Source organism: Vanessa atalanta, chromosome 3 (genome assembly GCF_905147765.1).
Source record: "Vanessa atalanta chromosome 3, ilVanAtal1.2, whole genome shotgun sequence".
Classification (NCBI taxonomy): domain Eukaryota; kingdom Metazoa; phylum Arthropoda; class Insecta; order Lepidoptera; family Nymphalidae; genus Vanessa; species Vanessa atalanta.
Window position 1 is genome coordinate 6,732,746 of NC_061873.1, and position 60,948 is coordinate 6,793,693.

The 60,948-nt window shown below is 31.8% G+C and overlaps 8 protein-coding genes and 1 non-coding gene across 15 annotated transcripts; 4 read left to right on the forward strand and 5 right to left on the reverse strand.

The window, feature by feature from the left end:
- Positions 1-22,687: 22,687 nt before the first annotated feature.
- Positions 22,688-23,975, reverse strand: LOC125076958. Of its 2 annotated transcripts, none has more exons than XM_047688711.1 (4): positions 23,644-23,975; positions 23,367-23,559; positions 23,062-23,281; positions 22,688-22,928 (listed from the first exon to the last, which is right to left on the reverse strand). In XM_047688711.1, the coding sequence occupies exons 1-4, from the start codon at positions 23,914-23,916 to the stop codon at positions 22,835-22,837; spliced, it is 780 nt and encodes a 259-aa protein (XP_047544667.1). In that variant the 5' UTR covers positions 23,917-23,975; the 3' UTR covers positions 22,688-22,834. The 2 variants fall into 2 exon arrangements, with proteins under 2 accessions (XP_047544667.1, XP_047544668.1); XM_047688712.1 differs by having other exon boundaries at positions 22,688-22,942.
- A 4,270-nt stretch (positions 23,976-28,245) lies between these two features.
- On the forward strand, positions 28,246-29,223 carry LOC125077039 (probable RNA methyltransferase CG11342). Its single transcript, XM_047688825.1, has one exon. The coding sequence runs from the start codon at positions 28,488-28,490 to the stop codon at positions 29,205-29,207; it is 720 nt and encodes a 239-aa protein (XP_047544781.1). The 5' UTR covers positions 28,246-28,487; the 3' UTR covers positions 29,208-29,223.
- On the reverse strand, positions 29,083-31,141 carry LOC125077040 (chromatin complexes subunit BAP18-like). The gene is made up of 4 exons (XM_047688826.1): positions 30,972-31,141; positions 30,785-30,876; positions 30,209-30,284; positions 29,083-29,419 (listed from the first exon to the last, which is right to left on the reverse strand). Exons 1-4 carry the CDS (start codon positions 30,990-30,992, stop codon positions 29,309-29,311), a joined length of 300 nt encoding a protein of 99 aa, XP_047544782.1. The 5' UTR covers positions 30,993-31,141; the 3' UTR covers positions 29,083-29,308.
- Positions 31,142-32,002: 861 nt separating this feature from the next.
- On the forward strand, positions 32,003-33,885 carry LOC125077077 (nuclear fragile X mental retardation-interacting protein 1). The gene is made up of 3 exons (XM_047688869.1): positions 32,003-32,358; positions 32,431-32,698; positions 32,856-33,885. Exons 1-3 carry the CDS (start codon positions 32,167-32,169, stop codon positions 33,656-33,658), a joined length of 1,263 nt encoding a protein of 420 aa, XP_047544825.1. The 5' UTR covers positions 32,003-32,166; the 3' UTR covers positions 33,659-33,885.
- Positions 33,886-35,097: 1,212 nt separating this feature from the next.
- LOC125076889 (60S ribosomal protein L3) lies at positions 35,098-37,811 on the reverse strand. Its single transcript, XM_047688617.1, has 7 exons — positions 37,674-37,811; positions 37,189-37,381; positions 36,917-37,085; positions 36,390-36,712; positions 36,129-36,308; positions 35,817-35,995; positions 35,098-35,320 (listed from the first exon to the last, which is right to left on the reverse strand). The coding sequence occupies exons 1-7, from the start codon at positions 37,674-37,676 to the stop codon at positions 35,129-35,131; spliced, it is 1,239 nt and encodes a 412-aa protein (XP_047544573.1). The 5' UTR covers positions 37,677-37,811; the 3' UTR covers positions 35,098-35,128.
- LOC125077469 lies at positions 37,451-37,527 on the reverse strand. The gene has a single exon (XR_007120761.1). It is a non-coding gene; the product is annotated as a small nucleolar RNA U43 (small nucleolar RNA).
- Positions 37,812-42,913: 5,102 nt separating the features above from the next.
- Positions 42,914-43,846, forward strand: LOC125076890 (mediator of RNA polymerase II transcription subunit 11). The gene is made up of 2 exons (XM_047688618.1): positions 42,914-43,295; positions 43,390-43,846. The coding sequence occupies exons 1-2, from the start codon at positions 43,220-43,222 to the stop codon at positions 43,719-43,721; spliced, it is 408 nt and encodes a 135-aa protein (XP_047544574.1). The 5' UTR covers positions 42,914-43,219; the 3' UTR covers positions 43,722-43,846.
- A 1,651-nt stretch (positions 43,847-45,497) lies between these two features.
- On the reverse strand, positions 45,498-48,746 carry LOC125077370 (protein slowmo). The gene is made up of 4 exons (XM_047689296.1): positions 48,562-48,746; positions 48,312-48,477; positions 48,009-48,203; positions 45,498-46,437 (listed from the first exon to the last, which is right to left on the reverse strand). Exons 1-4 carry the CDS (start codon positions 48,591-48,593, stop codon positions 46,144-46,146), a joined length of 687 nt encoding a protein of 228 aa, XP_047545252.1. The 5' UTR covers positions 48,594-48,746; the 3' UTR covers positions 45,498-46,143.
- Positions 48,747-51,793: 3,047 nt separating this feature from the next.
- On the forward strand, positions 51,794-60,590 carry LOC125077179 (diacylglycerol O-acyltransferase 1). 6 transcript variants are annotated; one of them, XM_047689020.1, is made up of 12 exons: positions 51,794-51,930; positions 52,226-52,365; positions 52,555-52,683; positions 52,868-52,965; positions 53,387-53,439; positions 53,521-53,629; positions 53,938-54,087; positions 54,979-55,005; positions 56,236-56,374; positions 57,113-57,278; positions 58,077-58,349; positions 59,142-60,590. In XM_047689020.1, exons 2-12 carry the CDS (start codon positions 52,250-52,252, stop codon positions 59,352-59,354), a joined length of 1,473 nt encoding a protein of 490 aa, XP_047544976.1. In that variant the 5' UTR covers positions 51,794-51,930; positions 52,226-52,249; the 3' UTR covers positions 59,355-60,590. The 6 variants fall into 6 exon arrangements, with proteins under 6 accessions (XP_047544976.1, XP_047544975.1, XP_047544974.1 ...); XM_047689019.1 differs by having other exon boundaries at positions 51,797-52,097; positions 52,232-52,365; XM_047689018.1 differs by having other exon boundaries at positions 51,797-52,042.
- The last annotated feature ends 358 nt before the right edge of the window (positions 60,591-60,948 follow it).

Consider the following 60,948-nt stretch of genomic DNA (forward strand, 5'->3'; position numbering starts at 1 on the left):
GTTTGAAGGAGACACGCAGACGGTTGCCGCGGGCTGAATCTGAGCCACCTGATATAATTGGACTTCAAATCTGCGCTCACAGATCCCCAATACTTCCGCCTCGCTTCGCACTCCGCCCTCCTATTTATTTTGTCTGCGTTGTCTTTGCCACTGCTGCTGTCAGCCTGCCTTTTGAACGCCTTTCTATTCGACGCATTATAGACGGTATCAATTCTTTTCAGATATCCTTATCCGTCGGAAAAGTGCCTTACTCTGATCTCGTGGAACTGTCGTAAACGTAATTGATTCTTTCCGCTCCAACAAGCAATATATACGATACAACAGTTGTATTATTTATTAAAACTGTATACAATTGAATTTATTTTTATATTATCTTACATCAAAAAATCAGCTACGGTTTTCGTTCATGAGATAGTAATAAAATATAAAACGACTATATGTTATAATACATAGATAAACTTCTTCTTACGTAAACGATCGTACAAAACTCAAAATAGAACTCCCAAATACAGTTCATGCAAATAGAAGTGTCGTTTTCGGCCACTCAAGAAGCAAATCAAGAAAGAAACTCCGGGCCGCGGTCGAGCGTCGTTCACGCCTCAATCAACTGCCAGTTACGTTTCTTTGTACAACGAATGCTTTCACAAACCTCGAATCTTAAACGTTTAAACTTTCGATGCCATCTTATAAATAAAGTAACAAATCTTCGCGAACATTTTAAAACTTCGCCATCAAAGTAAATAAGCTAAGGTGAACAACTCAAGAGTCATACTGCAGATATGAAAATAAAGAAAATAAGCTGCTCGTGACCGTTCCTCCAATCGCGCACCTCGCTTTTATTACATCCATAAATTCATCATATCGCAAAGGCAGCGCGAGTCGCCATTGGCCGCGCAAGCGAGAAAGCCAAGGCTTCTCACTCGCACCTCCTTCATATTAATATTGAATTTTTCTCGACCCCCGCCCGCCACCCTCGCGGGAGGCTCTACACTCGCTCGCCCCCGTATTGTTGTTATCTTTAATGTTGTGGAAAACGCGTTTTCTTGTGTCGTTAACTTTTATATTGCACGAGTGATACTTTTACGAGTTTGATACATAACTTATGTTGAATACATAGGATACAATTAAGATACACCGAGCTTTTGGTATAATAGTTCAAACTTAAGAATCACTTCCTAAAAATTATAGACGGAGAATTCAAAAAAGAAATCAAATACTTTATAGATTTTAGTGTTCTAGAGATTATTTAATTATTGATTTTTAGAATTTATTAATAAATTATACAAATGAAAACGATATAATTGTATATTGTATTCCTAAAACCAAAATCAGAAACAAAGAACATAATAAATTAATCACTTCCAAAAGGGGTCGGTTCTCCCCTTTAATGTTTTCCTTTACGTTTTCCTTTAATGCATTGTCTGCCGACGAAATTAAAAACAGAGGAAATAACCCGTCTCCGACTTTAAATGACATTGACCTTTCGCCAACTTATCCTTTTAGTTGTTAGCTAAACTGAAGAAAAACATTAATTAGTCAAAATCTGATACTTTAAGATACTATGGATGTAAGCATGCAGTTTATTTCGGTTATTACCTAATATATCGTTTATTAATTATAGTTACGTTAGTTAAAATAAATAACCTCTTCAATAAAATTTATACTTTAAAAATCTAACTGTGTATTTGATGACATATCACGAATTTACTACGTCACAAATCAAATTTTATTTATAAAATAAATTGATATATAAACATTTCAAAATTAAATTAAAGGTTTTTCTGGGACATCCTCCCTTATATTTCAAAGCTCAAAAGAAATCGCTAGCAATATCTGTCTGAAAAATATATCGGATTGCTTTGTCGCAGCTTTCGAAATCGAAATCTATTTTCCTTCAAATCTAAGTGAATCCCGTGCGGATTGGAAATGTACCCTTTACCTACCGCCGGGCGAGGCAATTGATATTCCAACAATACAATGTATGAATAAAATATAAACTGAATTCTATCAGCCTTGTTCGGTGCAATCGCCGCTTGGATTTACTAAGAATCTCTTGTTATTTTGGGCTTATGTGTAATGTAGTGCTTTAAATAACTCAATCGCCCAATAATAAAAAACAATTCATCTTTATATTTAAAATTTAAAACCGATTCTTTACTATTTCTTAAAGAGATGAATATAAATACTCAGGTCAGTCGTTATAGAAGGCCGCGAAGGCGTGCCCGTTAAATAAAAAAAAATTATTACTTATGTGTATTTTATGCAGTCATTACTCTTAGTCATCTTACGCACACTAAATCTTGTAAGCTCGAGTTTCACTCATACTAATTACTAATGTGCGATAATAATTTAACGTGGAAGGCGCGCCTTTGTGAGTGAATAGATACCTCATTTGACTTTATGTCCGATTATTTTTAAATGTATGTATTTTAAAAATAGAATCTTGTTAGAAATTCGCGCGCTCTTAGACAACCGATGGTAAAATATTTCGGAGGATAACAATATTAATAATGATAACGAATTCAAAATTTTGTTTTTATTATTTTTATATTTGAATAAAATCATATTTTTAGCTGAAAAAATGTTGTATTAAAAAATTATTAACGAATTACACTTCATTGTATTATAGTACAAAAAATGAAATAAATATTTTTATAACAGTGAAATAATTTAATAACAAATACAAATCGCACTCAGAAGTAATCCATTAATCAAATAATTTACTGCCTTTTAATTTTTTTTTGTGTTTCCTGTGTTCGTTTACAGTCCTATTTGATCATAATTCTTAGTAAAATATTTTTGAATTTGGAACAAAATTGCTCAATCATTAATATGGATAGGTTAGGTTAATACTTTGAAGCATAAATCGTTGTGAGAATATAAATAGTTTCTATCTAGTAATAAATATATGCTATTTTGATTAAATTCTAGCCGTCACAGTAGCTTTGCTATTCGTTAATTAAAATGCAGTGTTGTTTTTGTGTTAATTTTTATTACAAATTCATAAAAATGAAACATGATTATAAAATATAATCGTATTTTATGCCAAAATCATATAATATTTCATTAGAATGTGAAAAAGAAAACATTTAATCAAACGTTATAATATTTTTAACATTGGTTTGACAATAAAATATAACGTTACCGCCATCTAGCGAAATCTTTACGAACTAGTTTTGCAACAAGTTGCTTGATACGGAACTAGCAAAAATATAAACCCTCATTACTGTCATTATTAACAGATCAATATGTATATATTTTAATTTAATAGTATTAAAAACGTACTTTATTTATTAAATTATAACCGAATAGAGTATTACCCGTTTTACTGTTTGCCTAAAGAGTTATAGAACATTTAAAAAAATATATCTGTCACTTTTAAGGAAAGTTTCCTTCGAAACATTTAATGTTTTAGCTAAGGCCGTATTATATACGTATATCATAACTAAGTATTGATGTTTAGACACTCTTGAATAATAAGTCGACCGCGTGAAATAAGTAGGTATGTATGTACATTCCTTTTCCTCCAGTTTTATAAATCGAATTAAAAACTTATTATCATTACAACAAATCCCATTTATTACTGAACGATTTCTTGGAAACGGTTCAGTACTTTCATTACTATACAAACAAACAAAGTTAACCTCTATAGATAAAATTATATAATTATCAGAATTAGATAGACTAAAGGAGATATTGCTAATAAATGAAAATGACCGGAGTAACGGAACAAAACTACTTACGTGTAATATAATTCAGAAAAGCCACGTTGTTCGCGTCCCCTACTCATTTAGCTGTCGGAGAGTTATTTAATACTGCGAGTGACCCCGGCCCGGTCTTGTCTCTGCAAATGTATTGAACACATCTGCCGGACATTCGAGGTATCATTTCAACGTAATAAATTTAACAGTTTAAATGATATATCGTAACATTAATACGATTTGATTCTGAAATTTCCTTTGTTTTTCGTTTTAAATATATAACCAACTTTCGTATCAAAAAATTTAGTCTCGACAAAAGACTATATAGTGTAGAATTTTTCATTACCAATATATAATAATTAATTTAAAATACTTATGCAAATAAGTTAAGGGAAAATAGATATATTATACTGATAAATAAGATCAAAACTCTCCTTAACTGTAGAGTAGGCTGAAGCCCAGAATTAGGACATTAACAGGCCGTTATTTTATTTTATGCTTTTAACGTGAAATCAATAAAATATAAGAAAGTAAGTACATATTGATTCAAATAGTCTCACTTGCACTTTTGAACCGTCACTTGAGAATAACAATATCCGTTTAAACGAACTATGAAGTACTTAGATTCTATGGAGATAAATTATGAATAGGGTACTCTTTTAAAAATATAACGCTAGGATATAGGATTGGTACTGTATCAGTGGTTGAATCGGTGTAATAAAATTATGATTGATGTTTTATGTAATTTGATTACATAAGTAGAAAATTTGAACATCGCTCACATATTAGTTTTTTTTTTTTTAAGAATATAACACCTATCGTTATTGTCCTGAAAATAAGTATGTCATTATTAGCAGTGATTTGTATACTCAAATAAAATCATAGAGAACATCATTAAGCTTCGAAAAGTTTAATGTAGGTAATTTAGATTATTACGGAACTTCTCTATCTGCGTGCTAAAAACTTTCCGATGTTATAATCATATTACTAATTCTCTCTCGGACCAAAGTTATCCTTTTGTTTGAGATTCCCTAATTCCTATTTATCTGTTAGTTAGTATAGCCTACATACATTTATAAACTTTAAATTATAAGACTTAATTTCTAGCATGTATCAAACAATAAAATGAATAGTGAAAAACGGTCGATGGATACGTAATAAGTACTCCACAATAATCTCTAAAACACGCGACCGATGCCGCAGGCATAAGCTAGTTGCATATAAAATCCTCGCTATAACATCGTAACATACCGTTCGTAATCTTCTACGTCTTAAATAAAATAGTGTTGCGTAAGTAGTATATGGCCGGTATCTTATGAATTAAATATGAGCGCTTTATTTGATTCCGTAGTCCCTCGATATCTGATAATAAAAAAGAAATTTATCGCACACATACAAGCGTGGAGTAAATGTGAACTCATAGTCCGCTATTTTTTACGGCCGCCGTCCGTCGACAATCACTTCATAGCGACCCCTGTCCGAGCGTTCGATGACAGAATTATTTATCAGTTTGAAAAATGACGGGAAATTGAATGTAGTCGCAATGTTTACAACGCATTTTCTGTCCGGCGTCCTCGGGGGCTCCTTCCCTCGCGTTCCGATGTCCACTTTTCAAAGAGGCCGTTCGGACGAGGGTCGAAAAAGTGTCCCCAGAGTAAAAAATAAAAAATAAGTATTCGTATTGTATCTAGGTTCGGCGATGTAACGCGGATGGTAGATGACAAAGAGAAAGCAGAGTAGAATGAAAGAGGCATCGAGTCGAGACGGGCGATACTTTATTCATTCGGTTGGTATAATTGTTTTCTGCTCTGGGATGGTATTACGCTATGACGCAATCTATTTGAGTGACCGTAGCCATGTGTCCGCCCCGCGTCTGGAAGCGCCGAGGGACATATATCTGCTGCTTCTGACTTCAGATCTATATTGAATTATCTAACTCGCATACGGGAACTTCGAAGGATAACTCGAGTAGTGCAGCACATTACTATTATTTCTATTGACGAATAATATAGTAACACAACTTTTTATAACATATTTTTAAGTATAAATTTTAGTATAAATACTCTAGCTCTACTCTACTCTAGTGTTCGAAATTCATTTATTAAAAAACATTATTGAGATTTCATGAAAATGTATAATGTATATTAATTTTCATATTTCGAACATATTATGTGCCTTGTGGAAAACACAGCATCGCATTATGAAGAAGCAGTGTTAACTCACCTTTATATTTTTACTTACGCCTGTGTGTTTTAAGCTGAATCACATTAACCCTTTGCCTTATTTGTATGCTCTGTCACCGCAAGGCGGGAACCGGCCTGTCAAAGTCATTTGCGTGTGTTACTCGCCGCCTAGTTGTTTGTGTTTTTTAATTTTAATAGTTTTTAATTGAAATTAAAATGAATGAAAACGAGAGTTTCGTTCCAAATGATAAGGAAAATAATCCGAATGTAATAGTTTCGAACGAAGACGGTTCGGACTCGGATTCGTCGTCAGGGTCTTCAGTAACGGAGAGTGAGAGACCGTCTTTTAAAAGGAGAGTTTCAAAAGAAGACCCACGCTTAGAAGCTCTCATTAATCAGGTAGGATTTTTATCGAATATTTATATGCAAAGTCTCGGCGGCTCGCAAAATAACCATCCTATTAGTTCACAGAGTATAGGTAATCAGATTGCAAATGAATCATTTTTAGTTCTTCCACAAGAAAAAGAGACAGTTCTTAATTTAGGCCAGGTAGCAATTGATATAGATGCAACTAAATTAATAAAACCAGCGCTTCCGGAAAGGGTTGACAAGATAAAGTTACTTCAAAATTTTGGCTTACCTACCTGGCGTAATGTGAGATACTGTAAAACATTACAATCATTTGCTGCCACACCCGGCTTTACTGACTTAATAATAAATGATGAATTGTGCCACCTCAGTAAAACAAAAGATTATTTAGCGGGCACTGAGAATGTTATGGCTGCATTGTCAAATGCAATATTTGAAAGCAATGAGTTGCTTCGGACTGGTTTGCAGTCTGTAGTTGATTGGGCTTTTAAATCTCCGGAAGAATTAAAAGCATCAACTCTTGTAGAAAAGATTACCTCAGCGGTTGGTAAAGGAACACCATTTTTTAAAAATTCTGAGGACATATTACAAGTTGTTTGTGGTAAGCGGGCTGAGTGTATAGAGACTAGAAGGGAAAGGTTGATTAAGGAAATTCCTAACAAATGCATACAGTTGGCACTTAGAAATATTCCTCCTTCAGAAACATCCTTATTTGATCAGATTAAATTAAATACCTTAATTCAAAATTTTGGTGGGCCACAGCATTGGTTAAGTTCTCTTGTCTTAACAGACAAAAATTCAGTGACTCCCTTTAAAAGGAAGGCTTCTTACTCAGCCTCAAACTCATTCCCCAGCACAGCCCCAAAGAAACCCAAATATGAGGCTCCTCGGAGGAACTTTAATTTTCAGGGTAATGACTTCAAGGCCAGAGGCAAAGGTAAGGGGAGAGGTAAAAAATCTTCCTTTCGTGCCTTTGATCAGTCAAGACAGTGACGCCAAACTGGGGTTCAAAGGGGGCCATTTAAAGAATTTCAGGAAAAGGTGGGAGGAGCTCGGAGCAACTCCCTTTATCCTGAAGGTTATATCAGGGTCTCGGATACCCTTTTTTCAAAGACCTCCTTTAGTGTACCCTTCACCAGCAGTAGCAAAGAATTATGCTACAAAGCCATCTGTGCAGATGACTTTACAGATCGAGGAGTTGAAGAGCTTGGGAATATTGGAAAAACCAGTTTCTTTGACTCCCGGTTTCTTCTCCCGGGTATTTCTAGTAAAGAAGAGCGATGGTGGCTTCAGACCCATTTTCGACCTTCGCGAGCTGAACAGATTTGTGAAAACCAAACATTTCCAACTTATCAGCCACGTAACAGTACCCGAGTTCCTTCAACCAGGCGACTGGTTGATAAAAGCAGACATATCTCAAGCTTACTTTCATCTGCCTATAACTGCCTCCCACAGACCATTTCTGCGCCTCTTTTACAAACAAGAAATGCTCCAGATGACCTCACTGCCTTTCGGCCTATCATCAGCTCCAAGGCTTTTTTCAGCAGTCACTTGCTGGGTCGCGGAGACTCTACGCAAGAGAGGGATGCGGATTCTGGTGTACCTCGACGATTTTCTCCTGGTACACCAGAATCCCTCCAAATTGGCATCACAGGCCGCGGAGGCTGTGGACCTTTTGGAGTCCCTAGGATGGAAAGTCAATTACTCGAAGTCAGCTCTGACTCCTGTGAGGTCACTAGACTTTCTGGGCATCAATTGGGATACAGAACAAAATATCATGTCACTTCCAATCAAGAAAAAGATGTCAATTTCTACTGCCTTAACAAGTATGTTAACCAAGAAGACTTGCAGTCTTCGGGAGCTACAGCGCCTCTTAGGGCAGTTGAATTTCGCATGTTTCGTGATACCGAGAGGCCGACTTCATTGTCGGCACCTGCAGATTTTTTTACGTCAATTTCCTCGCAATCTGCCAAAAGTAAAATTGGACATCCCGCGGAGGGTGATGAGAAATTTACATTGGTGGCTCGGAGCCGTAGACCTAACAACTCCTATTCATTCGGTAGGAGTATCCCATTTTCTGACCACCGACGCTTCAGACATCGGTTGGGGTGCAGTACTGGACAAGACGACAATGTCGGGCTCTTGGACAACTCAGCAGAAACTATGGCATTGCAACAAAAAAGAGATGTTCGCAGTATTGTCTGCAGTAAGAGGCCACGCGAAGAGTCTCAGGAACTCACACGTGTTGCTACAGACAGACAACAAAACAATTATTGCGTACATTCGCAAGGAAGGAGGCACTCACTCGATAGGCTTGCTGTCTCTGACGTTTCAACTCTTGACCCTTCTAGACAAATGGAACATAATTCTATCTGCACAGTATCTCCCAGGCAGATACAACGCCATAGCAGACAGACTGTCAAGGAGACGCCCAATACCCGAGTGGCATCTAATGCCTCTAGCTACCCGGGAGATCTTCAGGCGTTGGGGAAAACCAGACGTAGACATTTTTGCGTCCAGAAGGTCGGCAATAGTACCAGACTACGTAACTCTCGATTCACGAGACTGTTTCGCCATATTCGTAGACGCTTTTTCAAGAGACTGGAATTATCGGTTGGGGTGGATATTTCCTTCACCAAATCTAATACCAAGGGTACTATGTCATCTCAACAGGGCGAGAGGCACCTACCTACTGGTGGCTCCGGATTGGAATCAACCCCTTTGGGAAGGAGATCTCCAGGCTCGAGCCCTGGACCAACCCATGATTGTACCCAACTTGCACAGAGCGCTAGTGGACCTGACAACAGGGCGTCCACCTCCACAGATAGACCAGTTAGCTCTGAAGGTTTGGAAAATTGGGGGTGGGCGGACAAGATAGCCACATGGTCGCAGGCTGAAAAAGACCTTCTCAAAAAGAGTTGGCGTCGTTCGACTCTTGACACATATGAACCAGCCATTAAGAGATGGATAACTTGGTGTAGCGCTAGAAGCTCAGACCCGAAATCGCCCAGACCAGAAGAGGTAGCTCAATTTCTTGCTGACACCTTTCTAAAAGAAGGTTTAGCTTATGGCACGATGCTGGTTCATAAATCAGCAGTGGCAACATTTTGTGGACAAAATAGTGTAATATCTTCTAACTTTATGGTGAAACAAGTGTTGAAGGCCATCAACAATTCTAAACCACCATCATTTAAACCACCAATTTGGGATGCCAGACAAGTGATAGAGTGGCTAAAAAATAACCCCAACAATAGTTCATTATTTGAAATTGCAAGAAGAACTGCAACAATCTTACTCCTAACGTCAGGGCGTAGGATACACGACCTAACTTTATTAAGAATATCAAAACAACATTTTACTGATGATGGACAAGATATTTGTTTTTGGCCAGTATTCGGAGCTAAAACTGATAGTGGATCTAGACGCCAATCTGGTTGGAGACTTCTACCTAATCAAGAAATTAATTTATGTCCAGTTCGTTGGATTCGTCTTTTGATTCAAGCATCTGAAAGTAGGCGGACAGAAGATATAAAGCATCTGTTCATAACAATAAGAGATATACCAAAGCCAGCTTCTAAGACTTTAATAGGAGGATGGGTGCGGTCTGTACTGAAGGATGCAGGAATTGATGCCTCACCTGGTTCATGTCGATCAGCAGTAGCTTCTTTGGCTTGGCTAGAGAATAGGCCCGTAGAGGAAATTTTAGAAAGAGGTAATTGGAAAGCTATAAATACTCTAAGAAAGCATTATTGCCGAGAGATTGATACACAGGAACGCGAATATGATTATAATTTATTTGATAATTTTAAAACTATTTAATGTGATGACTTCATTGTGATTGTTTTGATCTCAAGTAGATTTATAACGCATTATATAATTAAAATTTAGATTCTGCTTCGGAGGCTTTGTATGTTAAATTTTATAGTTAATGTTTTTTATCTTTTAATGTTGCAGAGAATTTATTATGTTGTTTTTTATTATTTGTAATAATAGATAAAGACTATTCTGTTTTTAATTAATTATTATTATTTTTTCTTTTGTTTTTGTTTGGGTCAAATTTCTACAATTGCATTGAATAGAAATTGACTAAATTAGGTATATTCCTAATATTGTAGAAATAAGATAGAGTCAGATATTGGAATTTTATTTGCAGGAGGATAGCAAATAATAATTAATAAAAGTTATTTCTTTTATTTATTTATTTTTTATTTAATGAAGATAATAAGACTGACTGTAGGTTTTATTAGTATCTACTCTTATGTTCGAGACATGTAATTTTTAACACATTAATTATTCTGCTTAAACTCAACATTGCGTGTGTTTATTTGTCACCAGCAGATATCAAACACGTCGTCTTCATAATGCGATGCTGTGTTTTCCACAAGGCACATAATATAAACGTTTTACATAACAATAAAACGGTTATTATGTGCCGAAAGAAAACACAGCATCGCAGGAACGCTCTTCCTGGTGAATACTCCAATGACTTTGACAGGCCGGTTCCCGCCTTGCGGTGACAGAGCATACAAATAAGGCAAAGGGTTAATGTGATTCAGCTTAAAACACACAGGCGTAAGTAAAAATATAAAGGTGAGTTAACACTGCTTCTTCATAATGCGATGCTGTGTTTTCTTTCGGCACATAATAACCGTTTTATTGTTATGTAAAACGTTTATATTTTTTTTTCTACTCTTATTTCAAACATTTATTAGCGAATAAATAATAAAGTATTTATTTATTTGATTACTTTAGTAATTGACGATTAAATTCCAAAAAGATTGTTTTATTTTTTACGTAAAAAAGACTTACATTATTTTATTTATACGTAAATTTAAAATCAAATAAAACGTCTTCTCTTGTATATACCAGAAACAAGTGAAGCTATAAAGTTAATAGGTAATCGTGTATATATTAAAACAGTTTTATACTTTATTACCTGCGATAGTACATAGTGTATGTAGGTATCGTATTATAACAGCCATGGCCGCTCGTAAAAATGTTTTATTCACCCCATACGGCGTCGTAAAAGGCGTAATAACGCGAGGAGGCATCGTGGAAGCAATTACCGATCTGTTATAGTTTGTTACAATGGCGCTTGTTTATTATCTTTTTATTATCAACTCATTTGCCGAACAAGGATACCGTTTCATTCAATACTCGCAGGTTAATACTATTCATGATGATGAAACTAATGTACTTTAAATTCAGATGATGTTGCGTTAAACGCTATTTAAATTCTACATTACACAAAAATAAAAAAAAAGCTTTACTACACAAGTAATACAACTTTTAATTTTTAAGTCGATTTTGTTTTGCATTTTAGATGGTTCATTAAAACTTCTTTAAAATTTACAAACATTTAGAATATATTACTAATACATAATTCTTAAATAAATGTATGCATATATTTTAATGAAAATATTATATTATTTATTAATTTTCAAATTCGGAAAATGCAACATATAATTATGTACCTAAACATAATCCAATGGAAAATCTTACATAGGGAGGCTTATGATTGGTGAAGATAACTCAAACAAACTTCGCACCCCATTATAATCATAACAAAATATCATAAGCCCGCCCGCCCTACGAGGAAAAACTGAAGCTTGCATTCGCTATCGTCCGCCTACAATTTCATAACGGGCTGCTATTGGCCGTTATAAGTTGATATAATATCATAACGAGACGGGATTGGGCGAGGGCGCAAGTCGAGCTCCCCGACCCGCGCCCTGTCTCATTAAAGGTTAGTGCACCGTGAGGTGGCCAGCTTTATAATAAGTTGTACGTCCATACGTTCCCGCATCGTTCCCTTCCCGCGCGCCTCAATAAATATGTCGGGAGTGGGCCCGGACCCCCCGCCCGCCCGAGTATGAGCGGTAGGAAATGCCGACCGCCGACCGCCCGAGTCGGATCAATAATAATACTCGCCCATATCTGCAGTGGACTGGATCTGCTTGAGAAAGCGACCGGCCGTACCACCCGCGCCTCCCACCGCCGCCGTTACACAAACAATATAAATCATTTTCTCAATCCTGAAGTCGCGACCACACGCGACCGACTGAAACGCAACCGTCGGTCAGTGAAATAACGAACGTTTTTATCTATTATAATTAAGTATATCATCATTTTAATTAACGATTCGATTATTTAAACGGAAGCTAATGGTTTAATTTATAAAATAATAATTGAAATATAATGTAAATTAAGATAGTCAAAGCAAAAAAATCTAGCATCGTTGCAAAAAAGAAAACACCCAGACCTGAGAAGAACCGAAGAAAGATTCTCTTGAAATCATTTTTATTTTTATTTATTTTTTTAATTTATCAATACCGGCGCTTTGGACGTTTTTGAGATCCTTTTGTAAAAAATGGATACATTAAGAGTAACAACGTGATAATATAGGTAGGTACATATCTTAAGAATTTGTATACTATAAGTAAAATAAAAATATATACAAAACTGTCTTCGATCAAGACAAAAAGAGAGCAAAACAAAATACTTAACAAGTTTACATTTTTGAGAATCTTTTCAAATATTAATCTCCTAAATTGAAAAGTATTATATTTTTAAGCAAAATCAATGTGAAACAGCTCTTACGTCCCGTAGCCGTTTTATGTTTCGTCCAATTCTATTTAAACGTGGATGATAGAAAATCTGAAGTGCCAAGCTATAGTATAATTATTCCAAATACAATATTAACTTAGATATATTCCTTATATATGCTTAGGTTAGTTAGCATTTAGATTGTATTTTATTATACGTTTCTTACATAATATGTATCTTTAATAAAATTTATTTTTAAAATAGTTTACTAGCCACTAAGTTTTCTTGTGCTCACCATTAAATCATTACCTAAATAAATAGAAAATAGCTTATGAGTTTGTGGTACCCACCCGGATAGGAACTGTACCAAGTCTTACCAAGGATAAGCGAAAAATAGAGCACACTGATTTTTCCTATTATATAAGTATTATTGTATTCTAAATTTGAATTATTTCATATTTTATCAAAACCTAGTGCATCACAATTTATCGTCATTATTCAACTTTTTAATTCATATGTAACATGATATATTAAATAATGTACCAACATTATTATCTTACACACCACTAACATGACGACTTAAGAATAAAATAAAAGATTAATTTAACGTAAGTAACAAAAGACCATTAAAAATAATGACATGTGTTTTTAGCAGATTTCGTTATAATAATAACGGAAGCATTTTCATGTAATCTAACCAAAAGAGATGGCAGGGGAACTCTAAAATATTTTACCGAACCTAGGCAGTTAACATCAATAATATATAATATTAATAACCTCTAACACAAATAAAAAAAAAAACTAAAATATTATTTAATTGGTCTACCAGCTTTCAAACTTTTAGAAAAAACATAATTAACAATTTTCAAATCGATATTTATAGAAAATTGATATGCATCACACAAAATATATTATTGTAATCAAAAAATACTCTTTCCATTCATTTAAAAATTATGTTCTTTACATAGAAATTAACTCAGTATACTTAAAGCGAAGCGGTAAAAACTATAAAGAACATCCTGAAACACGCAATCGAAATGTGAAGATTTGTCAGGTTTATCCAAAATTTCAAGAAGGAATTTTAAAAAAAACCTTGACATATTTAAAAGATATCTAAAAAGTTTTAATTGTATCACAATATTCAAAGAAAGACGAATTCAAGCCTCTACAACCTATTCGCAATAGTTCCAAAGGCTGAAATAAGGTTTTAACTTAATATATCTATCAATCTAACCTTTTCTGCTTCATAGTAGCCTTATGTTTTTATGTTGTTAATAACGAGTTCGTGTTTCGTAGAATAATCGAAAGGTTTTCAGCATTTTCATAAATTTGTTTAACTTTCCGTCAGCTATAAACTATCATGTTGCCATTATTTATATGTCACGATAACATTCCCAATAGCTCGTTAGTTATTAGTTCATAAATTATTATATTCGATTTTAATGAAGTAACACTAAACTATGTAAAATGTCTTTTATGCGTGTGTGCTTTAGAACACGCAACGCTAATCCTTCCTTGTGGATAATTATCCAAGAATAATTCTTGCTTGCTTTAAAATATTTGTATTGCCAGTGTTTCGAGCTTAAACTTCAAAAGAAATCAAAGTCGAACGCCAGCTACGGGAAGGCCGCGGCAAGGTTGCGTGGAGATGCAAGTAGGTGAATACGAGTAAATTTCATTACATCTAGATGCAACATGTCGATCGAGCTCATGGCATTACAGAGCCGGCGAACTTTGCACAATTTATCAAATTGAGTTACTGAGGGGCAATATCGCAGAGCGAACGCAATATTGCAGCGCGTGACCGCGTCTGCAATACGCGCTCAATACATCGGCCGGCGCCGGGCCCGGCACGTCCGCCGCCCCACCCGGCGCGCCCGGCGCGCCCGTCTTCTAGCCGCCCGACCCCCGTCCGCCCAACTGACCACCTAGATATTTAGCTAACAATGCCTCGCCGCGGCCACCTAGCCCGCTCCGTCCTGCTCACGCCGCCGGACCACTCGAACCTCGGACAAGGACCGCTGCGCTAGCCTCCGGTCATTGCTATATTTATTGGCGACGCTCATAAGTACGCGGGTCAGGTTATAAGTTCTACGAAATGAATGGCCGAGCCACGTAGGAGGCGAGTACCCGTCGCGCTTAACAAGAAAGCACCTCCACTGAACTCGACAGGGGGTACCACCCCACCCTCGGCAGCGTTATAATTAAAAAACAAAAGAATACAGAGGCACTCAGCCTCTTTCTTGGCTGCCGCTCGTTCGACTTTCATGCGAAAAGTGCAGTGACTAAGAAATAGCTATTGGTTTTTATCTTTTTTTATTAAGAGAATTTATGTTATATAATTAATTTTAAGAAAGTCACAACTAATTTAACGTTTTATTTCAAACTTACGAGCAGTTTTATCTAGGGTCATTATAAATATGTATGCATTGTAAATTAAGAACCTTGTGCTATACATTAACTAAAGTTAAATTAATTAAATAAACATTAATTACAACAGACAATATTAAATATATAAGTTATTTGCATAATTTAATTATAAAAACTGATGAAAAATTTAACGTAAATATTTTTATCCTAAATTATTTTGATAAATTATCAAATATTATGTTTAGATGAGTTTATTGCAATGCCCGAAAAAAAAAAACAAACAAATAATAAACCAATAAAAACAACAATCATAAAAATAAACATATTATGTTTTATTAAAAATTTAATAACGGTTTTCTCTTGCTTTATTAACGACTTTATATGACATAACACATTTTCAAGTATGATATTTGAAATGTTTATGCCTTAATAGTTTCCAGATGATAAAATACAGATTCGAGACCCATGTGTCGGATGCTTACAATTCATCCGAGCGGCTCCTATTACGAACACAATTACGGGCTTCGCAGATGACCGCACGGTTTTATAATGCGAAGGCAACGTCGTCCAGCCTCCCTGCCTCATCCCTCACCGCTCCCTTGACCATCGACCGACAATTGTAAATGGCACATAAAATAAATGAATGTGCAGCGGGACTCGCCTCTGCAGCAGACAATATAAATTACAAACGGACGATTATATTCCGGCGGGAATGAAACGTTTTCCTTCAGATACACTTACATTATACGCCGTATCGCCCATAAATATCACAACCGCCAAGTCCCTCTCTCGCGTCCATTAAATTAAATCTTTTACTTTAATTATAAACGTTAACAATATAAAATCAAAAATTAAAACGCTGTTTAAGACAAGAAAACATAAAATACCGTTATTTAAATCAGACGATAGCCAAATATATTTACCGGATATTTATAAAATATTCGGCTGTCTTATAAACTCAAAAGTACAAAATACTCAAAGTAAAGTAAGTAAATGTCCCACGACTGGCCTCCTCCCCTTTGAAGAGAAGAGCTTCTTCCACCAAACTGGTCCAGTGCATGTTGCTTGGCGAGTTGTGAGATGATGTTGATTCATGAGACAGAATTCCAAACGACATGCTGGTTCCCTTATGATGTTTTCGTTCATCGCCGAGTATAAAATGAATTAAAAACAAATTAAGCACATGGAGATTCAGTGTTGCTTATTTAGGTTACATATAATTACATGCTTCAAAAAAGTATTTCTAGAGGCAGCGATCCCATAGCATTGAAATCAGTTCGAGTGACATTTTCTGTCAGCGGTCAGCGTCCATGTCTACTCCTGTACTAATATTATAAATGCGAAAGTAGCTGTGTCTGTTACCTCTTCACGCTTAAAGCACTAAACCAATTTAGATAAAATTTGGTATGGATATAGATTAAGTTCCTGAAAAGGACATGGCAACTTTTTTAATTCACTCCTCGAGGGGTAAAATTGGGGTGACAGCTTGTGTGTTAAAGGTAAAGATTTATAAATTGCGCGCGGGTAAAGCCAATGGTTCAGCTAGTCTCATTATAACTTCGTATATTGTTTGAAAGATTAAACCGATATACATCTTTCCTATATCGTCTAAGAACATCGCAGTAGGTGTAGGTGTGGGTAACAGAAAAAACATCTACGTTACATATTAATTAATATTATATTAATATTTTCTACAATTATGTATTATCTGTATATCAATCCATCTGTCCTCTCGAGTGACGCACCAGTTATGTGCGGGGGAAATTTCAAAAACTCAACTAGCGCGCAGTAAACACGGCCGTGACAGCGAACTGATATGTTTAATATACATTATTTCATCCAATTTGTAATACCGACCTAACGCCGATAGCTAAAAGAGAACATTACAGTAGGTATATAAGAAATCACAGGAATAAAACATATAATTTTCCATTATTTAACTGAGATTCACTTACAGAATGGTTCGCGTTATGGCAAATTTCCAATAACATGTCACTTATGTTGCTAAGGGTAATTTATGAGATAATTAGGGCGGGAGATAGCTCGCTCTGCACACAAGACGGGCGTCGTAAATTAGTTTGCCTCCATTAGATACCCACCTTACAATGGATTAATTAAAAAAGCAGGTACAGATAATAAAGTTTAAAATTAAATAAAATACAAAGATAAAAATAAAAACAATAAAAATCTAAATTGAATGATGAATCAGCGTCGAAATTAATATTAAAATTTGGAATTGAATCTTTTTATAAAATTAATAAAACGATATTATATTTTTTTAATTAGAGTTATTTAATTGACTCGATCCAGTTTAATTCAAATCAAAAACAAATATCTTATAGTACTTACTTTACAATTTAGCTAGACATTACTTTTGAGCATTTAGAAAATCACAGAGACTAATCACGAACGGAATGAGTCATTCGATATCACAGACCAGTCATTTGGTCAGTGTCGCAAAACTAATGACACATAATGACGGCCGGACTAACGTCCAGAGGGTGGTGGTCTGCAAACTTTGCAATGCCACCTAGGTACGCAATTTTCAACTTTATTGCATGGCAATAAAATCATTTAGGCGTCCATTCATCAGTCAAGGTCTGTTGGTTGGCCTCCCAGGGAGGTCTTCGGGGTACAGTCGCGAGCGACGACGGCCACCTGAACACCCTAGCCGCAGCTAATTGAAGCTCCCTACGGTAATCCGAAATATTCTATAGAGTTTAATGAGATTCGACAAAGTGTCCACAGTATAACGCTATTTATGCTTAACTAGTAATCGCCCGCAGCTTCGCTCGAGGGTAGGGTTTGGTTGTCAGTTGATAAGCATAAAAAGTAATCTATGTCCTTTCTTAAAGTTCAACCTTACCTCATACCAATTTTCAACAAATAAAGTGTTTTCTTTTGTCAGTAAAAAAACAAAACATTTTTTTTTTCATTTTAATAGTAAGTAGTATAGAATAACTATCAAACACTAGTACAAATCATTCAAAATTCGGTAATAAATTGTGTATTTTATACTTTATAAAATACATAAATTTTATATTTTATAATTTAGGTATAATTTGAAAAAGAAAATTAAAAATATATGAATGATGTGCTCAATGTATGCATGATTAAATACCGATCGAGTGCCCCACTGATCTTATTAGGAAAAGTGCGCCAGCGCTGTGCGTGCACTCGTGGAAAATTATACACACTTCGGTCCGTGTCCGAGACGCGTCCGTTAGGAAAAGACGTATTATACTTGGTAATTATCTTTACACGCCAATAGGTTACAATAATTTCTATAACTTACCAATAGTATTAAGATATTTACAAATGTATTTAGTATATCAAATAATGCCTATTTTTAACCAAAAATATTAATAATTCTTACATTTAACACTTGAAACAATCTAATAAACTTACTATATTAAAAACTAGAATAATTCGCTAAATCAAATATATGTTTATTATCTAATCTCGCAATCAACTAGTTGACCCACGTTACCTGCATCCTAATTTTAGTACACAAACCGCAGCTGCGACCGCTGAAAATCAGTGAAATCAGCACAAATGGTATAATTATTATGCTATTTAGCTAACTTCATCATTATTATTTTATTCTATTTTAACATCAATTAATGGACTCGCAACTTCAAATAAAAGAAATCAGTCATATTGTTAAAATTTAAAATAATTTGAAGTCGCATATGATACATCGATACTCCGTAGATATTTTGAATATTTATTATGATATTGACGTAGTATTACACGCTTAGGATATATTATAATATACAAGTGTGCATTTGAACTCAATACCTTAGAATCAGCAACCTTATAAGCAAGAGAATAGAACAACGAGGCAGTGAGTAATATAAAATAAAAATTTAATAGAAATATAATCATTTAACGTAAGTAACATATGCAATCTTCCCAACATTCCTAATTGTCTCTGAAGTGAAAACTAGAAAGTGGAAGACCACTTGTTATTCAATTCGAAATGCACTTCGCAATAATTCTATTTCCACGGACAAGCGTGTGAGTGTCCACTCACTTTCACTACGCTTTTTTTATACAAGAAAATCTTTCGTTTAAATTGATTAATTATATTATCATATAAATTAATTGATATAGTATTGATTTTTAAATGTAAAATCAAAATAATAATATTTCCAAATATAATTTAAATATTGTTTATAATAAGATATTTACAATATATATGTATCATATTATGTGTTGTATGTTATATACAAGCGATAGCGATACAAGTATGTAGCACGGGGCGAAAGCGCTGGACGTGTACGAAGATAGAAATGAAATTGATGAACTTTTCTCGCAGCAATAATGGCTTTGGCACGTACCAACATAATTCCCAACAAAACTTCCTCACTGCCCACCCAAACGCAGGGCTGTACACGCGATTTTTATATAAATATTTTTTACAAACAACCAATTTAATAAATACCGACAATTGCTTACATGACGAAGTAACAATGTATAATAATTCATTATTTAATATGATTTATTTTCCTTGATGTTTTTAATGATATAAATGATAAAATCGAATCAATAAAAAACGTCTCGTTTTATTTTTATAGCGTTAAATAGCATTTCTACTGTCACGTTCATAAGTGGCGTTAATTAATTAACAATATGAACAAAGCGTTATCGCTTTTATGCTATTATCTGCAAATCTCTTAACTTTTCCATGTAGTAATTTAATCTCGTTTAGAGTGAATGAGTTTTCACAAAGTTTATATGTTACTATGTTACACTTTCTTCTAACGGTGTCTGGAATGGAAAGTCTCTGATCGCCTGCTACGTTCTCACGTTTCTTAACTCTAAATAAATAAAATCATATCAACGTATATCAACGTTCCTCTTTGACCTATTTTCGCACGTTACTCAATGTTATGAGATCTTTCTGGTGACAAGAAATATTACCATAAGTGTATCTGAGCTTATTATAATGAATGTAAACAAACAAAGGAAGAAATCAAGTCTTATTTATCTATCTGCTAATTAAACGTCGGTTGATTTGATTAAATTATAACAGTAATTTACTTTATTACAAAAAAAATATTCACATTTATTTATATATTTGATAGTACTTTCGCCAGGAGTGTGTATAATAAGCTTAACGTCGTGTTACAATTTTAACGTTACTTAGGTACAAAACAATTTCTGCATGCAATAACTAATATATTTATATATATGCAATAACATGTACCTACGTGGATAAACCTGATATATTTAAATAAGTTACAAGATAATAAAAAAAAGAGTTTATAAGGCAATTTTATACCATCAAAATATAGAGAGGAATTATCTTTTCAGACAACCCTGCTTCAAAGGACAACGGTCGGCGGCGCGGTGGCTGAAGAAGGGAACGTACATCCAATATAAGAAGAGAACAAAATAGGTTTATGTCGGATACTTTGACCATTCACCCGTAAAGTAACTTCGCTCTACGACTGACGCCCGCAGCCTCATATGTTATGTACTTATGTATCGAAAAATACATTACATTTTCGTTGTTCTTCCGTATTCACTAATATTATAAAGATGAAAGGTTTTGTTGTGTTTGTTTAAGGATAGATAATAATTCAATTCTTTTGTATTACTTTTGTAACCAGAGTGTCGGAAAATATTAACCATTGAGTTGTTATGGTGGTTTTACTCGATAGAATCTACATTTCGAGTCGATGGTCACTTCAATTAATTAGTCTTGTAAAATTTTGATTTAAAATTGCTTGGGAAAGCAATAAATAAACTATATTTGGATTTTTGATTTTAGACTCATAAATTTTATAATCCTTTTATTCTCTATATAATTTGTCTTACACTGTGTAATATATAATAATTTTGACTAAATTTAATAATATTACATTCGAGTGATCATGGAAAAATGTCATCGAAGCTTTTTGTGACGCATATCGTCTGTAACAAAAACAGTGAGATATTTAGAGAATAAAGATTTTTTGATTTGATTTGATCGTCTAAAAAATAATTAAGAGATAAATACGTTAAGGAAATATTTATCGATATCTTTATCGTAGATGAAAATATTATCCTGCGAATATTGTACAAACTTCATCAATACTTGTTCAAATGAATATCTTATCCATATTATACAAAATCGATTAACTAAACAACAAACATAATAACATAATTTAATCATATTTACCGAGATCATTGACACATCCTATCTAGGTATATATGATATAAGCATTTACATATATAATGGTAGTCTAATTTGAGACGCAGACCATTAAGTATTGAAGGTACCCATTGACAGGAACCCAAGCAAGAGAAGTAGCTGATATGGGCTAATGCACCAGTCACTGTAAGCTCCCAGTGGACACGAGCCTTCAGATGTAGATATGTACATCTACACATCAACATTACGTTATAAATAATTTAAAAAATAACGTATAGATTATACGTGTACTGTCCCGATAAACTACTTAACATAGTGTAGATACGATACATATTTCCTACGTATTTACGTGTAAATTAATAAACATTTCAATATATTGCACTTTGTATTAAAAATAAGATCTTATGTTGTACAAAAATAAAGTCCAAAATACACTAAAATGTGGATAAGTAATCAAGTGTAACGTTGCTCCTAAAACGGAAATAAAGCCAACATCACCGCCATGGTACCGCTTAATCAGAGCTGGACCGCCCGCCCTATATTTGCGTATGCAAAGAGACTCGAGCCGCATTAACTATGCCATATAGCCAACGTAGCGTGCAGCGATTGGGCAAACACATATCTGCATTATAAACAGCGTTCGGGCGTACAAACGCGCAATGTGGTCGGCCTTTAGCCGGGCCCGACTAATCAACGAGCTGACCTTCCGCAGCCGAACAAACGCCATACCACACTCCGCGGCATTATCACTGCCCTCCTCAATAGAGATGCTTAGTTAACTGTTTGTTTATCTGTATAGTGTTACTAAAGCAATCAATGAAAGTATCTCCTGTTGTATTGACGCATTTACAAAAATGATGTCGTGTATGGCACATAAATGTTTAACAAATTTGAAATTATAAGATACATCTAGGCATTCTAACAGTATCTAAGCATGCATGTTCAGTGAATCGGTAAAAACTTTCTACTTTCCACGTTCGTAGCCACTGCACTCATATAGCTGGAAAATCTTAGCATATTTTTATACTGCTCTCTTCGGTAGAGCGTGCAAAGAAAGTGGATCAATGTTACTTATTAATTACTTTTTAATATTGAACGATGATTTCCAATTCGATGTTACAATTTCATTATTTAATGAAAAAAACGATTTACATTTATAATCCAATGAAATTAACACAAAAGTACACGTTAAGTTTTCCCTAACTAAAAATGCTATCAAGAATTTAAAATTTTACATTGAACCAAAAAATAAAACCACAATATATATTATCATTTTTTATTTTATCCTTAAATAATTTAAATTAATATTTAAATATACCTAAAACCGTAGTCACGATTAAATAAATTACATTAAATTATTAACTGACATAGATTTGAAGGTAGTATGAAGGTGGACAACGGGTTTCTTTAAATAGAATGTCCGTGGGTGGACGGCACTTTGGTTTGAGGTTATTTTGTATGGTTTTCAGCGCAAGGTCGTAGCGAGGCCGGTGTATGTCGAAGTTCGCTCAGCGACCGCGCGTCTACGCACTAGGGCTTGCTTGCGACTGCTCTGCGTAGTATCGGTAAGGGTCCATCGCGCCCGATCTCGCTGGCCTCACTACATATAGGTTTCGCCTTCGAATTAAAGACTAGAATTAAAAAAATACACAGTAAATAAATATATTTTTTCGTAATTTTACTAACAACATTTTCATTCAATTACTCTTACTTTCTTATAAAAGAAATTAAGTTTATAAAAATAATTTACCTATGGTGGCCATCTGCGTGAACTTGGAAAGTTGTTTCTCCTGTAGCGCCATCATGGCTGAACAGCTTTTTTAGGGCGATGATACCGGCGATCGTTAGGGCTACCTTACTTGCAATCAGCGCTTTACCGGCAATAGCAGCTAATGTCTTCAACGCTATTCCTCCAACGATGCTCACGGTTGTGAAAATACCGAGAAGCAGGTAGGGAAGAACTTTTTTCCCTGTACAATACATAAAAATTGAAAATTTATTTTTTTATCTTTAAAATTATATAAAAACGCCTTATTTTATTAATGTCATACACACCTCTTCCTCTACCTTCCGATGCAAGATCCATTGAAACAGTGTGAGTGCTTAATAATTGCTCAAATCGGCTACGTAGCATGGTGTCAAGCTTGTCCTCCATCGACATTCCAGGGAGGAAGCGAGGCTCGGCTACAGAATTCGGCGCATCGGCTTGTTTCACCAGGGTTAATCCGTCAGCAAGCTGAACGCTGTCCTGTACAACACATTAAAAAAATATTACACAAACAATTTCGAACAAATTCACTTATCACGAGATTCACTAAGAACACTCATTCACCTGCTCTACTGCTCTTGTCAGAGCCGTTAGGGCTTTTCCTTTAAGGCACGTCGTTAAGTGTTTCTGCGCACTGCAATCATCGTAAACTTTTCGTAAAATGTTGAACTCAGCAGAAGACCACCAAGATCCTTCATCAGCTCTACCACTGTCAATTTCATTTTGCTCATAATCTTCTATATCCATCCGACGTGATCTCCGAGGCCCGTGAACATGTCCAGAGGCGACAACCACACAGATAACTAATAAACCGGCTATCCGGAATGAAGCGCACATGTTTCTATTAATTTAAACACACTACACTTTAAAAATTAAATTAACGTATATGAGGGTGGCTTAGCGTCGACTGATGGTCGAGGGAAACGATGCGAGCTTATAACGGCGCGTCGCTTCACCGACTAGCACCACCAAACATCCGCCATTCCGCACCAATTCTCTTGCACGCCCACTTACGTAACTGAACTTTAAATGATGGAGAACTATTTTCCAACGCAATTTCTCCGATAAAATGCACAGTAAAAAGCGAGACACACGTATGTTACTACTTTTGATGCGTGTTTCAGATTTATATGTGCGCGTGAAAAAACAATAATTGCAGATGTATTCGCGTGCTCCATGAGGACGTTGTAGTCCCACGTTTCACTCACGGACGACCGGTTTCAGCTCTATTAGTTACACTTGCAAAGTATGAAACTGAAGTAAATTTGTCTTTAATGCCGCGTGTAGAGGGTCCAAGGTCGATTTGAGCAGGCATTGACCATGTGAATGCAATCCGTAGCGTGGATGAGGATGTGCAGTATAAGGAACCACGGATATGTACGATTAAAGAAAGTAAGAGTCGTATCGAACCGTAGCGAAATAATAGCTTATGTTATATCACTATTGTATATATATTATTAACCTATATCATTCACTTTTGATGATATGCTATAATAAATAAAAATAAGAAAATACTAATATTTTTAAACCAAAGAAGAAGGTTCATTGTAAAAATAGAATAACAAAATTAGACTCGTTATTTTTATGTTACGTTAATAAAACTAACTACTTTAGACATTTATTATCAGTCGAGTACTTAGTTCTTTAGAACTTGTATCTAATATTGTATCTATTGTTCTGTGGAACTGACCCAAAACTCGACGAAGAACATAATCGTTTTTCTTAATGTGATATGCGATAATTACTACTTACATTAAGGATACATTCAATACAAATAGTGTATTAGTTAGACTGCCTCGTTGGTCTAGTGGCTCGATGTAAAGTCATAGATCCCAAGTTCTGGGCTCAAACCCAAGGTCGGACCTGTAAAAAGTTTTTTCCGTGCCTCGCACGTAAAGCCGTTGGTCCTGCGCCTGAACTCTTTCCGGTCCCGGTGGATTATAAGATGACGAAATATAGAGTGAACCTGTGTTCGTGCACACACTTGTGCACTATAGTATGTCCTGCGTTGATCTCCCATGAGATTGTCCGCCGTTACCGAAATCGACTTTGACCATTTTACGATTGGGTCGAGTATCGAGTGACTGATTTTGCAACTTTGTTGTATATCTTTATACATATGGTTAACATTGCAAAGCTAAATAGAAATTGTTTTGAAATAAAACAAATAAATATCACTTTAATTATTTACGATCTTCAACATTTATTGCACTCGCGATTTTGTTCGTTATAAATATCACTTTGCTTACTATCGTAGGAAAGTTTCATAATTGAAATGAAAATTGTTTTTTTTCTGTACTTAAGTAAATGTGTGAAAAATATTAATTCTTTTGTCACATGTAAATTTAAATTTAAAAAAATACATTTAATTTCCAAGCATGGACCAAATGCTGTTGGCCCACCAATAAGATTAAATATTGAAAGAAATGAAACGGAATAAAATAAACTAGGCAGTATTCTTAAACTGTTATCCGAATGTGAAAACTCTTTTCTAATAATAATATCATAGGTATATGAATGATTGTTTTTCGTTATTCTTAGCGTTCACGCATTGGTTATCGGATTAAGTTTAACTTTGTTCAGTTGTTTACGCATTTGCGTTAGTTTCTGGCATAACATCATCAACGTACAATAAAGCACGCAATCGTATCGTATCGGATAATTTATTAATTATAATTTATGTCATCAATTTATTAGAGGCATTATAATGCATGTCAAGGCTTTAGTCAGTTTATTAAAAATGTTCAATAACGTATCAAAACCTAATAATTGCCTAATGAATATAAAACTGGCAAAATAAAGTCACCAAACAAAATATATATATTATTAATTATGGTAAAACCCAAACCTAGGTTAAACTTACATTAAAAGCAGAAAGCATTAGAAACAGAAATAATACTATATTAATATCAGTTACATTACATCATAGTAGAATCGCATTTATACCATTCTACAAAACGTTATTGTAATGAAATTTAAAATACGTTACCTTTAAGTTACAAGTATAAATCATTTGGATTATAATTCAACAATTTGATACCATTGTATTGATAAAATAATGGAATCAGGAAGAGGATAATGAAAGTATTTTTCATTACTACGACTATTAGTTGATTTTAGGTTAAATAAATACAGACAGTATCAGCTTCTTCCAATTGACCTTTCCGACCTGCTTGATCCTTTGGCTATGCATAGAGACGTTGGATTACTCTGCATCTTCTGCCGCATTTTTTACGGAATGTTCCGAGGAATTGTTTGGATTAATCCCGGCTGCTGAATTTCCCGTTTGTTTGCCAGCTATACAAAAATCAACAAAAGTATATAATGTGCTGTTAATGTTATAAAGAAGCGAATAACATTTCATCCGTATTTCAATGTATTATTGTAAAATGGTTTCTTTGTGTTGCGTGTAATTGCGAGATTCTTTAACTTTTATCAAATCAAACAGCTGTCAACATGTGATATATGCGAATAAATACCATCTTCTTCATTAAGACATACCTATGGTAATAATGTGAATATATATAAATAATAATAGTATTTCTATTAATATTAATAGTATATTTTCTTGCAAAAATGACTTTAATTATAAAACGTCTTCTGAATTTTGGTGCACAAAATATTCATATTTAATACCCATGTTTAACATAAATGAAATTAAATAGAAATACGTTTTTTTCCAGATTTAAATTTGCTTCACGAATAAATTTGTCCTATTATGATAAAAAGTTAAGATCGCTTGATTCATTCTCCATTGCGCGCATTGATGCATCGTAATTAACGTTGTGGGTTTTGTTAACATGACTAAACTAAACTATCGTATGGGCTTACACACGGAACTGATTATTTATCATTCCTTTGTTTTATTGGGGTAAGCACATTTGATTAGGAATACAATACAGATTACCGAACGGTATAATTGAAACGTAAACGGAAGTCGATAGATACCTACATTAATTTTATTGAGACGTAACATGTTATAAGAATTGGTTTAAAAAAAATGTAGCTCTATTTGTTCGATACCCTGATAAAGGCAGCTTAGCTAAAATGAAAAAAATGGTTGTTTTCCGTACTTGTGATATCGTACACTAAATTGCTGCTGTCGCACTAAATTGCATTTTTCTCGTAAGAATTAACTTACCTACGTTAACCACTTAAGTTACCTACGTTAAGAATTTGACATTTCTATTTATAAAATTCAATAGAATGAATATTGAAATGTATTAGAATAATAAATAAGACGCAATAGTTACTAACAAGTTTTGGGTAAACGATGAAAGTCGTATCTATAACGACAAATATGAATTTGTCGTTATAGCTATGAAAGGATGCTGTACGTTATTATGGACGGCATGGGCATGTCGCGCAGCCCAATCTCAGGTGAAGGTGCTCGCAGAAGTAAACCCATTCCAGCACGTAAAGGGGTTAACGGTCAAAGGTAGGATGGATATCTGGGGTCATGTTACTGGCAAAACAGTTTTGAAGGTAAATCGTCCTCACATTGACTGTAAAGTAAATAAAAAGCATGGTCACTTTTATAATGAGGCTAAAGCCCGTTTTAGCTGATTACGGTTCTATTAGTGAGTTCCTTTCTAATATACTCAGCTAAATACTAAAACTTCAGTATACTAATAATATAATACAACTCAAATTAGTAATTATCTTATTTCTCTCTCTCTACTGTCCTATCCTCTCCTCGCCTTGCCTTGCCTCGCCTCGCGTCACCTTAATACTCCACTTCACTCCGCTTGCATACTTTTTACTGCTCACATCAAAATATCACCATTACAATTCTATTCAATCGTCCTATTCAAAATTATTAATCATCAAATTCTCAAACGACTCAGAAAATAACGTGGCTTTTGAAACTTGTAACGTCACAACGGTAAAGCTTTGAAAAAAAATATTTTTATCAGGGATGCAACAAAGATTCAATAACTTTTTTAATTTGGTCGATTTATAGTGGTTATTGTTTTTGCAATTAATATTTAAAATATAAAGTTTAAACAATTTTATTTGGTTTCTACTACTACTACATTGTCGTGATTTTTTTTTAATTAAAAAACATTGCCTATGGCAACACTATCACGCCTACTATCAACACGATGTCAAATCAATAGTGTCAGCTCTCAGCTGACAAGTGACATGTTAGGGTCAGCGCGGCAATCAAGTAGCTAGAAATAATCCTATTAGTTTCCTCTTGTATTTACTTTATTTATACTCATATATTTACTATTAACAAGTCTTTAAATAGCTAATCTGTAAAAACACGGGTTATTTAATTTAAAATCCTCTTAACTTTATATAACAGTTATTAGCTATAAAATATCAAAACACTGTAATTTATTGTTGACAACTTAATTATTTACAAAACTTTTACATTACAAGCAAATTTAATTAAATCCATAATGTCACATGATGTTAAGGATTTGTCATTTACTGGAAATAATCCTGGAGCAGCAAGATTTGGCAACTTTATAAACTACTACTCATTTCACAGTTCAAAAGAAAGAATAAATAACTTACATCCTACAATGTTTTCAAATATAGATAGTGATAATATTCATTGTTTAGATGTAGGCTGTAATACAGGGGAACTTACAGAAGAACTATATGTTTATTTAAAAACTATATATCCCAAAAGCAATATAAAAATTTTAGGCATAGACATTGACCCTACTTTAATAGAAAGAGCTCAGGAACGAAACACTAATAATGGTATTTCATTTGTTACAACAGATATAACTACCGAAAATGGGTGTGAACAAATACAAGAATATATTAAAAATGAAAAGAAAGAAATGTTTGATATAGTATTTTGTTTTTCTGTCACAATGTGGATACATATTAACACTGGTGATTTAGGATTACAAAAATTCTTAAAATTTCTCAAACAAAATTCAAAAACAATTATCGTAGAGCCCCAGCCATGGAAGTGTTATAAAAATGCTCAAAGAAGAATGAAGAAATCTGGTAAAGTTTTTGAGCTTTTTGAGACCCTGACTATTCGAGACAATGTAGATAAAGAAATTGAAGATATTTTGAATGACAAGACACACATTAAGATTTATGAATCACCTTCTTCTTCATGGAATAGAAAGATCCAATGCTATCATCTAATACAATGATTGGAATATTTGTAATTATAACTAAAATTAAAGATTTTGTATATTATAATTATGTACAACTTATAATAAAATAAAGATTCTGATATTATTATTTTTTACTCTTATGTTGTTGTAACTTCTTCTGTGCTGGATTCAAACTCCAACTTGACATCACTCCCAAGTCCCTCAACATCCATTTCAGACTCTGGAGCATTTAACATGTTAAGTGTTACCTAAAAATATATAATCTTATTATTCTAGGCCTTTGTTACATAAAATGAACATTCAGAACTTGGTTTAGTTTTGCATCCCTGCAATAAATTGAGTTGGCCCAGTGGTAGGTACACTTGAAACTCAAACTCAGATAAATAATAATTAATTTTCATGTGCTTACTATGTGTTTCAAAAATTTTAGGGGCTCTGTTGTGTAGAAAAACACTGGGAAACCTCATCAATCATCATCATCAAATCAGAACTATTTAAATAATCATTGAAATTTTAAATATCTGTACTATAAACATTAAGAAGACTAATGCTGAGTTTAAAATTCAATTGCAAGGTTTGACCCACACTCGCTGATTGGTCATACATAATAGACATAATAATGACCTTCACTTTTAAATCAATACATTTTTAATTTGTTATAAAACTACCGATTGCAATCCTTGAATTATCTACTTTATATCACCTGCTAGAATCAAGTGATTGGGGTCCAAATTAAGAAAAGCACTAGATCCCTTTTGACTTACTGAATTAGCTATCAGGTAGACATAAAATATTAATGTATCTATACCATACATACCATTTTATTTTAGACATTAACAAAAAAAATGCAGAGTTATTATTGTTGCAATTAAACTATTTCAAACACATAAGTTACAATGGGGAGTTTATAGAAAAATCTATTTGCTGCCAAATGTCTGAACAAACAGTCATTTAAAGAATTCAAATAATATCAGTCGTAAATTCATATCCAGCAATGTAAATGTTGTACTATATATAAACCTTTCTTATATGCTTACCTGACCTGAACCAGTATTGCTTACTCCTAATCGTTCATCCTGAATTTTTCTTTTAACTGGTGTTTTTGATTGTGTACTGTAAATGTTTATATTTAACAATTAATAATGAGCAAGATAAATAAAAATAGAAATGTTGATTTTTATTAGTTTAAGAGTATTATTGGGATTTATCTAATATATACAAGGGAAACAAGTAGGTAATTTATAATATTGCTAATGTGTCTATTAGAATACTTCATCGTTTGAAGTAATCCATAATGGTTCAATAAATAAAATTAAAGTATTGGTCTAATGTATATTTTACTACTTTAAATACTAAAATTTTATATTAAGAATATAACTGCTTACACTTTGACATATATGTCAGTATTTTGAATTTTATAGCTTAATTATTACTAAGCCTTGGTTTACATATTAAGTTTTTCTTTTTTGATATGTTAGGATACAGCAATTGTATTACAAAAATATTTTGCATACGAATAATAGAAAAAAAGGCCTTAATTTTTAGTCTATACTAAATCAATAGCCATTTCTGTCTAAATTCTGTAAATTTCTGTTTTATTAACTGAAACAAACCTTGATTGCTGCTCCGTCATTGGGTGCAACATCATCGTCATTTCTGCTAGTTTATTAAAAGCTGCGCCAGCTTCTGTAAATATTTCTCCCACCTGAAATTTACAAGTTGCTTATGAATAATAATATAAACATTAATATAACTATGGATCTTTAAGTCAGTTAACTGACTGGCTGGTTTAGGTAATACCTTTGCAGCAGAATTATTCATTTCGAATACGTTCTTCAAACTAGGTTACTAGCTTTAAACACAAATAACATTAAAAAATCCCAGATACCACTAGCAACTGCAGTAGTATATAAAATTCATTAATAAATTTCGAATTTATTTGTTTTTAAAATAATCAGAATTTATAACTAGTGATGTGATTACAGGATGTACAAGATGTCAAAATCAGAAACGATTAATATCGATTATGTTTCAAATATAATAAACGAATTATAGTTATTTTATATAAGAATAAACTTCCCAATTTCAGTATATAATGATTAGCAACAAAGATTATCTGTGTTGTTTTTTTTAATAAATATAAAAAAAAATCTCTATATCTTACTAATTACATTGTTTATTAAAACGTATGGTAATTAAACTGATATTACGATTTCACTAAACCATTCAACTCTTCTTTGGACAACCAAGATTGTTCAAGGTATTAGAACAATTGAAGTTTTTTGTTTAGAGGATACATTAATTAAATACACCTAGGTTTTTAATCAAATGGATTATTATAATACAGTAGAACTTCGATTATCCGAATTGGTCCTAAGCGTAATATAAAAAAAAAACCAAGTAATTTTAGTTTTGACTTTTGTGTTGTTGTACAAGTCCAAATATATTTCAACTGCTATCGTTGTAGAAATGTGTTTATTAAACTTAATAAAGATTATTCTCTATATGACAGTTCGTTTTTCTTTGTTACTAATCTATGTCCGATTTTTCGATTCGACCCTAGTCCCAATTAATTCAATAGTCTTCTGTAACTAAAATTATTTCGTTTTCTATCTAAGATTTAATTACATACATCCCAAACCAATAATTGTTACATCCAATAACATTAAATATTATCTTATTATTTTTTTTGGCTTTTATTTGTGCCAAAAACGCACAGATTATTTAGCCAATCTTATCTTATAAATCACAAGCCTACATAAATTATTTTGAACAACCCTACACTCAATGAACTTTGACAATTGACAATTATTGACATAGATCAGTCTTGAGTCTGTTGAGTCAATCAGATTTAAGATTAACTGTTGAATGTTATGTTTGAAGATATTCAATTTTAAAAATCAGGACGTATTTCACTTGGTTTTCATTTGAATTTGATATAAGATTACAAAGATAGAATAAACTCATCCTCTTTCCATTATCACAAAATAGAAAAATGGTATATAGACAAAGTGTTCCATTCAACCAAAATGTAGGGCCTCAAGGTAATATTATGGTTAGAAAAAATAATTTTAACTCCCATTCTCCATCGCAGTCATTACCTGGCTCTGAAAAATATTGGTGTGAAACATGTGATAAGGGTTTTATGACGAGGAATCATCTTAACTATCACAAACAGCGTCATCAAGTGAGTTTAAATGAATTACTCAAAATCAGATCTTTCTTTATTCTAGTATTTTTTTACTATTATTTGTTTTAGAAATGCAACATAGACGGATGTCAATTTGTAGCACACCCACAAGTAATTACAAAACACATTCAAATGCAACATGCTACAGGTTTATATAAAAGAATTGGAAAACTGAACAATCCAGAAGAGATTAAAAAATGGAGAGAAGAAAGAAAAAGGAAGTATCCTACAAAAGAAAATATAGAGAAAAGACAAGCTGAAATTAAAGAAAAAATAAAAAGAGGGGAAAAAATGGGATTAAAACGTAGCAACCATGGACTTAACAATATCAAATCTGGTAAGAATGTAGTTATATGCACATGTTTTTTTCCAACTCCATCCCATATAGGTGTAAAGTCACCATTGGATTTTTTTGCAATAAAAGTAATAATGCTGTATTTTACATAATATATACAATTTTTATAACTAATAAATAATTATTTATCCTTTTCCAGGATTCAACAATAAAAAACAGCAATACATGACTCGTGAAAAATATATGAAAACATTTAATGACAGAAAAATTACACCACAAGTGCCCAACAAAAAGAGAACAGTAAAAAAAATTGTGCATAAAGTAATTCCTCCTAAAGAAGAAACCAGGAAAATACAACCATTCAGAGGCATTCAAGATATAGTAGCTGATGATGTTGTAGAAGAGGAAATGCCAGAGGTTAGCAATAATATAATAGAAGATGAAGATGTGACTGATGCAGAATTAGTTGATAAAACCATTACAAAACCAACTCTCTGTGGAGCTTTAACATCATTGATAAGTAATTATGAGTCCAGTGATGAAGACACTGAAGTAGACACAATAACTAAACCTACGACAAATATAAATAATTTGAACACAGCACCACATTCAAATATGAAATATAATGACAAAGATTTTAATGTTAATAAAGAACCTATTCCATTGATAAATGAAAATAGGTCAGTTTTAAAGGCTGATAATAATCTAATTAATAATCCTAATGAAAGTGAAAATGAGAGTGGACCTGAGGAAACAACAGTTGTCAAGGTAACTAAAAATGATGAAACAAAACCTGTTAAACATGTACCATCAAAAAAAGAACGCCTTCAAATGTGTGCTAAAGCTAAAAGTAAGATTAGACCTGCAAACCTGAGAAGAAAATTGCCATCAACGCTTTTAGAAAAATTATTGCATAGAGAAATACAACATGAACGAAATGTTATTCTTCAGTGTGTAAGATTTGTGGTAGAAAACAAATACTTTGACAAAGTGACAGTTTAATTACTTTTATGCTCTAATTGTGTTTGCTGTTACTTATTAAAATATTTTGTTATACATAATAAATTTGAAACAACTTACCAACGAAATTTATTTTTGGTGTGTTTCTTGTTTAAGAATTATCAAAGTATCAATTTGAAATGAATTTTTAATATACAATAGAAGCTATACTTTATTTAGGTTCTAAGATAAATATAAATTATCTATAATTTTGTGTTAATATTTCATGAAATATGCTCAATAAATTTATTTTTTCTATACCGTAAAATTAATTTATTCAAAAATCTGTGGTAACAATCATTTTAATATTAATATTTAAAATGTCCATTAAAAGTAACAAAATAATTTATGTATTCTTATATAAGTAACAAAAATCAAAATCAGTTGATTAATTTGCTCATCACAGAGTGGATTTTCAGAAATAATCTCTAAACAAATCTCCGAAACTACATTCCAGACCAATCAAAATTAATAATTTATTAAGACTGTTTATTGAGAATGACCTCACTACACAACAGGGTTGATATAGATATATCATTGCAGATATGGATATATGAATATTTTAGCAGTTTCAGATAACGAAAATATTTTATATTTAATATTATCTCATATCTGTGTATAAGCTCATTACAATCAATAAAATAATTTTCATAATATATATAGGCTATTAAAATCTATAAAACAAACTACAGAAAACAATTATTACTATATTAATTATAAACTATTTTAGTTTGATTGCCTTATTGGTTAGTAGCTAGATATGCTAGGCTGCAATTCGGAGTTAGCCCAGGTCAGGTCGACAGAGTTCCCAAGACTTGCTAACTTTTATGTGTCAAAAAATTCTCAGTAACAATCTAGAGATGGTAAGTTAAGTGTGTAACTTATGTGGCTTGTAAAACACGTAAAGCCTAGATCCTGTCCCTGAACGGTCGTGTCGGATTTGCCGTCCCAAGATGATTATGTTACACTTTGTGCACACACTTGTGCTTTATAAATATACCCTGCATATTACGTTAGTCCCCCTGGAGATTGGCTATCATGGCCAAAATCTTGGGAGGATATATTATAAGCCTATATAATAATAATAATTTATATTAACACATGCATCATAATCATTGATGTTCTTTATATAATCAAAATTTAATGTTTCTAACAGATAACTATATATAGTACATGCTTGCCCTTTAGGCAAATTTTGGTTCTCGTGCAATACATCAATGCAGTTTGAGCAGGTTGATATGCACTTTGGTATAGCCAAGCATGTTATGTAGAATACATTTAACTCAAGACAACAAAATCTACACAAAAATGGCTTTATAAATATTGCAAATAATTTGGATCAACTTAAAAATACAAATCTCTGAATAAAAATAGTTTTTTTTTTCTTATAATCTGCTGTCTACACATTTGAATTAGGAAATATAAGTAGTAAAATACAAAGATATTTTAATCAGTTTATTGTGTCAATAACACTTAAGACTGTGCTGCAGCTGGAGCAGCGGTGGCAGCAGCCTCTTCACGAATGCGGTCCTTTTTAAGAGTACCCATGAATGCAGCCTTGTCAGCTGGTGTCTGGAAGCGTCCATGACCGAATTTGGATGAAGTGTCAATGAACTTGAGGTTAATCTTTTCAAGTGCTGCTCTCTTTGTGTGGACACGCAGGGACTGAAATTAAAAATATAGAAATTAAGATAAGGATTATTAATAAATAATGGTTTATTTGGACCATAGGTGTATAAATTTCGATGAAATATAATGATAGTTACATAACGACGAAAAACTATATCAAAAAAGTATGTATAGCATTACAATTAATTCTACACTAATTCCAATTCTATTCTAAGTCCCTAAGAATAGAGATGAAAAAATCAATAATAGTTCAAATTTTTTTAGAATAAACCTTTCTATCCAACTAATTATACCGATATTACTCTAATAATCATTTTTTATTCTATGTGCATGGTCATTAAGTAAAATTACAGATAATCCATACATTTTAGAAAGTAACTCAAATGACCTAGAATTACAGAAAGGTTTTTTTAGTGTATGAAGTGTTTTATGAACAGAAACATATGTACTTGCAATTATTGCATTGCGCTTTAATTACTTAAAATGCAATACTATTAAGAGGAATATGTAATCAAATAAACATAACACTTACTTTTCTTAAAGTGATGACACGCTTTTTAGGTCCCATACAACAACCCTTAATCATGACGAAATCGTTGTTGACTTCACCATAATGAGGGAAACCACCCATTGGAGTGATAGATTTCTCAGACAAGTCGTATTCAGTAGAAGCATTGTTCTTAATAACTTTGCCATCCTTGGTGTGGATTCCTAAAAGAAACAAAATTATAGATTAAATTTTGATATAAGTCATATTAAAAAAAATAGCATTTCAATACAATCTAGTTTTAAGAATTATTTAAAAAAAAACGTTAGTAAAATGACTCTCTTAGTAGTAAGTTACCTTGTCCAATTCTGTAAATCTTTTTGTTCATTTCAGTACGATGATGGTAGCCCTTCTGACCAGCACGGGCAACAGTGAACGAAACTCTTGAAGGATGCCATGCTCCAATACAGGCAACTTTACGCAAACCCTTGTGCGTCTTACGAGGGAGCTTCTTAGTATGCCAACGTGAGGTTACACCTATATCACAAACATTCATTATAAATCAAGAAAATTTTACATTTATATTATATTAATTTTTACTTGTGTTTTTAAATTTACCTTTGTATCCTTTACCCTTGGTGACACCGATACAGTCAATCATCTCATCCTGAGTGAAGACAGAGTCGATAGGAATAGGCTTCTCAAGGTGTTCCCTAGCCCATTTTACTTTGTCCTCAATGGTTCCACCATTAACTTGGATTTCCATGATATGGGCTTTCTTTTGTCTCTGCTTAAGAAGTTTCATTTGAGTGTGTGCAATAATTCTGACAACACTGCAGTAACGAATCATCTTTTTGAAATCCTTTTCAATGGACTTGCGTCCAAGTTCATCCTGCCATTTCTTGCTTGACTTTGTGAAAGCCTTCTTCTTGCACTTATACCTAATCGGAGGACAAAGGTATAGAGCCTGCTGTAAGAAAAACCAGGTAGCCTCTTCATTGAGCGGAGACCACTTGGTAACAATATGCACATGGCATATTTACAATAAACCCTCATCTAGCGAGAGGAGAGCTTTAAAAGTAATGATTAGATATTGATATTAATTGGATAAATACGTTAAAATAATTAATTGTAATCACACATACCAGTTCTTGTAGAAGCGACGGCGGCAATCTTCCGACATGTGTTCAGCCCATACAGTCAACAGAGCGCGTAGACCGTGTGGTGTCTCAATGTAACCAACGACTCCAACACAGACCATGGGAGGAGTTTCAATGATGGTTACAGCTTCTACGATTTCCTTCTTGTTGATCTCTAAAAAAATACAAGTATATAAAGTAAATGTTAAACGCTATCCACACATGTTGAAAATTTTAAGGTTATGTATATTAATAATAGTATATATTCAAATACTTACTTGAACCAGGACGGTCAGGTTCACGGACCACGTGGGTCATACCAGCTTTGTAGCCGATGAAAGCAGTAAGATGCACAGGTTTGCTGGAGTCATCTTTAGGGAAAGCCTTCACCTTACCACGATGGCGACGGGATCTCTTCTTGGGATAGAATCCCATGGACCCATGGCGAGGTGCTGAGAATTTCCTATGCGACTGAAAAACGGGAAATACTGGTATGAATATAAGTTGATAGGCAACCAAACTTCATATTTTATAAAGCAATTAATCAGTCCGCCCTAGTACAATCTTCATTTTAATTCAGGTTCTAACCGTATAAAATTGTAAGTTTGTATCATCATTTTATCTTCAATCACAAAATTAAATTACAAATAATAATCAAATAAATATACTTCATATTTATTTAATAGTTAAAACAAAATAAGTTAAAGTTAAATATAATTATGATTACAAAGATAATTGGGGATACAAAAATGTGATAACCTACCATGTCTGACGACTATCGCAACAAAAATGGCCGAGTCGAAAGAGATTGACGTTGCACTAGGACAAAATTTGACACTAGTAATAGTAAAGAATATCAGCAACTAGTGTTGCCTTAAAATCGATGTTTTGACGATAAAGAACGTATAATATAAGTCAAATATAGTAGTTCAATGAGATTAAAATTTAAATTAAATTTTTCTTTTACGTATCTATATAATATCATTGGTGAGATCGGCATAGTAAATTTATAATTATACAAATTTATATTGCCTTTACCACAACTGGCTGGATCTACAGGAATTGATTAAAAATATCGTGTAGTAAATTGCTTTAGTCCGTAAAATTTTTTATTCTTCTTTATTATGATTTCTTCTCTCGTATGATCGAAGAATATTTATTTTTATATTCGTTAACAATTTATTTTTATACTTTCTGATTAATTATTCGATTTATTATTCGTAAAAATAATGGGAGACAGAAAAATTGTGTACTACTTTTCCTGAAATAAATTTATAAATTTCAATAAAAAAATAATCAAACCCCGAAGAAGGTTTAACTATTAAAATGATCCTATGTATTCACTGTATTAGTTCACATTATGCAATATAGTTTGACACAAAATTATCAAGTCAAAAAATCTGCTCTCGGCTTTACATATATACAACACTCTCTTAAAATCTTAGAATACATTTAGACATTAATTGATGCACGGCAATATAAATACTACTAAGAAGTAAGATTTGAACACAGATGTATATAATCTGTATGGAAAGGTTTATTTTGGCTTCATTTGTGTTTCTTTTTCAAAGAGATTAACATCGTATTTTATCTTTTCTGCTAGGATTTTTTTAAAAGACATAAAAAAGGCTGTTGCCATTATAGACGTTGTAATTTTATTGAACTCATTGGAATTAAACGTGATGGTGTAACCATGTAACCAACAACTTACTAACTAGGTGTAACATTGACGTATAATTTATGAAGAAATTATAGTATTCGATTATCTTGTCAAATGTATTGTCATACTTTATTATATACAATTCTTAAAGTTAATTAAAGCCAAGTTCTCTTATGGTTTTGTCATTTATGTATCAATTTAATTAACTTTAAATATGTCTCAAGACATACTAGATAGACTTAGATACTACACATTCATTTTCACAAGGCACAATGTCTCGCTATCTCCGACCTGACAGATTTGAGATAGAACCGAATTCTAGCAATTCTGACTTAAAATGGACTCATTGGCGATTTACATTTACAAATTTTTTATCAGAAGAAATCTCCACTAATACTCCTGACTCTATGAAACTGATGTTGTTGGTAAATCATTTAGCTCCAACAATTTTTTCATATATTCGTGATTGTAAATTTTACGAAGATGCTATTAAATTACTTGATAGTATTTACATAAAACCTAGAAACGAAGTTCTAGCACGGCACATACTAATTACGAGAAAACAGCGACCGGAAGAAACAATTTCCGAATATTCACGAGCTTTGAAACTCTTGGCTCATGACTGTATCTTCCGAAACGTTACTGCCGAAGAACACGAACAACAAACGATTAGAGGAGCATTTATTGCAGGTATAAGTTCTCAGAAAATTCGAGAGCGTCTTTTAGAAAATATTACAATTACTATGGATGAAGCTTTAAATCAAGCTATATCATTAGAAACGGCAGAAAAAAATTCAGAAATAATTGCTGGTAACACAAATTCTTCGCAACTAAATGCATTTTCTAATAATATAAATGATTTTAATCAAAATGTGGCGGTATCTACTACACAACGGAGACGCTGTTTCTTTTGTGGTGGCAACATACATCAAAGAATAAAATGTCCTGCTTTTAAAGTCACATGTCAACTGTGTTCTAAGCAAGGCCATTTTGCTAAGGTTTGTCGAAGCGGTAATCAACAAACTGCAAATGCTCTTACTACTGACACATGCTTACATTATTCAAATGAAAGTTTCTTAGCTGCATCGCCTAGTAGCTTACAAAATGCTACCGTACCTATTTTTATAAATAATATACGCGCTGATGCCTTGATAGATACAGGAAGCTCCGTCAGTTTTATCAATAAGAAATTAGTACAAATAATGAATTTAAAAATAAAACCCTGTAAACAGACGATTACTTTAGCATCGTTGACTCATGTATCCTTCGTAGAAGGAATGTGCCATGCTACAGTTAAGTTACAACATCATATTTATCAACAACGTCAACTTCTAATAGTTAACAATCTTTGTGCAGATATCATTATTGGCCATGACATACTAAAAGATCATTCGAAATTAGAATTTAAATTTGGAGGTAATAGAGAGCCTTTAAAAATATGTAACGTTATGAATGCCTCTGTGCCACCAGTGTCTTTATTTACTAACTTATCATCTGATATTAAGCCTGTGGCGGTAAAATCTAGACGATATAGTAAAGAAGATAGCGATTTTATTAATACTGAAATTTCGAAGCTTTTAGCAGACGGAGTTATTGAACCCAGCGTTTCACCTTGGCGTGCCCAAGTCCTTGTTGCTGGAGGAGGAATTCACAGAAAACGCTTGGTAGTAGACTATTCGCAAACTATTAACAGATTTACATTGTTAGATGCATACCCTTTACCAAATATAGAAAATGTAGTATCCGAAGTTGCAAAATATAATTATTTCAGTCAAATAGATTTAAAAAGTGCCTACCATCAAATCCCAATATTAGAAAAAGAAAAAATTTTTACTGCCTTTGAAGCTGCTGGCAATCTATATCAATTTACCAGAATACCGTTTGGAGTTACAAATGGAGTAGCAGCATTCCAACGAGCTTTACATTTTATAATTAAAACAGAAATTTTGAAAGGTACATTTTGCTATTTAGATGATGTTACAGTTTGTGGAATGGATAAAGGTGATCATGATCAAAACTTAAATTGTTTTATGGCTGCTGTGAAAAAGTATAATTTAACCATAAATGAACAAAAATCTACATTTGGTGTCAATTCTATTAATCTGCTTGGATACAATATTAAAGATAATACTGTCAAGCCTGACTCTAATAGATTAAAACCATTATTAGACCTGCCACCCCCAACGAATAACAATGAATTAAAACGAACACTTGGTTTATTTGCTCACTATGCAAAATGTATCAATAATTTTTCACAAAAAAATAAAACCATTGATTGGCATTAAGTCTTTTCCAATTGATGATACTGCAAAAACTTGCTTTGTATCCTTAAAATCAGAAATAGAAAAATCAACTTTAGCCGTTATTGATGATAATGATATTCTTACTGTCGAGACTGACGCATCAGAATTTGCGATTGCTGCGTCACTATCTCAAAAGGGGCGACCTATAGCTTTTTTTTCTAGAACACTTTCAGATTCAGAGCAACGCCAATCTTCAATCGAAAAAGAAGCATGCGCTATTGTAGAGAGTCTTCGCAAATGGCGTCATTATTTAATTGGTAAACATTTTTTACTTTTAACAGATCAACGCTCTGTTGCATTTATGTTTAACCAAAATCATATCAGTAAAATAAAAAATGAGAAGCTTGAACGGTGGCGTCTCGAATTATCTTGTTTTAAATATGACATAATTTATCGTCCGGGTAAAGAAAACACAGTTGCTGATGCTTTATCAAGAGTGTGTGCTCATATGAATGTCGATAAATTACGTGAACTGCATAATTCCCTCTGTCACCCTGGCATTGTAAGAATGATGCATTGGGTTCGCATGAAAAACTTACCGTATTCGGTGAATGATATAAAATCTCTCATACAGTCTTGCCAAATATGTGCAGAAATTAAACCTCGGTTTATGAAATCTAAAGGTCAATTAATAAAAGCTACAGCACCTTTTGAGCGATTAAACATTGACTTTAAAGGACCTTTACCATCGAATACTCCAAATAAATATTTATTAACAATAATCGACGAATACAGTAGATTTCCTTTTGCATATGCCTGTAAGGAAATAACAACTGCAACTGTTATAAGATGTTTAAAAGATTTATTTTACACTTTTGGAACACCGCTTTATATTCATAGTGATAGAGGATCTGCTTTTATTTCTAAAGAGTTTACAGAATTTCTAAGTTCCTTGGGGATTGCATGTAGCAGAACAACGCCTTATAATCCACGTGGAAATGGTCAAGTCGAGCGTCTCAACGGCACTTTGTGGAAAATAATACAACTTGCTCTTCGTACAAGAGAAATGCCAATTGAAAGCTGGGAGCAATGTCTGCCAATGTCCTTACATGCAATTCGCTCACTTCTTTGTATACCAATTAATACAACTCCACACGAACGACTATTTAATCATCCTCGTAGATCACCTCACGGAGAATCGTTACCCTCTTGGTTAATTAATTCCTGGACCTGTGCTAATGAAAAAAAATATACGCAATAAAAACGATCCATATGTTGAAGAAGTTGAACTATTACAAAGTAACCCCTATTACTCTTTTGTGAAACATAAAAATGGGCGGGAATCAACAGTTTCAAATCGGAACTTAGCTCCACTTCCCACTCCAATAGAACACTACATAGATAAAAATTTAGAAGAACAATTAAATAATTCAACTACAAATAGACAGCAAGAACAAGAAGATATCGTAGATGTTTTCTATGACTCAGAAGACCGAAATATAAATGCGGAGCATATTGATGTTCAGGACATACAAGAACCTTTAACCTAACCTAATCTAGCCGTTAAAAAAATCCAATTAAAGTTTTGTTCATTTTCAAGAATTTGTTTAGTTAAATCTAACGGACGTTGATACTGCCTGATAATATTAGTATAGCCTTCTCAATCTGTGACACCGAGTACGTCTGAGGATCAACATCTTAGGAGATCCGAAAGGACAAGACGAACTCCATATTATTTAAAAGATTATAATTGCGTGTTAGAAAATGTTAGAGGGGGTGAATGACGTATAATTTATGAAGAAATTATAGTATTCGATTATCTTGTCAAATGTATTGTCATACTTTATTATATACAATTCTTAAAGTTAATTAAAGCCAAGTTCTCTTATGGTTTTGTCATTTATGTATCAAACATACCGTTAAACAAAACAAAAAAACGTGTTATATAGCACAAATTGATGAAACGTACAAAAGGCTTAAAGATATTCAGTAGCTATTTTATGTATATCATGTCTTTATTGTTTTTTCATAATACAATAAAATAATTCAAACAAAATAAACAAAATTGTGCAACTTTTTATAATCTCTGGATTGCGCTGTCAAATATAAATTGTCAAATTATTAAAAAAATAATATTTTCTTAGCGCTTGCTTCCTGTATGGCTAAGGCTTAGAAATTGAAATTCATATACTAGATTTTTTAATATTTAACTTAAGATAATCTTGTTTTCTAGTTACTAATTATATTGAATTTGTTAGAATAAATAAAAAAAACCCTTGTAACGAAATAGTAAGCACTATTTTACGTAAAATGTGTGGAATGTAATAGTTTTGTGTTAATTTCCTCATTTAAGCTACAGTTCTTCATTGTGTTTAATACTCCATTAAATAAGAGAGAAATTAAGATATGGCAGGTCCTATAGAAAGGATTCAAGTTCTCGACGACATAGAAAAAGATATAATTACATGTTTACAATGTGCAGGTTTGTATAATAATTACATTTATCTTTTTCTATATATTTGTTTTATTTTACGCGATTAAATACCTTCCGAAGTAATTTATTTTTTCTTTTGTAGCTCAAGCATTATTGGAGTTAGGTAAAGAAAGATCAAGTCAGAAGCAAGCTGAGAGTAATACCTCTCAATTTCTCAGGACTTTAAGTCAGGTTGAATCTAAATTAAGTGATCAAATAAATTATTTGACACAAGTGTCCACTGGCCAACCACATGAAGGATCAGGTTATGCATCACAAAAAGTATTACAGATGGCTTGGCATCGCTTAGAACATGTACGCTCCTGGGTAAATGAACTTGAAAGACACAAAGCATCTCACTTAGCTGCAGGAAATAGAACAACAGTTGGTGTCATAAATGGCAATATGACCTCATCTGGAACAAGCACTCAATAAGTAGGTTGTATTAACATAAAGCTTATGAAATATTTAAGATAATAGTCTTGTGAATGTGTAACTGAAAGGTAGTGAGAGTGAATCACCCTTATTGATCATTGTCGTATTAAATTATATAAAACATACTTGTGTTTTTTTTTAACCAATTGTAAATATCTTAAAATTATATTTTTTAATTGTAATTGCATAAAGTTCAGTATGTGAACTAAACATTGAATTAGGCTCTTAACTTTATTTGGCACAGCAATTGTTGTTACTATGTTTAAAGTAAGTACTTCAATATTGAATTTGATAAAACATAAAGTTTTTTTAAAATTTATATTTAGGAATAATTTTAAAAGTAAAAATATTACATTTTTGGCTATTTTTTAATACTTTTGCCAACATACATACACATAAAAATGTGTTAATTTATGTACCTACACAGTACACATTTTTATATCTGTCTGTAAATTCTTGGCTTAGATTTAGAATAACAAATAATTAGTTCTTTTTTTTTCAAATTTCATGATTGAAGTATCTATATATAATGTATACAATTTATTAATATTGTTCTCTAATAACACATGTTGCCAAGCTCATTTACTAAAACGAATTCAGGTGCTGAGAAATGATTATACATATTATATGTATAAAGACTCGCTAGTACAGTTCATCGACGCGGTGATCGCGTAATTGATATCGATGCCAATGGCCAGGTATTTAATTAGCAATGCAACTATAAATGAATATTTAATAAGAGGTATAATTACTTACAATCGTAAAAAAAAATCTATTTAAATATCAAATTTTAATAGTGATCAATATAACTGCTTATTTTAACAGTAAAAAATATATCATGTCTAAAACATGAAACGAAAATCGTTTCATGTTTTAAAATATTTGAAACACGATATTTTTTTGTAAATCGTAGGTTTTGTAAGTTGGTGAGCTTGTAAGCGACGAGCTTATGATCTTAAGAAGGATTTGTAAAACGGAAAATACTATTCGATAGTCCCAAACTAGGTATGACATCTACGAAGTGCGAACGCTAACTTGTTAGGTTACAGAAAACAAACACACCGAGGGTCAAGTAGAGGAACCTCATTCATCACTACCACTACCCGTCCTCGTCTAGGCGAATGATGGACTAATAGGCAGTAAGCATAACGTCGGCGAAGCACCCCTAGGACATGCATATTTTGAGCCTTTAAGTGGGTTCCCCTCCCCAGATTCCGCTGCGTAGGTACTTTACAACCTAGACTGGCAAAAGAAAACAAAATTATTATGAACTTACGATAAAAGAAATTTTATATGTATAGTTAAAGAAATATCTCTGTTGGCAATATTTTTGAAAGTTATTTCTTTGATCGCGCGGTGCGTTCACTAGGTCCAAGGCCCTCACACCTCTGCCTACGCACACTCCGCTAACACTTGCAGTACTCAGTGTACTTAGTACTATGTTTGTATCTCTAAGCACAGATCGAGAACATATATACTCCAAGCGGAGCCTCTAACTTCTAGAACACTGATCGTCTTTTGTGATTACTCAATGATGTGACCGTTACAATACGTCATACTGTAATGTCGTGTTTTGCTACGCAAAACGATATCAAGTGCGTAGTTTGCGCGACCATTGTTGTAGAATATTTTAACTTATCAAAATATTACATAATTCTAAAACTTTATAAAACAAAATACATTATCCTATAAAAAAAACCTTCATAATTCTTAAAACAAATATTCTATTATTTTCAGCATTGAATATATTCAAGGGTGTTAATAAAAGATTATACATACTGCCAGTAAACAAAAATTTATTTTATTAAATAGAAATATACAATGATATATAGTGAGAAATGTTACATGGAATTGATATTTGTGCTTATAAATTATAAGTTGAGAATGTTACGATATTTTCTATTTTAAGGTGTAAAAAATATATTTTAATGATAACTGAATAAATAAGAACTTTTATTTAGAAAACATTCCAATTGGATCTAATGTTTTAAAAATAAGCATACTGTATAGAAATCTTCTTTTGCTATAAATCCGTGTCTTTTTATGGTCTAGAGCACAAATGACAAAGAAATACAGAAAATGCATCTCAATTTAATATGTACATAAAATGCATGTTAACAAACTAAACTATTTCAAATGACAAATGCTTTTAACAATAATACTACACATTGATAAAAACACAATTATTTTACTAATACATACATACATTTAATAAATTAATAATAATACATTCCTCACTATAATTAAGACATTGCTATCATATCAATTAAATGTGATCATCATAAGGGACAGTTTTTGCAGAAATCATTATATATGAAAAGTTAAATTGAAACTTTTCTACAAAAAAATAAAATGTATTGTAATGAATGATTGTCAAAAAACTTAAGTCCCCTTATGGTCATAGTTGAAATCACTCCTCTTTTCAGCTTCGTTGATTAGCATTTGACTTTCTAAATTTTTCTATATCATCTAAAGACCTTTTGGCTTTAGTTGATATATCATCCATGGATCTTCTTGCTGTAATTGTGATGTCATCTAATGACTTTTTTGTCTGTGATAGAAGCTCATCTGTGCTTTTGCAAGCTGTATTTGCTAATTCCTTTATCTCAGAATCTAATTTTCCTATGACCCATTCAATAGCTTGACGACCTTTTCCTGCATTTAAGGAAATTTTATTTGTCAGCAAATCTTCCATGTAGCTACTTAGTGGCACACCCTGAAAGAAGAAATAATATTTACGAATTTATGAAATGTTCACAAAAGTGCTTTTTTAATATAAATATAAAATAATAATAATAGACTATCCTTAAAAACTGTAATCTATATTTATATATTCAATTTTTAATTAATAGCTTTTTAACCCTTCTTTACCAATCCTCTAATTTTACCTAACATCACAATAAAATTTAATTATTAACTGTTTAAGATTTAAAAAAAAAACCTTTTATGCATTTTATAATGCTTTAATTTTAAATAAGATGAATTAGTTAATTTTAAGTGTAATAAACATTTATTTGAACTGTGGAGTTGAATAATCATACACTAATTAAAATTAGCTTCTGTCAAAATCATGACAGTTGAATGTTAGTACTTCAGCAGCGAAACAATTTCAATTTCTTGGTTTAAAAATTATCCAGCTCTGATCACAAGTGGAGAGTTGCTATATCACTCCAAGATCCAAGTGTTTAAATGATTTTTGTGACTAGAATCTTAAAAATTATTATTTAAAAAATGATTAAAACACATACTACTAGATAAGCATCTTATTCAACTATTAAGAGAACCGTTAAAAGTTCTATTATGAATTAAGCCTATGTGTCATCTATAGCATATTTTTTGACATAATGTATTAAAAACTAACAATTTGAAGAAAAGTGCTAAATGCATTTAGGTGTTACAAAAGTGTTTGTTAAAATATTTATTTAACAACTTCAAAAAAAGTATAAACAGCATTGGTTAATCTAAGAACTACAACTAAGAAATTAACATTTTCAATTAAATAAATGAGTATTATTTTGAGACTCTTGTTTTTATATAAATTACACTATGTAACAGTTACCCTCACAAGCCTGTCTTATAAATTTAAATTTGTAAAAGACTGACAGGCACATATTGTACAATCAACAGAACAAAGTGCTTGTACACATTCCATAGCTATATACTTACATAACTCAATATATTTATAGATACTAATTTGAACAAAGAATGAATATCAAATTAGGACAAGCACACAGTGCTCAGTGATAAATTACAATAACCTAAACCTCAATTAATAAAATTGCTGTCAAATGTATTTTTATTTACATATACATAATGAGTTTTATAGTTTTTTTTTTATTTTCACTATGCAGAAAACTAAATGGTCATCATCCTTATAGAAAAAAAAAAATCTAAAGCAATTTACTGCTATATCAATCCTTAAGCCTTCACTAACATATCTATTATTAGACAATTACATTACAATCTTTGCCAAATTTTATCTTTTTGTCAAATGATAGTACAAAGTATTTAGTCTTGTGATTTGCTCAAATCTATATGATTATGAGTTTTATTTTGATGCACAAGACAAATAACCTGCCTTCAATTCAAAGCAATATGTAAACATTGGTTTTTGATATTATAAATAATAAAACAGTAATTGTTATTTTTTTTATCATTTGTTACTGTCAAAAGATTACATATCAGTCATTACTATGACCTTCAAGATAAAAACATATCTAAAAAAAATTTGCAACAAAAGTTTGAAGACACAGATACTTAATTTATAATAATGATTTAAATACTCACTTGTACAGTAACTACAGCTTCTTGTGTTAGAAGAGTTTTAGCAGGATCAGAAGGATGAGGAGTGTACTTAACTGTTTCATCAACAGCAATATAACGACAAAATGTTAAATTTGATGTTTTCAATGTCATTTCACGCTCATTAGGATTCACTTCTGACTTTTCACTGGCATAGCAAATCTTAGCTGTGCCAATTAGCTGAAATTAATTTACATTGTTTAGTTACATTAGGAATTTGTCTTAATGCTTTGTTTTTAGTTATTTACAACCAAGAATTTTATTAATTATAAGTTATAATAAACTTACTGCTTGTGCCCATCGCGGAAAAAACCACTTTGAGCTGACGAGTCTATGTGTGTGTAAAATGCCGTCTACGACCTTCCTATCAACAACATCAATCCCTACAACAGCTGGATTCATTGGGTTAGGGTATTTTCTCCATGCTGCTTGTGCAACAGTTTCCCATGGGTGGCTGCAACAATTTATTAAATTAAATCATTTAGTCTTATAGAGATTTTTATCAACGTATCTTTGTCTCTGTTGCGTCATAACATACTTGAAAGTATGTTCTGATGTCCAAATCTTCATTTTTTACTTTATATATAGCTCTGGAAAGGGTTCTAAATAATAATGGTTATCCCATTAATTTTATAGAAATTTAAATTCGCGTAACATTACGTTAGCAACAACATAACTACACTCCCACACTTCCGTCGTCACAAAATGGACCTTTGATATCAATTGACAGTTGTCAACTTAAATATGTTGACATTTGTGAAAGTAAAATATAACAGATTATAAAATTAAACCTATACTTTACTTTACTTCATCTAAGTACAGTAGGTGCAGTCAGAATTCTCGAAATATCTATTTTTTTTTAAGTGGAAAATCATAACATTTTTATGTAGTAGTAATATTCGATGAAATGACACTAATACACACGCAGAAAAAAAAAAAAAATCGATGGCTTTACGAGCTTCCCGCGGGAAGCTTCTGGAATGCATGATTCAGAAATTTATTTCGTCGGTCGACCTCTGGATAAGAGACAATGAGATAAGTGCTTATTTTTAAATGCAGTTAGCATTTAAAAATAAGTGTATATTATATTTTTACATAAATCCAAATATAATTAAAATGTAGACGCAATAATTCAATAGTAAAAATAATAAGTACGTATAAATATAATAATAAAGTAGGTTTCAATAAAAAAAATCTAATGAATGACATACTAAACACAGTCTAGACCTGTAGCTTTATCAGGATGAAATTATACACAGGACTTCCTTTTGGAACGTAAGAAATAATTTTTAAATTTTAATTACTTAAACTTCTTATGTAAATAATGGATGAAAGTTTGAATGGGAATTCGTCATTTTTGATGTTAGAAATAATATGGAAATCGTTATTTAGGCTTCTGAGTTAAAGATAGATTTTAATGCTTTTATTGAAATTTAATACCAGCAGTAACCAGCAGTCAATAAATTAACTTTCGGTAGGTACCTATGTGAAACTTCGAAAAGGTTTAAACTCTACTTATGACTCATGAGTAAACGGCAATCTCTACAACTCCAAAAACATTTTTATATTTCATTTCAATTTTAAAATGCATGAAATGTGAATGAATAAAAGTTTGCATGGAAATTCGCTATTTAAGAAGATAAAATTGGGTATGGAATTTCGTATAAATGTTCGCTATTATTTTTGTAGTATATATTGAAATAGTTTTTAGACTTTTGTCTATAAGTAAAATACAACATGTATTTTACTTATAGACAAATATATATACTTATAAATAAGTTAGAGTGTTTTTGAAATTAGCATATTACAGAGTGTAATTGATTATTATTAATTAGTCGTAAAAAAATGTATACAAGTTCGAAAATTTTCAATGTTATTATAAATGTGGCAATTGAAAAAAAAAAAAGGAAAATATAAAAGTGTAAATGTTGTAAAGCGAAATATTTATGCTGTTTTCAAATAATTTTTGATCTGAATTTTTGTTGTGATAAAAAGATAATATATATTTTAAGCGTCTCAAAATGATTACAGCGAAAAATAAATGGAGTATAGATTAGATTCGGAAGTATGTTACTTTGTTTTTTCAATGGTACTGCATTTTAAATACACTACATTAATTTAAAACTTACTATGATAGATACGGCACTCGAGGCATATATGATTTTTTTATTTAAAATCTGTTTTGATTTGATTCATCTTTGTCGTTCAAACTAGTATAAGGAAGGAAGGAATTATTATCAATCGTTGACAAAAAGATTTACAACATCGTAAGCGTATTTAAAAAAAGAATTCAGCTAATTACAAATTATATACTGGTTACAAACCAATAAAGCAAGAAAACCGGGTAAATCCCGTACATATACAGATGTATCTGAAAAAATTGAACTAGAAGAGACATAGATAGAAATAATTGAAAAAAATAGAATAGGAAAGGAAAGCCAAAGCCAAAGCATTGAAGCATAGTTTTAAGGAACTTAATTCAAGAAAAAAGAAAAATAAATAAAAAGCGATGATGATTGCGAGGAATCTGAAGGATTGCAATTTAGCTTGCGGGAGAGTTCAATATCTCCAGTTACTTTAAAAACGGACGAAGAGACTAATGATCGTAGTATTAATAATAACAATTTAAGTGTAATACCAGCGAATATTAAAGATAATTGTTATCTTTTGGTAAAGTTTGAAAAAAAAAGACTTCTTAGTCATTATTCGGGGGCACAGATGAAAATATCTTATCTTCGGAAGAAACCGGGATTATCATGGTCATTATTTTTCCCTAATGTAGAAGACATACACACTCTGTGTATCAGTGATACCGTCATGATCCTCCCTTATCCTCAATCACGAACGGGCTATACAACTAGAATGGCAAGACTTTTTACTTTTGTAGTTAATTTAAATAATTATAATGTGCAATAAGTTCCAAAGTAACAACCAAATGTATAGTTACCTACTTTAAGTTTGAATTGTCATAGACTGTTCAACGATCTCATACAAAATGATTGTAAGCATCTCATTTAGACTGTTTGTTAAGCTTAGATTTATCAATAAGTAAATTAAGGATGAACGATTTTATTTTTTTGTTATTTTTCTAAAAAAAGACTTATGGATTACGAATCAAGTCACATATTTTTAAGTTACTTCTTTGATAAATCAATATTTTTGTAATAATTAATAAAAAAATAACGACGTTAATTGGCTTTTTAAATACCCTGTATGAATCTACCCCATGGCGTACGAAAGTATCACACCTATTGTACGAACGTACCCCATACGTGAGGTACATTCGTACAAATATCTTATCGTAGAAAAATGGCTCTAACCCTTTATAACCTTTTGGCATAATAGTTTCAGACTTCTTTGTATCAAACTACAACATATTTATTACAATTAAGTACATAAACTAGATAAATTCGACAAATAATCACATATTTAAAAATAAAATCTAAAAACTGTTCGAAGGGTAACCACTTTCCCCTATTATCTACATTAATTTTATCGCCAAAGTATCCCTTATACTCATCCCTGTATTCTGTTTATCTCTATTGTAAAAACATAATGAAAATACAAGGTGTAGAATATTTATGTTATCCTTATTTGAAAAAGATTTAAAAAATATATCATGGTATCAAAAATTCATATGGTCGAATTTAACTTCATATTTAGTTATGTATACATTTACTTTGCTCTGATGGGCATTTAGCATCGCAGTTATTATGTAGTGCTCTTTGTTTTTCATGCATTGGCAATTGGCATTTGTTGTCAGATCATCAGATGTCTCAGATGTCGTTTGGATTGGGTCATGATACCCGGCTCATAAATCACGAGTGAATCTGATTCGTTATAAACTCAGAAATCTGAAGTCTTCTACTAACTAATGTTTTCTGTCATCTGTGTTCATGTGTTGCTCGTTAGTCGTTTTATTTTGTAACAAGATGAAGTACATAATTCTCTTTTCACATAAACACTATTAAATTAATTTAAAACTTAATTATTTTATTTTGATAATATATCACATATAAGTAAGTGTAGTAATATAATTTTAAATTGCATGTACTGAATTATTGATCGGAAAAGGTAAGAATAAAATGAATATGTTACATGTCGGTTGAGTAATAATAACATAAGCATGATAAGGCGGCCTATCGATTAAGATAAAATAATTACTGTGATTTTTGTTGATGATTGCTTTGGTCACTTTTTAGTTTTAGCTCGAAAGTGGATGCATTATGTCTAATAAAACAGAGGAAAATGCCGTGCGGTATAGGAGAGCCCAGAGTGTTACCAAAGCTGAAGAAATTACTGAAAAAGAAAAAAAAGCGCGAAAATCTCAGTTAGACAAACCGTAAGCAAAGTTAAATCATTAATTGTAACATTTTTAATAATGGAATACTGTAGCATTATTAGACTTTGAACATTAACAACGGACAACATATTGATGAATCATAAAAATGAAATTTTTGGAGTATACTTAGTATACTTATCCTTTGTGAAAAGTATACATAAATTATATATTTTAAGAACTTTTTTTCAGTTGTCACAAACCTCGGGATTCACTTTTCTCATGGAGCTCGGAGTTTACAAATTTTACTGGATTAGTGAATTGGGGTTTTCTGATGTTAACCATAGGTGGACTACGGTTGTGTCTTGAAAATTTTTTGAAGTAAGATTTTTAATGAACATAAAAATAGAATTTAAAATTACTTTAAACTTATTTTATTCATTTGGTCTTTATTTATGATGGTATTTATATGGACAAATTGACAATTCCCGAAATTTGTAAGTAAAATAGCCATGTTAATGCATAATCAACATTCACTGTTTTTCAAATATATTACTACTTACAGGTATGGTATACGTGTTAATCCATTTGAATGGATTATTGTTTTGACTGGACATAATGAGGGTTACAGTCATCAATATCCATCTGTGATATTATTAATATGTAAGTATCAATATATATTTACATAATTATTGTAATATTAATTTTTGCAAATTTAATGTATGCATATTGTGTATTTGTAATTAATTCAATTGATAATGTTTTGTCTTGACTTTTGAATCTATTTTATTGTGTGTGTGAAACACTGTACAACATATTTAGTGTAAATGTATACCAATAACAAATGGATACTCAAAAAATACAACAGTAGCTATTGTGGTACTCGGCAAATAGCGTTAAAGTCTATTAACTTCAATAATACCCATATCCACTTTTTAATTTCAAGATTAACTGCCATGCCAAAGCTCATTTCCTTATTTGTCTTAAATGCCTTTTAATCTTAAGAGTTTCTAGTTTTGTTTTTTATCTGTATGCTTACCATACAGTATCTTTTATAACACAAGCAATAACAACTGGATTTCAGTTAGTGTGGTGCCGGCTGTTACATGTTTGTTGATTGAAAAGGCTATAGCAGTGGTAAGAGATCTTACTGTTCTATAATATTTTTTATAAATACTAATTCAGATTACTAAGAATATAATTTTTATTTAATCACAGGAGATACTATCACAAAAGCTTGGAGTTAGTCTACAAATAATAAATATGGTTTCCGAGATAAGCTTGCCTGTAATCATATTGTACTTCAAGGGAACCCAATTTAGTTTTGGTTTGTATTAAACATGTTTTATTAAACAAGCTTACACCAACAACTCTATAATAATTACTTGTTTAATCTTACTTTAAAGTATTAAAAATGAGACAGCTTACTATTATTTTCAACTTTGGTTTTTAATAGATACCTCCTAAAATTGCTTATCAATATACAATTTTCCAATTTTAAATGCTAAATCAAAAACATTACTTAGCACAAAATAATTTATTGGTAAATTGAAACCTGTACAAATAATATTCTTAGTAGTAATTAAAAGATATATTTTTTTTTTCAATTAATTAATTGTATTTTTATAATTTCAGTTGGCATTACAACAGTATGCACAATATACTTAGTTCTTTTCTTAAAATTGTGGAGCTATTGTCAAACAAATCATTGGTGCAGATTAGGAATGAAGGGAAAACAATACAAAAATACATTAAGACGTCAAAGTCTATCAGCACCTAATTGGAGTAAGTAATAATTATAATCACACTAGGTTTAATGTAATTGTGGTTAGTTCAGTGGTAGTTTTTTAGTATGTCAAGTATGTTATGTCAATCTTTTCAATGCTTAGAAATATTGGTACACCTACACATGCATTAAAAGATTCCTGTTATACAAGATATAGTGGGAATCAACTTCAACATATTGGTCAAACAGAGTAGTAAAGACCAAAAAATTTACTTGGGGGCACATAGGGCATAATAAAAGCCCACGTGGTAAGCACACATTCATCACATTCTACCACCAAACAACAATACCTAGTATTGTTGTGTTCCCGTTTGAAGGGTGAGTGAGCTAATGTATCTACAGGCATGAGTGATATAACATCTAATGTTCTCAATGTTAGCCAATTGGTTGTGTAAGGAATGGTTAATATTTGTGATAGTGCCAATCTCTAGGGGTGGTAGTAACCACTTACCATCAGGTGGTTGGCGAGTTCACCCATTATATAAAAAATAAACTACTTTGACATTGAATAGACGCGACATTATTGGACGCGATCATGAATATTATTTATGATATTTTTACTCTTTATGGATTTGCTATAAAATGTCTTTCTGAATATTGGTGTTATTGGAGCGTGAAAATAAAATTTAAGTGGTATAGTATTGTTTTATAAATGCACAAACTGTTTGTTTGCATAATATAGCAGAGAAATTAAGAAAACACCTGGAATATTTAAATCTTATATGTATACTAGTATGTGGTTGTGTTTCATGGCTACATTTTTGAAGCAATGTTCACGGAAGAAATAGAGTGTCAATTTTTTTTTATGTAGTTTAATCTTTTAAAGTCAAATGCTCAAATAAAATGCATAAACAATTTTAGATTTAACAATGTGTATATTGTAATTCCAGATGAACTAGTTAATGCTGAACATGAGCGTAAGTGAGATATTGAATACAGCACTGAATGCTGGATGTGCACTTAGTTTTATAATATGTATATTTTTTGCAGCTTTTGTTTCCTAAACATTTTGTAACATTTGGTGATTGGTTCGCTTGCACTAATAGCATTGTTATTCTCTATGTAGGAAGTATGCACAAAATATTTAAAGCAATTACTTTTCAAAGTAGTATTGTTTTTGAAGAAATATTTCCAAACTACTAACTAAAAGACGTGTCAATATATCAACAGCACAACTCCTAGCGATGTGAAAATCGCAGTTTCGTTTATGACCTTGATGACCTTGGGCTATTGTCATCCCCATAAGCCTTAGGTTTAACAGCAGGGAATTTCCACTATTAGTAAAATAGACACATAGGCATTGCTAGTAAAGTTTTCTTACTAAAAACACTATTTCATCAGGCGTAATGATATAACTCTTTTTATTTTATTAGGATTTCTACGAAAGCTATTCAGTTAGTTTAATTAAGAGATTGTGTACATTAAAAACAACATTTGTTTTACATCTTTACCCACTAGTGTTGTTCAAAAATTGTACGCCAAAGTGGAATTTTCGATGAATATTTACAAATGTATTTTTGAATGCAACAGTTATTCACTAAAAACCACAAATAGAAGATTTTTTTAGACAAATCACTTATAATAAAATATATTTTTCTTAAACAAATTGTCTTTAATTCATTATTACTAATTCAATTCAATTAATTGTTACGGAAACCAAACTCAGTAATCAATGAATATGCATTTTTAACATGTTTTAGAAAAAAAAAATGTCTCAATTAATTCGTTAGGAGTAAGTAAAGATTGCGTTATTGTGTGATAAAACATAAAAAGAACTGAAAGAGAGTAATTACATTATACATTTTTGCATTTTCACTATTAAACAAAGTTTTTATCTTCTTTTTTTATATTCTATTTTTTATTTTTTTTATTTTATACATGATGTCTTTAATTTTTATATTAATATATATCTTTGCTTCTTATCTTTTATTAAATGCTACTTTACTATAGTAAAAAACTGATGCAATTATTTTATGTAATTGTATTTTTTATTGTACTAACTTATATAAGCATCAATGTTAATTTTTTCGTTTAATATGTACTTAATTATAACTTCAATTCTATTGTGTGTTTACTAATTGTGTGTTTTGCTTTTTTCCCCATATGTATTTAAAATCATTTTATCCATGTGTGTGTGTTGTCTTCAGAAACGTTAGAAGATGAGAAGCACGACTTTGTATCAGCTGGTTTAGTGAAATACCCGGATAATTTGACACTTAAAGATCTATTTTATTTCTTATTGGCACCAACACTTTGCTACGAATTGAATTTCCCCCGCACTACACGGTAAGATTGATTAGTGTTCACTCGTATTATTGACGGAGGAACTGCGTTTCTCTGGGTTACAGTAATTAATGTTATGAGTTTATATTAAACACAAATTTGTTCAGGATAATAATAAATTTGATGTTTGTATTAGTTCGAATAACTGCTCGTAAGGACCCAATTCCAAATTTTAGTAGTTGTAATAGTATTTGACTATAAAAATCTACTACAGTAATCATTTAGAAAACTGCATGATAATGTAGACAACATTAGGCTTCTTCCATATGCACCACACTCTGCTAATGTTAAGATGTTTTAGTAAATATATATTATTATTAATAAGTAGTTATTTCTTGTAAATAGAGATAGTGGCAGTATTCTTGTTTTTATTTTCTATCTATCTATCGTTTTTACAACACAAAATATAAATATTTAGTTCATATCATATATTTTAGAATATTAAAATATATATTTATTAGTAATTTTGATATATGACTTGAAAGTGATGGTGTGTAAGCACCGCTGGTCAGGTACCACCTACACATTATATATTCTATCGCCAAATAGCAATACTGAGTAGTGTCGTGTTCCCTCTTGAAGGGGGAGTGAAACAGGCTCAAGGAACATAACATATTTGTTGCCAAGTTTAGTGGTGTATTGGCAATGTAATCGATGCTTACTTCACTACACTACATCAGGTCATCCATTCGCCATTCTGCCTTTTTATTTGTAATAAAAATATTTACATATTTTTTCCAGAATAAGAAAAAGATTCTTAATTAAAAGAATAATAGAAGTTGTGTTCGGTATGAATTTGGTAATGGCTTTATTCCAACAATGGATGATACCTTCTGTGAGAAACGCCGTGGATCCGTTCTCGGAAATGGGCTTCGTAAAGATGACAGAACGACTGTTGAAATTAGCCGTAAGTAGTATATTATTTGAATTATGTAAAATAAAGTTAGAGGGAACTGAAAACTGCGAAAGTTGATTCATAGTTACTTTTAGAAAAAATTATAGAATTATTAAGTCATAAAGTTAACAGTAATGTTCCATTGTCAGAATTATTTTTGTCATTTTGTTATTGTCCAAAACGCGGCTCGCTCGCCGCGCATGGTCGGTGAAAACTCGTTAATTGCTGGGGTGATAACCGCCTTAAACTTCGTACATACATAGCTTAATTAAAGTATGATTGTATCTAACATAAGTTATGATTTATTTATTATAGATACATTAATATTTTAAATAAATATTTCCTTGGTGGTAGGGCTTTGTGTAAGCCGCCTGGGTAGGTTCCACCCACTCATCAGATAGTTTACACAGACACACACAAACAGTAGTACTTAGTATTCTTTATAAGCCGAGCCAGTGTAACTATAGGCACAAGGGACAAAAAAACATCCTAATTTCAAAGGTTTGGAATGGTTAATATGTGTATCTTACAGCCATTGTATTGTATTATTTATTATATTAGATGGATACCACCAGGTGGGCCATTTGGTCGTCCATCTACATATATATCAAAATATTTTTAATAAATACAAAAATCGTAGAATATATAATCCTAGGATAATAAATATTTAGGATATTCGGGTATAATGCATCTTTTATCAACAACCATTTTGTTTTTTTTTTTTTTTTTCAAAATTGTCGCCTTAATTTTAAAATTCGTATGACATAGTTCGTATGCGTGAAAATATAGTGTCCGATTTCTGTTTTCCAGGTACCCAATCATCTCATCTGGCTGTGTTTCTTCTACCTCAGTTTCCATTCATTCCTCAATCTCATGGGAGAGTTGTTGCATTTCGCTGACCGTAACTTCTACAGCGACTGGTGGAATGCGAACAACATCTCCGTGTTTTGGAGCTCCTGGAACATGCCCGTCCATTTATGGGCTGTCAGACATGTTTACATTCCTATGACGGAGATAGGATATACTAAAGGGTCTGCCAGTATAGTTGTATTCTTTATATCGGCATTCTTTCACGAATACTTGGTGAGTACAACGTCGGTTAAATTGTATGGACTTTTTATATTTTTTAAAATGTTTCCACTGACTTGTAGAAAATATACAATAATAAAACAAATTGATGTTATGATCATATACATTCGGTTTGGATTAGGCAAATTTTTGTATACCAACAAAAAAAACGTGATTTGAACGTGAACATGAACGTCATTTGAATTGTCATTGATTATATAGGATCCTACTTTAACATTTTCATTTTAAATCGAATCTTAAGCGTTTATTTCAATTGCGGTTTGTCAGATTTTGTCATTTTTAAGCTTGTGTGTGTAACTGCGAATGTGTGTATAATCACAACTATATATAGTCAAGCCAATTGATATTAAGCTTGGTGATGTTATTACATTCCATATATATTTTTATGGGTTTTATTTTCCAATGTATAGAAAATAAAATAACGTACCAATCATAATAAATTATTGAAATAATTATAATATATTGGATTGGACACAATTAATATATAAAAAATAAAAACTGAGTAAAATATTAAAATTGCTTGTCACTTATAGTAACCTTAAATTTAACGGTGCTTATGATTTCTTGAGTAAGGTACTCACTAGTAGTATCACATATTACCTTAAAAAATTGTAGTCTAATTTTTGTATATGCCTAAACGAAAAATCGACTTTTTTCAGCCAATCTGTTCATCATACTTTAAGTAACTCATTAATAATTGAGTCACAGTCCCATTACTTAAAATAAAATGCAGTATATTACATTAATTAATCAATTCAGATTTAAAAGATTATTTTGGAATTTCAGGTTAGTGTACCGCTGCAGATGTTTAGGGTATGGGCGTTTTTGGGGATGATGGCGCAACCTCCTCTGTCTGTGATATCCCGCGTAGTAGAAAAGAAGCTTGGGGCTCGATGGGGCAATATCATTGTATGGAGTTCACTCATTTTGGGACAACCGCTCGCTATCATGATGTACTACCACGACTATGCTCTGGCTCATTTTGCCCCACAACAATAATTACTGTGCATGAATTATCACAATTTGAAAAGAAAAGTAAACAATTTTTTATGTATTTATAATTTTTAGCAAAGGAATATTACATAAAGCCACACTAAATTTATGCAAAATAAAATAAATCAATAAAATCATAACAAAATATTCAATTATATTAGGAAGAAAGTATAAATTAAAAGGAGCTCATGATTAACTCACAAGATTATTCAAATTGATGATGTTGCATTTACAATTTATGCATTTAATGCATTAAAATTTCATTATTATTATAAAAAAAGGCATATCTATGCATTATCTTACCTTGAACTGGGCCCTAAATATTTGTATTTAGTCAAAATTAAGCCAAATATTATGTATAAATATATATTTTCTCTTTGAACGAAATTATTTATAGTAAAATAATTTAGGTGGCACCGATTTGTCTTTTGATGTATATTTTTAAATGTAATGTAATTTTTTTTATTAATAGATTATTATAATTATCATTTATTGAATATTCTCATAATTATCAGAAAATGGATGCATTTTTAGTATTTTTAAATGTGGAAGGTGGTTTGCATTCCAAAGAGATTTCATGACAATGGTACAAATTATGAAGTTATAACTTTTATGCAATGTTTGCCATATACAATAATAAAGTAGTCTCAATGAGAATTATTATAAATATATATACTAGTTAATTATTAAAATCTATGAAAAGTTTAATTAAAAAAATATTATTATTATTTTATGAATATAAATATTACAATTTTATTTTTTATCAAGTTTAGGATTCCTTAAAATGAAGACTGAAGCGAATCAAATCAATTAATCTGTCACAATTATTAATGGGAAATTAATGTTTTATAAAATCGACATTATATATATACATATATAATGTTGTCTGTATTGTTTTAAGGAATAATAATTATCAATTAAATTACTGATAAAAAAGTTCGATAAATAAATAATTAGATGCTGGCTCATTAAAAGGTATAAGTAATAATTATGTTAAGTAAATATGGTGATTAGGTATTTAGGCATTTATATTTATATAGGGGGTATTAGTATAATGTGCTTTTATAACTTTTTTTAAATGGAACAGGTACTAAGAAAATCATGCATGCGAAGTTAGGTTTCTGTGATAAGATATCTTTCAAGAGTAATAATTATTAATGTGTTCAGAGTATAATATTTTAAAAGGATTTATGAAATGTTGTATGTAATTATAAATTACCAATAAATATTTTTTTACACGAATTACGATTATTTTAACGACAATTTACCCCTTACTTTACATAAATAATCTTGTTTTGTTTAATGGCGATTTAACGCATTCTTGTTTCTTACATTAAATCCACGAGCTTTTCTATTTTTTATAAAAAATAACTTAAAAATTGATTAAAACTGTACTTATAAAATATACGCATATAGATGGAGCGTAGCGTTATTAATAATTATTTACAAACCTAAATAGTGATAACTTGGATATACAATACTTATTGAAAGTACTTATAAAACTACTTAAAAAGGTAAATTTTAGTTGCATACACACAAACAAGATTGCCCAAATTGATTCAAACCAAAATCAAAATATTCTTAATTCGAGTAAAGTCAT

Excerpts from the sequence above, each read along its gene's own strand:
- LOC125076890 (XM_047688618.1), top strand. The coding sequence starts at position 43,220 with ATGGCAGGTCCTATAGAAAGGATTCAAGTTCTCGACGACATAGAAAAA. Across the intron at positions 43,296-43,389 it reads TACATGTTTACAATGTGCAG|CTCAAGCATTATTGGAGTTA; the intron begins GTTTGTATAATA and ends TTTCTTTTGTAG.
- LOC125077370 (XM_047689296.1), bottom strand. The coding sequence starts at position 48,593 with ATGAAGATTTGGACATCAGAACATACTTTCAA. Across the intron at positions 48,478-48,561 it reads ACATCAGAACATACTTTCAA|CCACCCATGGGAAACTGTTG; the intron begins GTATGTTATGAC and ends AAATTGTTGCAG. Across the intron at positions 48,204-48,311 it reads TTCCGCGATGGGCACAAGCA|CTAATTGGCACAGCTAAGAT; the intron begins GTAAGTTTATTA and ends AATTAATTTCAG.
- LOC125077039 (XM_047688825.1), top strand. The coding sequence starts at position 28,488 with ATGTCACATGATGTTAAGGATTTGTCATTTACTGGAAATAATCCTGGA.
- LOC125077077 (XM_047688869.1), top strand. The coding sequence starts at position 32,167 with ATGGTATATAGACAAAGTGTTCCATTCAACCAAAATGTAGGGCCTCAA. Across the intron at positions 32,359-32,430 it reads ATCACAAACAGCGTCATCAA|AAATGCAACATAGACGGATG; the intron begins GTGAGTTTAAAT and ends TATTTGTTTTAG. Across the intron at positions 32,699-32,855 it reads ACTTAACAATATCAAATCTG|GATTCAACAATAAAAAACAG; the intron begins GTAAGAATGTAG and ends ATCCTTTTCCAG.
- LOC125076889 (XM_047688617.1), bottom strand. Across the intron at positions 37,086-37,188 it reads ACCTGACCGTCCTGGTTCAA|AGATCAACAAGAAGGAAATC; the intron begins GTAAGTATTTGA and ends GTATTTTTTTAG. Across the intron at positions 36,713-36,916 it reads CGTCGCTTCTACAAGAACTG|GTATAAGTGCAAGAAGAAGG; the intron begins GTATGTGTGATT and ends TCCTCCGATTAG.
- LOC125076958 (XM_047688711.1), bottom strand. The coding sequence starts at position 23,916 with ATGTGCGCTTCATTCCGGATAGCCGGTTTATTAGTTATCTGTGTGGTT. Across the intron at positions 23,560-23,643 it reads TGACAAGAGCAGTAGAGCAG|GACAGCGTTCAGCTTGCTGA; the intron begins GTGAATGAGTGT and ends TGTGTTGTACAG. Across the intron at positions 23,282-23,366 it reads ATCGGAAGGTAGAGGAAGAG|GGAAAAAAGTTCTTCCCTAC; the intron begins GTGTGTATGACA and ends TGTATTGTACAG.
- LOC125077179 (XM_047689020.1), top strand. The coding sequence starts at position 52,250 with ATGTCTAATAAAACAGAGGAAAATGCCGTGCGGTATAGGAGAGCCCAG. Across the intron at positions 53,440-53,520 it reads TTGAAAAGGCTATAGCAGTG|GAGATACTATCACAAAAGCT; the intron begins GTAAGAGATCTT and ends ATTTAATCACAG. Across the intron at positions 54,088-54,978 it reads TCTATCAGCACCTAATTGGA|ATGAACTAGTTAATGCTGAA; the intron begins GTAAGTAATAAT and ends TTGTAATTCCAG.
- LOC125077040 (XM_047688826.1), bottom strand. The coding sequence starts at position 30,992 with ATGAATAATTCTGCTGCAAAG. Across the intron at positions 30,877-30,971 it reads TGAATAATTCTGCTGCAAAG|GTGGGAGAAATATTTACAGA; the intron begins GTATTACCTAAA and ends TGTAAATTTCAG. Across the intron at positions 29,420-30,208 it reads GCAATACTGGTTCAGGTCAG|GTAACACTTAACATGTTAAA; the intron begins GTAAGCATATAA and ends ATATATTTTTAG.